Source organism: Mustela nivalis (assembly GCF_964662115.1).
Source record: "Mustela nivalis genome assembly, chromosome: 5".
NCBI lineage: Eukaryota > Metazoa > Chordata > Mammalia > Carnivora > Mustelidae > Mustela > Mustela nivalis.
The window spans coordinates 124,308,395-124,380,037 of record NC_139024.1 but is presented as its reverse complement, the minus strand read 5'-3'; the positions used below and the strand labels follow the sequence as shown (position 1 = coordinate 124,380,037).

At 43.7% G+C, this 71,643-nt stretch overlaps 1 protein-coding gene across 2 annotated transcripts; it reads left to right on the top strand.

Moving 5' to 3' along the window:
- Positions 1–18,876: 18,876 nt before the first annotated feature.
- On the top strand, positions 18,877–62,930 carry LOC309865935 (conserved oligomeric Golgi complex subunit 2-like). 2 transcript variants are annotated; one of them, XM_082732959.1, is made up of 7 exons: positions 18,877–19,109; positions 38,454–38,615; positions 39,789–39,851; positions 42,082–42,162; positions 47,093–47,272; positions 48,925–49,052; positions 62,753–62,930. In XM_082732959.1, the coding sequence occupies exons 1-7, from the start codon at positions 19,038–19,040 to the stop codon at positions 62,904–62,906; spliced, it is 840 nt and encodes a 279-aa protein (XP_082589085.1). In that variant the 5' UTR covers positions 18,877–19,037; the 3' UTR covers positions 62,907–62,930. The 2 variants fall into 2 exon arrangements, 1 of the variants encoding a protein (XP_082589085.1); XR_014312331.1 differs by lacking the exons at positions 39,789–39,851; positions 42,082–42,162; positions 47,093–47,272; positions 48,925–49,052; positions 62,753–62,930 and adding an exon at positions 37,412–37,559 and having other exon boundaries at positions 18,902–19,109; positions 38,454–38,530.
- Positions 62,931–71,643: the final 8,713 nt, after the last annotated feature.

The following is a 71,643-nucleotide window of genomic DNA, read 5'->3' as shown; positions in this document are numbered from 1 at the left end:
TTCAGGGACCAATTCAGGGTGAGTGTCAGGCTTAGGTTTAGGTTTAGGGTTCAGGTCAGGATCACAGACAGGGTCAGGGTCAGGGTTATTGGTTACTTTTGTGGTTAGACCCGCTCCTGTGTATGGACCCTACCCTTCAGGGTCTCAGGATAAACCCTGGGCAGAAGGATGTAGACCCTCCACCAAACCCACTTAACCAGCCTTAAACTAGGGTAAGATCATGACTTGCCCACCAGACATCTAACCCCTCATCAGCCTGATCATGCCTGGGGCATCTCCACCCACGATGGCATGGCCAGCTCTTCTTTACACACACCCTCACAAACACCCAGAGGCACACACGCACACACACACACACACACACACACACACACACACACACACACAGAGACGGGGAGGAGAACTAGGGCTACACCCGTGGATCAGAAGGTGTGGGACTCTCTGACTCTGAGCTCCCTGGTGTCACCTTTTGATTTTATTAGCTAAAGGGCCTGAGGCACTGGGGAAACCTGACATGACCTGCCAGGGAGGGGACGTGTCTGGCTGGTGAGCTCTCTTCTCCCTGCATCCTCTCAGTTTCAGTACAGGAGAAGAACATGTCGCTTCCTTTAGGATGTGCCTAGAAATGAGCTGGGCAGGGGGATTTTCTCTGTAAAGGGGTGCCTGGATACATGGGTTCCTATTCCGTTGGGCTCTGTCGTCAGGGAAGCCAAATCACCATGTCCGGGGCGCTCCTTACCGACCTTCCTGCTCCACCAGAGCTCCATGAGTCCCCGGGCCCTGAGCTGCTCAAGGCTCACACTCCACTCAATGCAGTGCCCATACAGTGACCCCCATACAGCCTCCCCCCAACCCTGGGAGGCCTGGGTGCAGCTGTTGTCCCCGCTGGAGGGAACAGAGCTGGGTTTAGATCAGGTTAGTGTTAGGATTAGGCTTAGAAAGCCTTAGTGTCAGGGTTAGGGTTAGATGTCATTGGGGTCAGGGTTAGCATAAGGCTTAGGGTAGGGGTCAGGGTTAAGGTTAGGTTCATGGTTAGGTTTAGGGTCAGGCTCACAGTAGGGTCAGGGTTAGCGTTACGGTCACAGTCAGGGTCAGGCTCAGTGTTAGGGTGACGGTTAGGTTTAGGGTCAGGTTCAGGGTCATGGTCAGATTTAGGGTCAGGTTCAAGTTTTTGTTTGGGGGCAAGATTCATGTAAGGGTCAGGGATAGATTTGGGACAGTTTTAGTGTCAGGGTTAGGGTCAGGGTCAGGGTTAGTTTCATGGTCAGCTTTATGTTTAGGTTCTGTTTTATGAGTAGGTTCTGGATCAGGCTTAGTTTTAGGTTTACAATTCTGTTCAGAATCACGGATTGGGTCAGAGTTAGGGTTATGATATGGGTCAGGGAGAGGGTCAGGATTATTGTTAAAGTGGGGTTAGGGTTAGGGTTAGAGGTAAGTTGAGGGTTAGGGTTAGACCGGGTTAGGATCAGTGTCAGGGACAAGGTTAGGTTGTTAGTTTTAGGGTTAGGTTCAGCGTTAGTTTTAGGTTCAGGGTCCATAATAGGGTCATGGTTAGAGTTACCTTTAGGTTGAGGGTTAGAGTCAGGCTCACAGTCACGGTCTAAGTTAGGGTTAGGGTCAGGGTTAGGTCAGCGTCAGGGTTAGGATTAGAGTCAGGGTCTGTGTCATGATTAGGTTTGAGTCATGGTTACGGTAAGGTCAGATTTAAGTTTAAGTTCAGGGTCCACATCAGGGTGAGTGTCAGGCTTAGGTTTAGGTTTAGTGTTCAGGTCAGGATCACAGTCAGGGTCAGATCAGGGCTTGGGTTAGGGTTTGGTGTAGGCTCACAGTCAGTGTCAGGGTCAGGGTTAGTGGTTACTGTTTGGGTTAGCCCCGCTCCTGGGTATGGACCCATATCTTCAAGGTCTCAGGATAAACCCTGGGCAGAAGGGTGTAGACCCTCCACCCGATCCCACTTAACCAGCCTTAAACTGGGGTGTGAACATGACTTGCCCACCAGACATCTAACCCCTCATCAGCCTGATCCTGCTTGGGGCATCTCCACCCATGATGGCATGGCCAGGTCCTCTATACAACACAAAGACACAGACACTCAGAGGCACGCACACACACACACACACACACACACACACACACACAGTGAGAGAAACTGTGAAGAGACCTAGGGCTACACCAGTGGATCAGAAGGTGTGGGACTCTCTGACTCTGAGCCCCCTGATGTCATCTTTTGATTTTATTAGCCAAAGGGCCTGAGGTGCTGGGGAAACCTGATATGACCTGCCAGGGAGGGGACGTGTCAGGCAGCGAGCTCTCTTCTCCCTGTATCCTCTCGGCTTCAGTACAGCAGAAGAACATGTCGCTTCCTTTAGGATGTGCCTAGAAATGAGCTGGGCAGGAGTGTTTTCTCTGTAAAGGGTTGCCTGGATACGTGGGTTCCAATTCCGTTGGGCTCTGTCGTCAGGGAATTGAGGTCTCCACTGCCTGGGGGCCTCTTACGAACTTCCTGCTGCACCAGAGCTCCCTGAGCCGCCGATACCCAAGCTGCTCAAGACTCACACTCCACTCAATGCAGTACCCATCCAGTGACCCCCATACAGCCTCCCCCAAGCCCTGGGAGGCCTGGCTGCAGCTGTTGTTCCAGCTGGAGGGAACAGAGCTGGGTTTAGACTAGGTTAGTGTTAGGGTTAGGGTTAAGAAAGACTTAGGGTCAGGGTTAGGGTTAGATGTCATTGGGGCCAGGGTTGGTGTAAGGCTTAGGGAAGGTTTCAGGGTTAGGTTTAGGTTCATGGTTAGGTTTAGGGTCAGGCTCACAGTAGGGTCAGGGTTAGCGTTATGGTCTGAGTCAGGGTCAGGGTCAGTGTTAGGGTGACGTTAAGGTTTAGGGTCAAGTTCAGGGTCATGGTCAGATTTAGATTCAGGTTCAAGTTTAGGTTTGGGGCAAGGTTCATGTCAGGGTCAGGGTTAGGTTTGGGACAGGTTTAGTGTCAGGATTAGGGTCCGGGTCTGTGTTAGGTTCATGGTTATGGTAAGGTCAGCTTTATGTTTAGGTTCTGTTTTAAGCGTAGGTTCAGGATCAGGGTTAGCTTTTGGTTTACGATTCTGTTCAGGATCATGGATTGGGTCAGAGTTAGGTTTACAGTCAGGGTTAGGGTCAGTTTTAAGGTCAAGGCCAGGGTCAGGTTTAAGGTTAAGGTCTGACATAGGCAAAGTTCAGAGTTAGGGTTTGATCAGGGTCAGGGAGAGGGTCAGGATTATTGTTAACGTGGGGTTAGGGTTAGGGTTAGAGGTAGGTGTATGGTTAGTGTTAGACCGGGTTAGGATCAGTGTCAGGGATAATGTTATGGGTTAGTTTTAGGGTTAGGTTCAGCGTTAGGTTTCCGGTCAGGGCCCGTGCTAGTGTCAGGGTCAGGTTTACGTTTAGGGTTAGAGTTAGGGTCAGGCTTACATTCAGTGTCAGGGTTAGTGTTAGGGTCAGGGTTAGGTTTCTGGTCTTGCCTGGGTCAGGGTCAGGGTGAAGATTAGGGCCAGTGTCAGGTTTATTGTCAGGATCAGGTATTGGTCTAAAGTCCACATTCGGTTCAGCGACAGGGTTATGTAGTGGTCATTGTTAGGGTCATGGTTAGATTTAGGGTCTGGGCCAGGGTCAGGTTTAGGGTCAGGGTCTGGTATAGGCAAAGTTCAGGGTTATGTTAGGGTTATGAGCATAATCAGCTATAGGTTCAGGGTTATTGTTAAAATTTAGGGTTAGTGTTAGGGTTAGAGTTAGGTTGAGGATTAGGGTTAGACCTGGTTAGGGTCAGGGTCCGTGGTAGGTTTAGGGTATAGTATTAGGGTTAGGTTCAGTGATAGGATTTGGTGGAGGGCCCGTGTTTTTGTCAGGGTCAGGGTTACATTTAGGGGTAGAGTTAGGGTCAGGCTCACATTCAGTATCAGGGTTAGTGTTAGGTTCTGGGTCAGGGTCACTGTTAGGGTCAAGGTTAGGTTTATGGTCATGGCCTGGGTCAGGGTCAGGGTGAAGATTAGGGCCAGTGTCAGGTTTATTGTCAGGATCAGGTATTGGTCTAAAGTCCACATTCGGGTCAGGGACATGGTTATGTAGTGGTCAGTGTTAGGGTCATGGTTAGGTTTAGGGTCAGGGCCAGGGTCAGGTTTAGGGTCAGGGTCTGGTATAGGCAAAGTTCAGGGTTATGTTTATGTTCATAGTCAGGTATAGGGTCATGGTTATTGTTAAAGTTTAGGGTTAGTGTTAGGGTTAGAGTTAGTTTGAGGGTTAGGGTTAGAACTGGTTAGGGTCAGGGTCTGAGGTAGGGTTAGGGGTTAGTGCTAGGGTTAGGTTCAGTGATAGGAATCGGGAGAGGGCCTGTGTTATAGTTAGGGTCAGGGTTACGTTTAGGGTTACAGTAAGAGTCAGGCTCACAGTCAGGTTCTGTTTTAGTGTTCAGGTTTGGGTCGGGGTCACTGTTAGGGTCAGGGTTAAGTTGATGGTCTTCGCCTGGGTCATGTCAGGGTGAAGGCTTGGGCCAGTGTCAGGTTTACGGTCAGGATCAGGTATTGGTTTAAAGTCCACATTTGGGTCAGCGACAGGGTTATTTAGTGGTCAGTGTTAGGGTCATGGTTAGGTTTGGGCTCAGGGCCAGGGTCAGGTATATATGCTCAGGTTCTGGTATAGGCAAAGTTCAGGGTTAGGGTTATGATCATAGTCAGGTATAGGGTAGGGTTATTGTTAAAATTTAGGTTTAATGTTAGGGTTAGCGTTTGGTTGATGGTTAGGGTTAGAACTTGTTAGGATCAGGGTCCGTGGTAGGGTTAGGGGTTAGTGTTAGGGTTAGGTTCAGTGATAGGATTCGGGGTAGGGTCCGTGTTAGTGTCAGGGTCAGGTCTACATTTAGGGTTAGAGTTAGGGTCAGGTTTAGTGTCAGGTCAGGGTCGGGGTCACTGTTAGGGTCAGGGTTAGGTTTATGGTCATGGTCTGGGACAGGGTCAGGGTGAAGTTTAGTGCCAGTGTCAGGTTTAGGGTCAGGTTCAGGTATTGGTTTAAAGTCCACATTTTGGTCTGGGACAGGATTATGTAGTGGTCAATATAGTGTCATGGTTAGGATTAGGGCAGGGTCAGGGTCAGGTGAAGGTCATGGACAGGGTCAGGTTCAGCGTCAGGCTTTGGTTTAGGGTCAATGTTCTGTTCAGTGTCACAGTTAGGTTTTGGCGGTAGGGTTGGGATTTGGGTTAGGGTTAGAGTTAGAAGTAGGGTTATTTTTAGGGTTAGGGTTAGACAGCGTAAGGTCAGGGTTAGGGTTTGGTTTATGGTAGGGGTTAGTGTTAGGGTCAGGGTCAGCATTAGGTTTATGTTCAGGGTTCGTATTAGGGTCATGGTTAGAGTTACCTTTAGGTTTAGGGTTAGGGTTAGGCTCACAGTTACGGTCAGGGTTAGGGTTAGGTCAGTGTTAGGTCAGCATCAGGTTTAGGATTAGGGTCAGGGTCAGGGTCATGGGTAGGTATGAGTCATGGTTACAGTAATGTCAGAGTTAGGTTTAGGTTCAGGGTCCACATCAGGGTCATGTCAGGCTTAGGTTTAGGTTTAGGTTTCATGTCAGGATCACAGTCAGGGTCAGGGTCGGGTCAGGGCTTGGGTTAGCTTTTGGGGCAGGCTCACAGTCAGTGTCAGGGTCAGGGTTAGTTCTTACTGTTTTGTTAGCCCCACTCTGGGTATGTACCCATCCGTTTCAGGTCTCAGGATAAACCCTGGGCAGAAGGGTGTAGACCCTCCACCCGATCCCACTTAACCAGCCTTAAACTGGGTTGTGAACATGACTTGCCCACCAGACATCTAACCCCCATCAGCCTGATCCTGCTTGTGGCATCTCCACCCACAATGGCATGGCCAGGTCCTCTTTACACAGAGAAACACAGACACACAGAGGTGCGCACACACACACACACACACACACACACACAGGAATACTATGCAGCCATCAAAAATGAAATCTTGCCTTTTGCAATGATTTGGATTTAACTAGAGGGTATTATGCTAAGTAAAGTAAGTCAATCAGAGAAAGGCAATTATCATATGATCTGTCTGATATGAGGAATTTGAAAGGTGGGGTAGGGGGTCATGGTAGGCAGGGAGGAAAAAAATGAAAAAAGATGGGATTGGGAGAGAGACAAACCATAACAGACTTAATCTCACAAAACAAACTGAGGTTTGCGGGGATGGAGGGGGTATGGAGAGGGTGGCTGGGTTATGAACATTGGGGAGGTTATGTGATACGGTGAGTTCTGTGAAATGTGTAACACAGATGAATCACAGACCTGCACCCTTGGGGCAAATAATACATTATATGTTAATTTAAGAAAATTTACCTGTGCTTTATGCTGTCTGGAGGAGGATGGGCACACATATAAACCCATATAGTGACTAGTCCACCTGACACCAATAGGACCAATCAGAGTCTCCCTGGGATTGATATGTAAATGACAGGAAGACGAGGTTCTCTCTTTAGGTGAGTGACTGGCCTTGCTGGATGGGATTCAGGAGCTGACCATGGCTATCTTCCTGGACACTTGAAGAGTCTGACCAGAGAAGAAAGCAGCCATATGGAGACGAGTAAACATGAGACATGGAGAAATAGAAAACTGTTTTGCTGGTTTCCAGTCCCTGTTCTTGATTCTGAAATTTTTGTTCTGCAGCTCTTCTTTTGATTTTTTAAAAAGATTTTTTTTAATTTATCTGACAGAGATCACAAGTAGGCAGAAGCAAGCAGAGAGAGAGGAGGAAGCAGGCTCCCTGCAGAGCAGAGAGCCCGATGTGGGACTCGATCCCAGGACCCTGGGATCATGACCTGAGCCAAAGGCAGAGGCTTAACCCACTGAGCCACCCAGGTGCCCCATCTTCTTTTGGATTTTTATGAACTTCTGTGGTATCCATCCATACAGGAACCTGGACATTCCTTTGTTTTTTGTTTGTTTGCGTGCTTTTCCCTTTTGGTTCCTCCAGTTTTCTTTGGATTGCTGCCACTTGCAAGCAAAGGGTCTTGTAAAAATACCACACCAAGGAAATTCACACGTCCTTAGGAGCTATTGAGTAAGTTCCTGTAGGGGAAGGACACAGTGAGATGCACATTTTAGAGTGATCATCTTAGAATAAGTTTAGAGGATGAATTGGTGTGAGGAGGGGAGGGAAAGGGGCATATTCCTGAAGATGAGATGACAGGTTGGAAGGCCGTTATGGTCATTCTGGCAAAGTATGGTGAGTGCCTGAAACAGAAGAGAAAAGGGGGCCGAGGAAAGATTAAACTTACACAAGGTGAGAAGACTAATGAGACTTTATGAAATCTGAGTTTGTGAAATCGGATATTGTTAGGCTTTTAGCACACTAACTTTGGGATCTAATCTTCAAAAATATTTAAATATCTCTGGTGGTGACAACACCATCGTCTTTCCAGTGATTAAGAACTCTGAAATCTTAATCTGGCCTGGGCTGTAGAATGTCAGCTGTGGCTTGAGCACAATGACAAGCCGTTGAAGGGTTTTACACTGGTGGGTGGAGGGTGGTCATGGGATTCCTTTTGCATTTTTAAAATGTCATTTTTGGCTGCTGTGTAAAGAATGGATAGAGAAAAGGCAAAAATAGTAACAAATCATTCTCCAATATTTACGGAACATCTACTATGTGTCAGGTACTGTTCTAAACCCTAAAGACAGAATAGTTAACAAGAGACAAAATAAATTTGATGTCCTCTTGGAGTTTTCATTTTAGTTGTTGAGTGAGAAATGAAGCAAATAAATATACATACATATCAGGGGTTGATGTGTGGTAGGAAGGAAACTAAGCTGAGTGAGTGGACATGGCGTGTGGGGTTTAGGGGAGCAGGTTGGTATTTTCTATGGGACTGTGTCAGGGAAGTCTCCCTCATTTGAGGAAAGACTTGGAGGAAATTAAGGAACAAGCAGTTGTGCTGTTTGGAGAAGAGCATCCCATACAAAGCAAACAGTAAGCCCAAGGTGGGAGCACATCTGGTGTGTTTAAAGAATGACACGGCGACCAATAATGCTGGGCAAAAAATGAGCAAGACGGCAAGTGGTAGTGAAAGACCCTGGAGCCGCACCCAAGAATCAAACAGCACGCCTCCACTGGATGCAAATTGCAAAAGGTTTATTGGTTACACAGGCGCCTGCGGATGCATCAGCCTTTGTGGGCTGAGCGTGCCGGGCTAAGTTGGGGAGCAGATTATATAGGGCAGGGTTGGGGTGGCGGGAAGCAAGCTTACAGAAGCAGATGCATGGTTACAGGGATCTGATTGGTTAATTAGTCAGGCGTTGGGTTTAAGGCAAGGACACAGCTGTTTGTTCTGGCGGGCCTTGCCTCAGCACTCTGGAAAGTCCCAGGTACACTCTATTCCTCATTTGTCTTTTCTTTTGACAGACCGGGTGATCACAGACAATAGACATCCTGGTATGTGTTGCCATCCGGCTATGGGGACAATCAAGCCTTCAGCAAGGGGAGAGGGGGTGCTGTGGGGACATCAGGTTACTTAAACAAGCCTTTAGCAAGGGGAGAGGGGCCTTTCAGTAGGAGGTAGGTAGTGGGGTCAGATCACATAAAGTATTCAAGGCCATTGTAAAGATTTGCCTTTAACTTTGTGCCAGATGAGAAGAGCTTGGATGGTTTTGAAGAGGCTTGACTTGATTTAGATTAGAAAAGGATTGGGGCGCCTGGGTGGCTCAGTGGGTTAAGCCTCTGCCTTCAGCTCAGGTCATGGTCTCGGGGTCCTGGCATCGAGCCCCGCATTGGGCTCTTTGCTCATCAGGGAGCCTTATTCTCCCTTTCCCACTGCCTGCCTCTCTGCCTACATGGATCTCTCACTCTGTCAAATCAATAAATAAAATCTTAAAGAGAAAAGAAAAGAATCACTCAGGCTGCTGTGTGCAGAACGGACTTGTGGGGTTGTGGGGTGGGGATGCTACTTGCATTAATGTAGACTGAGATTTCTATACTGCTGACATTTGGGGCCACAATTATTTTTGTTATGGGGAGCTGTCCTGTGCACTGACCACTAGATCGCAGGAGCGCCCTTTCCCACTCTCAAGTTGTGACAACGAAAAGTGTGTCCAGACCCTGTCAAAATCCCCTGGGGGGGAGCAGGTACACAAAACTCTCCTGGTTGAGGACCACTGATTTGGGTGAGAAGGGGTATTGGCCCAGACCAGAGCAGTAGATGCAGGGGTGGGGAGAATGGGGGAGATTCTGGGTGTATATTGAAGACAAAACATGCAGGATTTGTAAACATATTAAGTGTGGAGTGTGCGGAAAAGACAAGAGTTGGGATGATTTTACAATTTTGGGGGCCCGAGGCCCTGGAACAGTGACGTTACCACTTGCTAAGATGGGAAAGACGACGGGAGAAGCAAGTTTGATGGGCAACAGGTGTTTGGTTCTGGAGATGGTGGCTGAATCCACATGGGGATGCCCAACCAGCAGCTGAACACACGAGTCTGGCATTCATGGGTGAGGTCCAGGCTGGAGGCACAAATATGAGCACCGTTAGGACATAGGGTTCAAGCTCTGAGAAGAAGTGGGCTTACCTACGCAGTGAGTATGGACAGAGGTGTGTTTGGCAACATGATAAGGCAGCTTCATGATATCTGTCCCCTGGTATTTGTCCTGTGAGTATGGATGGGAGTGTGTATGGGACTTAGGACTTGCTTTTAACCAGTAGAATTTGGCAAGGTAAGAAGATGTCACTATTATGATCTCATTATATTAAATCAGACTGTTTTATGGATTGGAGTGAGAGGCTGTCCTGGACTTGAAGAAGCAAAGAGCCAAGTTCAGAATCACCTGTGGAGAGAGTTATATGGCAGGAAACCGCAAGCAGACTCTGGGGGCTGAGGATGGTTTCCAGTTAACAGCCTGGAGAATCTCCCTGGCCCGCCCCAGCATGGGCTGCCCCCCAAATCACACAGCTACAAGGAAATGAGTTCTTCCAACAACCCGAGTGAGTTTGGAAGCAGAGCCTTCCCTAGTGGAACCTGCAGGTGAGAACACAGCTTGGTGGGGGCCTTCTCTCCTCCTTTGTGTGAGACCCAGAGCCGAGGACCCTGGTTAAGCTGTGTCTGGCCTCCTGACAGCTAGAGATGGTAGGATAGTAAACTGAGCTTTTTAAAGTTACTAAACTTGTTATTATTTGTTATGAAGTAACTACTAAAAACAAAACAAGAGGCCCAAAATGGAGTTGCATATGCTAAGCCCCATGTCCCCGAAACCAGACTTAATTATGATTTCAGCTGTCCCAGAAATTGAATCTGAGCCCAGGCAAGCGGACACCACCTGATCCCCACTCCCTCGGACCCCTGCCATCCCCATAAGCCAAGTCAACTGGCCATAACCAACCTGCCTTGTTTGCCTGACGTGACTTCCTTGCTCCTCCTCTCTTCTGCCTATAAAAGTCTTTCATTTTGTACTGCTCCTCCGAGCTCCTTTCAGTCTGCAAGCAGGATGCTGCCCATTTCGTGAATCATTGAATAAAGCCAATAGGTTCTTTAAAATCTACTCAGCTGAATTTTTTTTTTTAACACAACAGAAAACTCAAGCAGAAGGTCCGAGTCCCAGAGCACAGGACTGATGTCTAAAGGTCAGGAAGCTCAACAAAACCCAGCCAGGAAAGGAGCCATCATCACTGACCAGTGTGGAAGAGGAAGGGAGAGCCAACATCACGATGAAAAAGATAGAATATTTCCAGAGAAGTGGAGGGAGTTCTATGTCTATAGGACTGACAGGTTGAGTCATTTGGATCTGAAAGTTAATCATTGGATTTGGCAACTTGGTGGTGATTAGCGATCTTGTAAAATATCTGTGTAGGTGTAGTCGTGGCTGTTAACAGTGTCTGAAGTGCAAAAAAAATTCAGGGTTTGGATTCAAATGGGAGCAGTGGATATAAAGAGCAGTGAGCAAGTCTGACTTCTGTTTTGGAGGTCAAATCAGTTGGTTTTGCTGATGGATTAGATACGAGAAAAGGGAAAGGGGGAATTTATCCCAGGGGCTGAGGCTTTAGCCAGTAGGAGGTGGGGATGCTGTTTACTAAGATGGGGAGACTGGGACAGGAGCAGGTTGAGGAGGGAGCAGGATAGAAATCATGGTGAAAATAAGACTCCTGTTACATATTCATGGAGAAATATGCTGCATGTGAATCTCAGCTCCAAGGGCGGGTTAGGATTAAAGACGTTAACTTCAGAGCCTTCAGCTTCTACAAAGAACTTAAATCAATGATGCTGAATGGAATCGGCCAAAGCAGTGGTTTTAAAACTGGGGCTGGAAGGCAAGGAGTTTTGCTCCCAGGGCCGATTGAACAATATCTGGCGACATTTTTGATGCTCACCACTTGGGGGGGGGGTGCTGCTGGCATCTAGTGGCTAGAGACCAGAGATGCTGCTAACTGTCCTGCATGGCACAGGACAGCCCCACAGCAGAGAATCACCCACCAGGTATCAATATTGCTAGGTTGCGAAAGCCTGATGGAGGGAGAGAGAGAGAGAGAGAGCGAACGCATAGCTACAGAAGACCCAGAATCAAGCTCTTCAAAGGGGCAGAGATGAAATAGAGAAGCAAATTGAGAATACAGGTCCAGGATGGTAGGAAGAGAAACCATGTGATTAAGAGGGCACTAAGGAAGCGGGAACCTAGAGACACCGAGTACATCCACGTTTGCTAGTGATAGGCGTGTTCGGTGCATGGACCACCTATGAGAATTCACACACCTTGCACATTTTTAAGTTGACATCTGAAACTTTTTAATCATAAACATTTTCATCACAATATATGTATATTTTATTAACTAGGTGTTGAAAATATTAAACATTTAAAAAATGAGATAGAGGGCACCTGGGTGGCTCAGTCACTAAGCAGCTGCCTTTGGCTCAGGTCATGATCCCAGGGGCCTGGGATGAAGGCCCACATTCCTGATCAGCAGGAAGCCTCTTCTCCCTCCCCCGCTCTCCCTACTTGTGTTCTCTGTGTGTGTGTGTGTGTGTGTGTGTGTGTGTGTCTACCAAATAAATAAATAAATCTTTAAAAAGAAAATGAGATAGGAAAGGATCGACTTCATTGGAATAACATTTGCCTGCTACAAGTTGTATTTTTTTTTTAAAGCAGAACAGTCTCATTTTCTGTTATTTTATTTCCCAAACCACACTGGAATGGAATGAAACCATTAAAATCCTTACTTGTGCTTTTTCCTATTATGTCCCTAAAAATATGTAGTTTAATTTAAATATGAAGGAATGAGTGTCACTAACCAAAACTGATTGTTATTCTGATGTCAGAGCACTTCCAACATCTGCCCTAATCCCCTTTCCGATGTTAACCTTTACCCTTAATAAGGAGAGGAAGCTCTAAAGGTGGAGCTTCAGGACTGCCCACAGAAGGGCATTATTTGAAACAAAACTGGTATTTCAACTTTGGTATCAGCCCAAGTCCTACACTCTAATAAGATCTGAGAGGAGTGTCTTGATCTTCCAGGAAGTAGAGGAGTATCCTGATATCAGACCCAAGAATGGGCATATCACCTATCCTACAGAGCACACATGGAGTTTGGATCTGGAAATGGACTCCCTTAAAATGATCTGCACATAAGGATTCTTTATAGAGATTTTTCAGCTACCCTTGGGGACACGGTACCTTACACCCACAGGTGTAGACAAATATTTTACAAGCTATGCTGGGAATGAGGTGGGGAGAGAAATATGGAGCTTGTTATAGGAAGGTAGAAGGTTAAAGGAAGTCTTTGTTTTGGGCTTTTTCCTTTTGTTTTTAAGAAAAAGGTCATTTGTCTTCTGACTGGAAGGATCCATTGGGACAAGAACTTGATATTGACCCTGGGAGTGGAGTCCTGGAGAGGGTTGGAGGGAACAAATCCCAGGCACAAGGAAGAACAAACCCCAGCTGGGGATGTCTGCTCTTCTCAATAAACCTGCTCTGTCTTCAACTCTTTCTGTGTTTCTTGTACATTTCTCCAATTACCATGTAAATTCCATGATGCCAGGGACTTTTCTGTGTTGTTCGCCACAGATTTACAAACACTCAGGGCAGTGTGTAGCACACAGTAGGTACCGACTAAATATTTGTTGAGTAAATGTCTAAAAACAAATTAAAAATGGATACAAATGTAGGTATAGATTTGATTGGGTGGTGGTAAGATAAGAGAATTCCTGCACAAGGGGCTTTTATTTTCTTGAAGTGTGACACTAGTGATGAAGTTTTGGAACACAGGTGAGGTTTGGTGGGGTGAGGTCCAGAGCCGATGACCAAGAAAGGATTCTTGAGACGTCTTCGGTGCAAATGGTGGTTTTATTAAAACACAGGGACAGGACCCAGGGTCAGAACGAGCTGCTCAGACAGAGGCATGGTTGACTGGGAGCTGAGGAAGGTGAGTACAAAGGGGATGTCCAGAAGGACTGTCATATGCTAAAGAAGAATTTCAGGATAAGGGAGACCTGGTTATTGTCAAGTCAAGGCTGTTTTTGCCTCTAATGAGGGAAAGCATGAAGACAGCTGGGAGTTTCCTGGAGATATGTTACATTCCTCTTATCACACATCCTTGTCAGTGGGCTTTGGGCTTAGAAGAAATTCAGTTTTATTACACTTCCCTCCCCCTTAGCCTCCCTCAATTTTATGGAGGGGAGGGTGATGTTAGGGCTTCCGGAAACTGAGGTATGGGTGTCTGGATGTCAGGCTATTGATGAGAAAGCTTCTTCCTTCCTTGTAAGTTGCTAGGACATTTGTAGATGGAGGGAAACTCCTGTCCTGCAAGACTGGGATCTCTATCAGTTAAGAATCGTTTTTCCTTTAGGGCAGCCGGGAGTGCATGAGGAATGTTACACATATGGCATGGGGAGAGGGTGTAGGGCGCCAGCTTCTGCTTTGTCCTCAGCTTGCCTTCTGCTCCCTCATCCTTAGGACAGGAGCTGGGAGTGAGGTGACATAGTTCAGAAGAGGTAGGGGTAGGGATTGTTGAGGCAAGTCTTGAAGGTGTGAAACGGTCATCCATTAGAGGGAAAGCAAACTCACCAAAGAGACAAGGGAGTTTGAAGCCAGAGTTGAGTATCCACTGGAGAATTGTGGTCAAGTGTTTTAAAGTACAGCAGGTTGGCTCAGCTATATGATTCCTTCCTGGTTTCTGGTGCATGCCGCTGGCATTGGTAGAATCATTTCTAAAGAAACAAAACAAAAGAGGATAAGCCGTTCTTTCAGAAATGACGATGAATCAAGTTTTGAACATGCTGGGTTTTGAGGCACAGGTGGGATATCAGTGAAATAGCATGAGTAGGTAGTCAGTTACACGGGCCTGGTGGGTAGGAAAGAAACAGATGGTCATGTATCAGTGGGAGAGATGTTGGCTAGGGAATGGGAGCTGAAACCAAGGGCACAGTTGATATCACTACAAGAGAGGGTAGCTTGGAAGAGAAAGGTTAACTGAACCCCCGGGGAAACCCTGATGGGAAAGTCACATGCATTTCTCAGGCATGCCAATGTTGACACATATTATTGTAACTTCTGGAGGCCAGAAGCCATGGCTTTGAGACTCATTCATTCTCTGCCTCTGGCATAGCATGGGCCACATTAAAGGTAATTCTAAAATTCATTCCGATTTGATTTCATTGCACTTCTCATTTACTAGAATCTTGTCATGGTTTGCTAGTGTATCATTTTCTCGAAAAGATTAAATAAGGACCATTTTACAAATATGAGATGAATGCCTGAAGGGATTTTGTTTAATTCATTCATTAGCTCGGGAACCACTAAGATGTTACCACCATTTCAAGCAAAAATCTCCAAGCAGACACATATACAATCAGTAATACTTAAACGAATTTGCTTTGATAGATGCAAATAGATATGCAAATAGAATGCAAATGGATGCAAAACTGCCTTCTACCAAAGGAAAAGGGGTCAACTGTACTTCCAGTGGACAAAATTCATTTACATATAGCTAGACAAGATCATCTGCAAACACATCAATTATGTACAATCTATAGAGTTGCAAAATAGCTCAAAGACAAGAAAGGCACAGAATATCCCATAGAATTGGTCATCCCAGAAGGTTACATGAGACAACACGTGTTTTCCCTTGGAAGACACTATAATCTTTTAGGTTCATTTCAATGTCTTTCATGATTTTGCCTATGCTTTAAAAAAAAAAAAGTTACCCTTATTCTTATTAGTTTGAAAAAAAACTAATAAAATACTAGTCTGTTATAAAATACACATGGAAGAATGTTCTGGCACTATCATACCCAATTTGGGGTACTAACTGTTTAGGAAGATGAGGCAGAATTTGGGAGCCCCTAGAATGAGTCTGTTTCCAGTTGGAATGGGAAATATTTAAGAATCAAATTAAATGATCTCAAATCCACTCTGGAATGAAACAGGTTATAAGGAAAATACAGAAGATGTTGAAATGGACCTGTTGGCTCATTGTGAGCTTTCCTGGTCGAATGGAGACCTCTACCATGATGCTTGTCCTCCATGTCCCACCCGTCCCATACCTGCTATCCTGGCACCAAAGGGCCATCAGACTTTAGGCTCAGTCTGCAGTTCCAAATGGAAACCCTCTGTTTCCACAGTAGTGGACAGGATGACTCTGGTTGCTGGTGGAAGCGTCAGCTGCTTTAGTCCAACAGTTCAAGAGAGGATCAGAAGAGCATAAGGACGATATTGGAAAAAAATGCTCGGACGAATTTCCAGAACACAATATTTCTCTTTGCAATTTTTGAGTGTTCTGTAGCCAACCTGCCAAAAAAATGTGAAAACTATAAATAGAGAGGAGTGGGAAGGAGAAATGAGGACCTGTCACAGTGCCAGCAAAAATAGGGAACTGAGAATCTTCCAGAGATTCAGAGTCAAAGGGGGTTAATATTTACTTAGAAAAGAAGTCGTGGGCACAAGTTCTAGGATGAAATGAAGGCAAGAGAGGGAAGTTAGGGAATCGAGAGAGAGAGAGACTTGAAGATAAAAAAAAGTCAACTTAAAGTCTCATTCCTCATTAAGGAAAGTACGTATCAGAGAAGAGGGGAGAGACTGGGATATAGTTGATTGCTGATTGTGTCTGGCTCTGATTAGAAGCTTTGTATCCACTTTTTAATTTAATCTTCCAGCCTGTTTCCTGGATTCCAGCTTCTATTTCCTATGAAATAGGTACCATCACCAAAGACGAGAGTCAAACATGTAACAGTAGTCAAATCTTTAACAGCGCGGACAACTAACCAACCAAAAGCTGGCCCGGGGACCCCTGCAGAGTCAAGTGTTACACGCCCAGTGCCTGGATCACGAGGCCATGGTAGGGATCTTGGGAAGGGTTTAGGGTAGGGAGACACACAGCAGGTTCTGGCCAGAGGCTAGTCACCAAACTTTGTGTGGCTGAAGGGGTGTGTACCAACTGAATGGCAGCTCCCAGACGAAACTGAGGGAAATGTACTTTGGGAAGGTTTCCGCTGACTCTCTGCCTTTCCTTCATCCTCCCCAGGGTGTTCCATTAGCATTTGGGGTCTGGGGTCTTGCCTGTTGCTCCTGGCTTTGGTGGGCCACGCCACTGCCACAGCCAGGGCTCCAAGTGGCAGTGCACTGTATGGGCTCTTGACTGTTCCCTCCTTACTCTCGGAAGGAGAACAGGCAGCAGGGATTTTCATTCTTTGTTGGCACCTACTCTCTTCAGCAACCCCAAGATCAGTACCCCAGGCTGCACAAGCTCAGGTTCATGTCTTTACCAAAGGCCGGCAATAATTTCAGAAAGGAATGACAATGAAGGTAAAAAACAGTTCAACTACTCACTCATCTGGACTTCTAGGGCAGGTGGGGTTCCCAGACAACTTTATTCCATCGGTCTGGCACCCTTGCCCCCCTTCTCGGTGCCTTGGTGATGAGTGTGGGCCTTGCTGTTTGCGCTGCCTGAATTTGCCCTTGTCACTTATTAGTACTGTGGCCCTGGGCTAAAAGTCATGCCTCTCAGAGCCAATCGGAATAGCTTATTACACCTATTGATTCTGGCATAGTGGGCCTGTGCGGAAATCTCTCTTCTTCATCCCTCCTCCTTCTCAGTCTTCCCCTCCTCCACCTCTTCCTCCTCCTTCTTTGATGTGTAAACCAAGGTATTTGGGGAGCAGGGAATGATGTGATGTTTGGGATTTACTTTAAAATATATTCAAGACCTCCCCCCTCCCCAAAAGCAAAAATACAGGCACTTCCGGGGCAGTAGAAGGAGGGCCTATGAAACAGTTTGGGAAGCAGAGTGATAAGTACTCGGAAGGGGCGGGATCCTTCTGCTCTACACATTTTGGTGTATGCTTGAGAATGTTCATAATAAGAGTAAACAAACAAAGACCAAATAATGAGGCTTTCATTCCCTATATCCAAATGACCACAACAGGGCATAGAATGCAATTTCATAGTTGTTCCCCTGGCAATTTATTCTGATTCTCCAAATAAGATTCCAGCTCTCATCCTACCTGTCATAGTCTCTGGATATTGACTGGGAACGTTTTCCTCAACAAGGCCTTGCCAGGCCCACTGCTAGGGAATGTATTGTTTCAGATTCTGTACTCAGGTTTTAAAGATTTTTTTTTATTTATTTATCAGAAGAGGGGGAGAGCGAGCACAGGCAGATAGAATGGCAGGCAGAGGCAGAGGGAGAAGCAGGCTCCCTGCCAAGCAAGGAGCCCTTGTGGGACTCCATCCGAGGACGCTGGGATCATGACCTGAGCTGAAGGCAGCTGCTTAACCAACTGAGCCACCCAGGCGTCCCTGTACTCACGTTTTAAAAAAAGTGACCAGTTTCCCGTTTGGAGTGACTCGAATGCAAGACTCACTGTAAGCCGTTGTCTTGCTGTGTCCCATCCCTTTCTAAGGACTGCTTGTGCTATCTCTGGGAGATCACAGCATTGGGAGGGGCAGCCCAGGCCTGGGCTATTACAGCAAAGCTGCAGCCTGAAGGGCACGCGTGAGATCTGTGGTTTGAGCTGTCAGAGTCTCACGGAGAAAAAAAAGAGAAATGAATCATCATTTGACCATGACATTCCCACTAAAGGGGAGGACAGTGGGAGAAAGAGCAAGGGAAGAGGAAAGAAAAATCTCAAAATAAATGTGGGGTGGACGGCAGGAGGAGGGGGGGCAGGTGTGGCGATTGAACCAACGCTAGCCAAACACACGATTCCGCCCATTCTAGAGCGGACTGGACATAAACATGCTCCCACATCTACTTGTCGGCTGCGTTTTGTCGGCCAGTAGCGAGGTGATTCTTTAAGAGCTCTGAGAACCCAAACTTGTGGCCTCCCAGCAGCTGAGCCGAAGTGGAGCTGGGAGCTGCCCAGAGGACCCGAGGCTGCCAGCTGACCACCTTCCTCCCTACTGATCGCTGGAGCCAAGCTCGGCGGAGGAGAAGCCACGCTCGCGGGTGGGTGCGGGGGCTAAGGGCGGAAGCCGGGTTCCCACAGAGGACTCCGCGCCCAGGAGGCTGCAGCGGCGGCGCAAGGGGACCGGAGGCCTGACACCGGGACGCGCCCTCCACTCTGGACAACCGGCCGCAGAAATAAAGGGCCAGCATCCCGCCACAGCTATGCTTCCCGCGGGACAATCTCGGGAGAAGGTCCTGGAAGAGGCTCGCAGGCCGATTTTCCGAGGGAAACGGCGAGGTGGGGAGGGATCGCCCCTGACCCTACCCGCCCTCCCCTCTCCCGCTCACGCTGCATCACCAGTGGCGGGGCTGCTCCGCAGAAACTTACTCGAGGTTGTAGTGTCGCCCGCCGCCGCATGGGGGCCGCATCACCTGCTGGCTCGGCGTTAGCGGTCCGCACCCCTCTCTTGGCGGAGGCAGGTGGAGGCGGGCCTGCGGAGTCCTCTTTCATTGGCCGGGGCGCAGACGCTGCCATGTTGGAGGAAGCAGTGCCTTCTGTTGGGTGGAAACGCCGTGGCTTCACCGGTAGCGTCCGGGAGCGCAGCCTCCTACCTTTCCTCCTCGCTCGAGTGTCGGTGCTGAGAGGCGGCGGCCGGCGGGATGGAGAGAAGTAGGATGAACCTGCCCAAGGGGCCGGACAGGCTCTGCTTCGACAAGGACGTGTTCATGAAGGTGCGCGCCTGGGCTCTGCTCCCCGGAGCTGGGACGTGGGTGGCCTGCCCTCCTTGGCCCTCCGGGGCCTCTCCTCGGGCTTCTCCTGCGGGCTTCCTGGGCCGTCCCCGCCCCGGACGGGTCCTCGGCAGGGACCTCACTGCACTTCGCAGTGAGTCTCTTGGCCTCGGGTGGGCTAGGTGCAACCTGGAGAAAGCACTCCTGTGAAATCGTGCACATTGAAGGAAAAGGCCTGAAAGTTCAGGGCAAGTGGTTTTGAGCTAAACATAAAAGCCCCGGACCCGTAGGACCCGCCTCTGGTACCGTGCGGCACAGTCAGACCGCCGCTCCCCCAGCCTGACAGAAGCCTCCCAGTGCCTTGTGCCTAGAAGCTCAGCGACTGTGCGTTGAACACATCTCTGAACACACGTACTTACCAGGAATCGGGTCAAAAAGGCACTTAAGCTAACGTTTATGCGTGACTTTCGTCTTAAGCTCAGAATGAGAAATCTGAAAGACTGTACTGTCTTTACTGGTTCTGGTCCAGTACTACAAAGCATACCAAGCTCCTTTTCTAATGTTTCCCTACTTCTCTTGGTGAAGTCAGCCTGAAGCTGGCAGCAGATAACTGTAGGACATAAACTTACAGAATAGAAATTTAAACTGAAAAGACTTTACTGACAGGAAAGGTTCATCAGACATAGCCTTGAAAATGTCCCAAGGTTTGAATCAGAGCCAGGAGGAGCTTTATCTGTTTTATGTATCCCTCTGGGTCTGTACTTAAACTATCAAAACGTATATGTTTAATTTCTAAGGATTGGGATTTAGTAGCTGGTTTCAGTGTTAAAAAGTTTTGGCTCTGTAGGTACCTAAAATTCTGAAGAGTTTGAATTTCTTACTTTTTTGTGGCTTCAAGTCATAATATGTTTTTTTCTTTTTTGGGTTAACCAGCTAGTTCCTTTTTGATACTTGCATTCAGATCACATCTCCCAAACTCTGGCTTTAAAAGTCCTTATGTCTGGATCCTCTGTGGTGTGGCCATATCATTTTTAATATGTAGGGATGTCTAGACGAAGGTATATTGTACTCTTGTTCTTGTATGGTGATGTTAAGCCACTGTAATAAAAGGTGTAAAGTGAATGGAGTGTCTGAAGGAGAGCACAGAGTGAATTCTCTGATCCAGAAACCTTTTGTTAATGAAGGACACGTGATGAGGAGAGAGGTCATTGGAAGAAGAAAAGGCACACACATAGACTTAAAGAATCTCAAAGCACGGAAGTCTCTTTAGCTTGTCTGTCTTTGGACTTCGTCAGGCTTTCTTTGGGCCTAACACTAGCATTTTCTAACACTTCCTAGCCCTGCCATCTTTCTCACTCTGAGCTGACAGAATGCCTTTGGTCAAAGCAGCTTCGGAAAATAGAAATCTCAAAATAGCAGTTCTAAAGTAGGACTTAGAGGTAGGAAGAGAGCAAACTGGGAAAGTGGCTAGAATGCCAGCAATTCCATATTCTTTCAAAGCTCTGAAATTTCTGAATATAATGTACAATTTGTAGTGTTAATGAACATGACCCCTTCATACATAGAAGGAAAATACATGGAACAGCTGTTCTGTGTAAAGTGGTATTGATCTTCTATGTGGGAGCTGGAGATAAAGGTTATTTGCAATTTCTGTTTCCATTAGAGAGATGTTTTGTTAAGTTACAGTTCCGAGGCAGAAATGAGCGGAGAGCTTGCTGTCGGGGTTGTATTTCTACATAGGTGTCTTGTTTGGCACATTTTGGAATGAGACTGGGATGGTAGAAAGGGAGATGGGGTGGGGCTGCGGGTTGCACCTTGGACACTGCATACATTGAGGGGTCCACGTTGATGCAGTCTTCATGGTAGAGCTGCAGTCAGGTTTACAGCAGGAAGTTGCATGGTCATATCTGTTGAGTTCGAGCTGACTGGTGGCAGGAGACTACTTAAAAAGTCATGTTTATGAGATCTAATAAGAAATAGAAGGGGAAAGGTATGCAAAAGAGGTAGGTGATCAAAGTTCAGGAATGGCAGATGGGGAAGGGTCACCTGGGGCAGAGGCACTGGCAACATCATACTTTGTCGGCTTAGAAATCCGAAAATCCTTTGGGTTGACAGCCAACTAATAGATGAGCAGGACATAAGGTATTGGTAGTAGAAAGTGGCATAACAGATAAATTAGACCATTTACATGGGTGTGCTATTTACATGGGTGTCCTCTTTCATCTCCAGTCGTACAGAAAAATTAGCAGCCATCCCACGGGACCTCTTCCATCCTGCTGACCATGATCCCATTCTTGTATTTGACCCCTTCTCCTCCTCTCCTGGTACGGGGAGGGGCTCTCCTTCCTCCTCGGGTTCAGTCTCCACTCCGGCTCGGATTCCATGCCCTCCCGCCCTTCCAGGAGCCTGCAAGGATCCTCTCCCCTGCACTCCTTCCCATCACGCGCTCCTGTTTGATCCTCTCCCACTTGACTGCCCCACCTCTAGGTATTGGCCTGTCACTGTCGCGCATCACAGCCAGTGCTCAGGGGTTGACTTGACTTTCCCACCTTCCACCCTTCAGGCCCTGTCGTTCCACTAAAGAGTTCTTACCAAAACTGTTTCTAAGTCAGCGCACCTGACCTTTCTCTGTCTCCTTACTCGACATCGCAGTAGACCAAATGCTCTGCATTGCTTCCTGTCTTTCTTCTACCTCTCTGATGTGTCTCCTGTGCAAAGTCATGCTCCTGGTAGCCACTGAATGCTGACTATGGGCTCAGCCCCGTGTTCCTTTCTTTCCCTAGATGACCTTTTGTGCAGCTTCATGACCACCTATCAGCAGGTAAGGCAGATTCCTGTCTCTGGTCCACACGCTTCCTGAGCACCAGTTCTGTGTATCGGACTTGCTGATCTTTCTTCTTGGATGTGTCTGTGGCCCCTCAGACTCATCAGGTTCAAGACGGAATTCATGAGCACCTCCTCCACGGAAAACCACCTTTCTTATTCTATTGCCTCTCTCGGTAAACACTTCATCCGTTTAGCCTGGAGTCGGGAAACCAGAAGTCAACTCCTACTCTGTCACCTTTCCAAAATCTAGTCTGTTACACCAAGTCCTGTGGATTTCGCTTACTAAACCTCTTGAGTCCATATACTTCTTTCCATCTCTTCTCGTACCTTTGCAGTGCGCCCTTGCCATCACACCGTAGAAGCTTCTCACCCAGTCTCCATGTGCCTTCCTTGTCTTTCTGGCCCCTGGTCTACACTGCAGGCGAGCCACTCTTGTCAGAATGCGGATGTGATCTTGTATGTACCAGGTGACTGGTCAGTCCACCAGCTCTTGAAAAACCATTTTCCCACGCACTCGAACGTATTTCAAAGAGAATCAGTCCCCCATGGGGTAGTTTTCCTTGGTAGACAGTTTGTTTCTGCAATGAGCCATCTGCCTCCTTTGAACTTCTCTGTGTCAGTTCCTCTCTGGAACCTGTGGCTTCGTTGGCACCCCGGGTAGGCACATGATGACCTTTTCCATGAGAAGTGAAGGCAGGAGCCCTCTGGACGGTGAATGTATGTACCCTCATGTTCCATAGGTAAAAGAACCGTGTGTGGGGGTCGGGGGGTAAGTCCTTGAGGCTCCTCCCTGTTCTAATTGGGTGAACTGGGAATTTTGAGGCAGGAAGCAGGTCCTGTGTGTCCTTGTTTGCAGGGAGCATGCATTCTGATGGACAAAACGGAAAAGGGGAAGAATGAGCAGCTGCTCAGATCTGTTTGTACTGTGCTGGCTGATTAGCTGTGACCTGCAGATGTGGGTCCCATCCTCGGCTCTGCTCTCTGCCTGCTTATGTCTGTCTTGGGGCAAATCACTCGCCTCCGGCCTTCTGTTTGCTTGTTAGTATAATGAGGTGGTGCTTATCTATGTGATCTTTGCTGGCTCCTCTGAAAAGACTCTAGTCCATCCTGGCTTGCAGATAAGGAAACTGAGGCCTGAGGGGTGATGACTTCCTTTAAAGCCACACAGCTAGTTGGGGCCAATCACAGGCCAGATCTCCTGACCCCCACGCATCAGTCCTTGGAAATCCTACTGTAATATGTTCCTTTCCAGAGGCCACAGGTGGGAACTGAGGGAAGTGGGACGATCAGAACATTAAGAATAGCGCAGAAGATGGCACAATGTCCGCATGCCTTGGCACCTGCATTTCACCAATAGGGCCACCTCTTACCTTAGAAGAAGTTCCCACAGGGCTGGTGATCTGGATGCCTGGCCTGGAGCTTAGCTATGGTAAATGGGACCAGAGGGAAGTGATGGCTGTTTGAGGTGGACTTTGTTGACAGCAGCTGGAGATAGCAGCTGACAGAGGAGGAAGAGGGAAGAGTGACAGATGGCAGATAGCCGCAGGCCCACAGGTCAGCCACTGTTGCCCAGGGTCGCCCATCCCCAGGAGCCGACTTCATATCACAGGATCTGAGTGCTTACCCTGTGGGTTCTTAGTTCAATGTCACGTCTTGATGACAAGATTCCATTCTCTTCCGCATCAGTGTGAGACAGACATCGTAATGAAATTCTAATTAGCCAAATATGGAATGTAAGCCTGGAACTCATTTTATAGAGAAATTTTCTTATGTGAACTACGTTCCCTGATGATAGAGGAGTTGTGACGATGTAACATCAGATAAAGTTTATCTGATTGGCACTTGTAAGAAGGGTTCCCGGCAAAAAAGAACTGTTTTTTTGTTGTTGTTGTCCTCCCTTTTGATCTTTCCTTTCCATTCCTTTTTTTTTTTTTTTTTTTTTTTTTGTCTTGTGAGCGGTCATCTGATTTATAAAAAGATGCAACAAAAAGTAAAATGGTACAAGATAATCAGTTTCAAAACATAAAAAAGTGAGTGTCTTTAGCCATAGCTCAGAACAGAGGAACTGGGTAAGGAGAATTGCTTGTATGAACTGGCAACAGGAAAAGTTGGTAAAGGAGAGCTGAGGAACTCTATTAAGACATAGGAGTGAGGGGCTCCATCATCATCTGGCATTTGCTCAGTGTCGTCTATATGGTTAGAGATGTCCATGATGGGAACTCCAGCAATCTTCTGGGTCTGGGTCAGCTGATGCCACAGTGTAACACTCTGAAGTACTTCCATACTGAGCAGTCATCTGCATAGTTTGTCTTGTGTGTACGTGGTAATCATTTGAATCTTGGCTCTTTCGCAATCCTTAGAGCCTCTTGATACTTTCACCCCGGTTTCTCAGTTTCAGCCATTACACAGTCAGTTGTACAACTGGTAAACTTGGCACACAGCCCATCCATCATTGACCGGTCAAGTTTGGCTTAAATAGAAAAGTTGATAAAGTCGGTACCAACCAGGATGTGGTAAGTCGGCCCAGCTGTGTGTTTATATTGGAAAAAGCAGGAGGGATGTTGGGGGACTTCTCTTTCCTTGAGTGCATGGGATCCTTCTTTTCTTTCTTGTTAGGTTTTAATCTGTCCTTCTCTCAGAGAAGGATCTCAGAGCTAAGCATTCGCTTCCTGGTCACATAGTTTCTTGCTTTCTCTTGCTTCCCCATGTTCACATCATGCCCATTTCTCCTTGCTTTTGATTTTCTAATTCACTCTTTGTAGTACCATAAAACTTATTTAAATAAAATGTTGGCCTACTAAGTTATTGATTATTAGTAAGTTCTTTGTTCAAAATTTGAGAGCAAGAAGTATTATGTAAATATATCTTTTTGTTATTTAACTAGTCTTACAACATTTAGCATCACATTTCTTGAAACATTTAAACAAATTAATCACAAACTGGGGCTTGGGCTCTTTCTTTCTTTCTTTCTTTTTTTTTTTTTTAAGTAATCTCTATACCCAACATGGGACTTGAACTCACAACCCTGAGATCAAGACCTGCACGCTCCAGTGACTGAACAAGCCAGGTGCCCTTTGGGCTTTTTGTTTTTAAGTTCCTCAGGTGAGGGGGTGCCTTAGTGGCTCAGAGGTTTAAGCTTCTGCCTTCAGCTCAGGTCATGGTCTCAGGGTCCTGGGGTCGAGCCCTGCATGGGACACTCTGCTCAGCATGGAGCATGATTCCCTCCCTCTCTGCCTACTTGTGACCTCTCTCTCTATGTCAAATAAATAAATAAAATCTTAAAAAAAAAAGTTCCTTAAGTGATTCTAATGTGTGACCAGTGTTGAGAACTCTAGCACTGGATAATCCTTTTAAATAGCTCAAGAAATTAATTTTGAAAAGCGAACTAAAAGCCTACATAGATTATGATTGGTGTTAAATTGAGGGGAAAAAAGAGATAAAGAGAAGAAATCAGCTGGAACAGAGTGTAATTAGGTACTCAAATATTTGTTAGATGGATAAATACATTTACGGAATGTAGGGTTTGTTGTTTTTTTTTTTTTTTGTCTCTTCATAAATATGTCAAATGGGTATATAAATTCAAGAAAGGAGTTTGATATAAAATTGATTAAAATGTTAGAACAGAAGTTTTTTAGAATTTTAGTGTTACTATTTCATGATGCTTTTAAGATGATCTCTCTGTAGATGGTGGGAAGATCTTGTTAGCATGTTTTTAATTTTCAAGCTTGAATAATTTAGTCACCGAACAAAGATTTAGAATGAGTTTTGGGAGACACAAGTCCTAGATTATGTCCCCACCTAGCTGGGTCAGAGATTTGAGAGCAGGGGCTGGAGGGAAGAGCTCCAAGGACATTTTTGTATACATGCTGATACCTTGGGCGGGAACACTCTTCCCACACTTCCGGTGGCTAGCTCTTTTGTGTCATTTGGATCTCAACTCATTGTTCTATATTTCCTGGTTCATCCAAGTTAAAATACATCCCATTTGTCACTCAACCTTTACTGTGTCCTGTTTTCTTTTTAGCTGTGATCACTATTCATTAATCACTATTTGATCACTGTTCATTAATATAATGTTTGTCTACATATTTATTTTCTCATTTCTGCATTAGAATATCTGCTCCTTAAAAGCAGAGACCTTGTCTTTTCTTTTCATGACTGTGTCCCCAGGTCTTAGAGCAGAGCTGGAGTTGCATGATAAATATTTGAGGAATATTTATGGGATATACAGGGACATTTATTCATCTCTGTTGTCCATTGTTTTCAAGAATGGTTGGAAACACACACATACGTGAGCTCACACAAACTTACTATGTCTTTCAACCCCTATGTAGTGTGCAGATTAGTGCTTAACTATTTTGGTTTTTTGTCTCGATGAAATGGGACATGTTTCATAAATTTCATATGCCCTCTTAGTACTTCTCATCATTACAGAGTGATGGTTCTGGGGGATTCTGCTTCTCGTGGAGATAGTATATAGTGATTTTATAAGTCCATGTATCTGGGAAGGAGTGTTTTACTTCTTGGCAGCTTAGAGAACTTCAATCTTTCCAAATTCCATGTAATTTTCATAGCATTAAAGCTACTAATTTCAGATTATTGGTAAGTTTTAAATGATTAATTCCCAGGTTACTTTGAATTAGTCTTTGTTTGCCATCCCTGATTGCAGCTAGTTAGTAAAGTAGCTAAACTTTTAAACTCTACTTGGTTTTAATTTTGAGTGAAGTCACTGCTTCTCTCATGGTTAATGGTTCTTAATTACCTGCAGCTTGTCTGGTTTGCTCATTTATTTTCCTGTGTTCCAACACCTCTTGTGATCTCCCAACTTCTGGCCTTTTGGGGGATTTGTACTTTAACTGGGTTCAGATAGGAAATGCCCCTGAGTACAAAGAGAAGATATTTTTCTTCTAACTTCACTATCTCCTATTATTAATGGATTACATTGTTGTGGTACATGTGTTACAACTGATGAACCAGCATTGATACAGTATTAATTAAAATCCATGGTTTACATTAGGGTTCACTCCTCTTTCTATAGTTCTGTGGGTCTTGACAAATGTATAATGTTATTTACCTACTGTTGGTATCTTACAGCCTAGTTTCATTGCCTTGAAAAACCCTGTACCTCATCTATTTGTTTCTTCTCCTCTCTCTGCACCCTCCTTGCTCACCCCTCAGCCCGGGATCTTTTTACTGTCTAGAGTTTTACCTTTTTAGAGGCACCTGGCTGGCTTAGTTGCTAGGGCATCTGACTCTTGATCTCAGGGTTGTGAGTTCTAGCCACCACATTGGGTATAGAGATGACCTAAACAATAAATAAAAATAAAAATGTTGGTTAATTTTTACCTTTTCCAGAATGCCATAGAGTTGGAATCATATAGTATTTAGCCTTTGAGACTGGTCCTTCACTTAGCAATATGCATTTAAGGTTCTTCGAAGTCTTGTGGCTTAATAATTCATCTTTTAATTGTCGAATAATCCGTTGTGTGGGTGTGGCACAGTGTACCTGTTCACCTACTGAAGGAGATTGGATTGCTTCCAAGTTTTGGCACTTCAGAGAATAAAGCTGCTGTAAATATCCGTGTGCAGGTTTTTGTGTGGACACTAGTTTTAAGCTCTTTTGGGTAAATACAAAGGAGCACAATTACTGATCTTACAGTGAGAATGTGTTTAGTTCTGTGAGAAACTGCCAAGCTGTCTCACACAGTGCCTCCCATTTTGCATTCTGACCAAACAGTGAATGAGAGTTTGGTTGTCCCACATCCTTGCTAGCATTTGGTATTACTAGTGCTTTGGATTTTATTTGCAATTTCTTAATGACATACAAAGTTGAGCATCTTTTCAGATCCTTTTTTTTTGTTTGTTTTTAAAGATTCTATTTATTTATTAACAGCACAAGCATACGGAGAGGTAGCAGCAGGCAGCAGGAGAGGTAAAAAAAGCAGGCTCCTCGCTGAGCCGGGGGCCCAGTGTGGATTTCAGTCCCAGGACCTGAGCTAAAGGCAGATGCTTAACTGACTGGGGTTCCCAGCCACCGCTCTTTTCACATTTTTAAATTAGGTTTGATTTCTTGTTGGTACTAAGACATCTTTATATTATATTTCTTATTTTAAGTCCTTTACCATGGCTGTGTTTTGCAGATATTTTCTCTACTCTGTGACTGGTCTTTTCATCTCTCTCTCTTTTTTTTTTTAAAGATTTTATTTATTTATTTGTCAGAGAAAGAGCGAGCGAGAGTGAGCACAGGCAGACAGAGTGGAAGGCAGAGTCAGAGGGTGAAGCAGGATCCCTGCGGAGCAAGGATCCCAATGTGGGTCTCGATCCCAGGACGCTGGGATCATGACCTGAGCCAAAGGCAGCTGCTTAACCAACTGAGCCACCCAGTTGTCCCGTCTTTTCATTCTCTTAACAGTGTCTTTTACAGAGAAGTTTAATTTTAACAAAGTCCCTCTCATCAATTTTTTTCTTTCGTAGATCATGCTTTTGGTTTTATATCTGAAAAGTCATTGCCAAATCCAAGGATCCCTACATTTTTTCTTATGTCATCTTTAAGAAGTTTTGCATTTTACGTTTAGGTTTTGTGAAAGGTGTGAAAAGTTTGTTTTTATTCTTTTCATTTGTTTGTTTTTTCTTATCAATGTCCCATTGTTCGGTTCCATTTGTTGAAGACTGTCCTTGCCATTGAGTTGCCTTTGCCTGTGTGTGTGGATGTTGTTCTGGGCTCTCCACTCTGTTCCAAGCACCTGTCTCTTTTGCCAGGCACCTTCTGTCTTAATCACTATAGCTTTAATAGTAAGTCTTGAGATTGGGTGGTGGCAATCCTCAATTTCCTTTTTTTCCCCGCTCTTTAATATTTTGTTGACTACTCTGGGACTCTTGGTTTTCCAGTTTTCCATCCAAATTTTAGAGTCAACATGTTGGTATCCACAGAATAACTTCCTGGCATTTTGATTGGGATTGCATTGAGTCTGTCGATCAGTTTGGGAAGAACTGACCTCTTAACAGTATTGAGTGTTCTTACCCAAGATTGTGGACTTTCTTTCCACTTCACATCTTACCTTGCTTGTTATCTTTCATCAGAATTTTATACTTTTTCTCATATAGATCTTGTGCATATTTTGTTAGATTTGCACCTAAGTATTAATTTTTTTGGTATGCTAATGTAAATGGTCTTGTGTTTTTAACTTCAAATTCCACTTGTACATTGCTGGTATATACGAAAGCAATTGACTTTTTAAATTTTTTAATTAAAATTCAATCTCGTTAACATACAGTGTACTTTTAGTTTCATGGTTAGAATTTCGTGATTCATTGGTTGCATACAACACCCAGAGCTCATCCCAACAAGTGCCCTCCTTAATACCCCTCACGCAGTTACCCCAACTTTTCCCTCTCCAGTAACCCTCAGTTTGTTTCCTGTAGTTAAGTCTCTTGTGATTTGCCTCCCTGTCTGTTTCTATTTTTCCTTCCCTTCTCCTATATTCATCTGTTGTTTCTTAAGTTCCACATGTGACTGAAACTATATGGTATTTGTCTTCCTCTAGTTCCATCCATGTCCTTGCAAATGGCAAGATTTTGTTCTTTTTGATGGCTGAGTAATGTGTGTGTGTGTGTGTGTGTGTGTGTGTATGTATACCACATCTTCTTTATCCATTCATCTGTTGATGGACATCTGGGCTCTTTCAATAGTTTGACTATAAACATCGGGGTGCTTTTGCCCCTTCAAATCACTTTGTGTACTTTGGATAAATATCTAATAGGGCAATTGCTAAGTCGTTGGGTTGTTACATTTTTAACTTTTTGATGAGCCTCCATACTGTTTTCCAGAGTTGCATTCCCACCAACAGTGTAGGAGGATTCCCCTTTCTCCACATCTTCACCAACATCTGTTGTTTCCTGACTTGTTAATTTTAGCCATTTTGACTGATGTAAGGTGGTGTCTTATTGTGGTTTTGATTTGTATTTCCCTGATGCTGAGTGATGTGGAGCCCTTTTTCATGTGTCTGTTGGCCATTTGGATGTCTTCTTTGGTCTGTTCATGTCTTCTGTCCATTTCTTGACTGGATTTTTTTGTTTTTTGGATGTTGAGTTTGATAAATTCTTTATAAATTTTGAATACTGGCCCTTTGTCTGATACATCATTGGAAAGCAATTGACTTCTGTATTTTAACTGTGTATTGTGCAGACTTGCTATAATCACTTGACTAGTTTCAGGAGGGTGTGGGGTGTGAAGTCTTTGTATTTTCTGTAGACAGTCATGTCATCTGTGAACAAAGTTTTATTCTTTCCCAGGTTGTATACCTTTTGTTTCCTTTTCTTACCTTATTTCATTAGTTTGGCCTTCCAGTATAGTATTGAATAGTAGTAGTAGGAGGGACATCCTTGCCTTGATTCCCTGTCTTCTATTTTCTCAGTATTAATATCATGTTAGCTGTGGATTTTTGGAAACATTCTTTATCAAGTTGAGGAAGTCCTCCTATTCTTAGTTTCCTGAGGGTTAATAATGAAGAGGTGTGGATTTTGTTAAATGTTTTTTTTCCTCCCTTCATTGATATGATCATGTGATTTTCTTTCTGTTGATATGATGGATCACATTGATTTTCTAATGTTGAACATTTTCTAATGTTGCATACCTGGAATAAATCCTACATGACCCTGGTGTATAATTTTTTAATATAGTGTTTGCTTTTATTTGCTAATTTTTGTTGAAGATTTTTGTGTCTGTGTTCATGAGAGATACTAGTTTATAGTTTCTTTTCTTGTAGTATTGGTTTTGGTGTCAGGGTAATAATGATCTCCTAGAATGATTTAGGAAGTACTCCTTCTAGTTTTACTTTCTGGAAGAGATTTTAGAGAATTGTGTAGTATTCCATAAATGTTTGGTTGAATTTACAGTGATTGGGATTGTTAGCAGTAGCCCTCCCTTCTTTCATCTGATATTAGTAATTTATGTCTTCTACCTTTTTTTCTTTGTTTGACTGGCTAAGGGTCTATCTGTTTTATTGATGTTTTCAAAGAAACAGACTTGGGGTTTATTGATTTAAAAAAAAAAATTCCTGGTTTTAATTACATTGATTTCTGCTCTAATTTTTATTTTTTTTCTACTTCCTTTAGGGTTTTTTTTAATGATTTTATTCGACACAGAGAGAGTCAGTGAGAGAGGGAATACAGGCAGGAGGAATGGGAGATGGAGAAGCAGCCTCCCTGAGCAGGAAGCTCTAATGCAGGGCTCTGTCCCAGGACCCTAGGACCATGTCCTGAGCCAAAGGCAGATGATTAACCAACTGAACCACCCAGGAGCCCCTCCTTACTTTAGATTTGATTTTGTTGTTTTTGCCTAAAATGGAAGCTTAGATTATTGACTTTAATCTTTTTTTTTCTAATATTTGCATTCAGTACTGTATTTTCCCTTTAAGCAGCATTCCACACATTTTGCTACATTGTATTTTGTTGAGACTGGTCTCCTGTCATTTAGAAGTGTGTCATTTAATCTCCATGTATTTTGGACTTCTTCAACTATCTTCTGTTACTGATTTTTAATTCCATTGCGGTCTGAGAACATACTTGGTATAATTTTTATTTTTAAAAATTTGTTGTGTTTTGTGGCCCAGAATTATTCTGTCTTGATGAGTGTTCCATATGAGCTTAAGAAGAATGTGTGTTGCACTATTACTGGGCGAAATAGTCTGTGTACATCTGTTGTACGGTAATTGATGGTGGTGTTAAGTGTGCCATGTCTGGACTGAATGTCCACATCTGTCAAATCCTTGTTGCCCTGCTGCTGGATCGGCCCATTAATGATGAAGAAGTGTTGAAGTCACCAGCTGTGATAATGGAATTGTTTATTTCTCCCTGCAGTTCTGTTAGGTTGTGTCTTACCTGTGTTGATCAGGCACACATACCTTAAGGATAATTGTGTCTTCTTGGTCAGTCGATTTCTTTATCATTATGTAATGCTGCTCTTTATGCCTGATAATTTTCCTTCTCTGAAATCTGCTTTGTCTGAAATTCATGTAGCTACGCCATTGTTCCTGTGATTAGTGTTACTTTGGATTTTTTTTAATGTATCCTAGCATTTAACTTGTTGATATTTAAGTTGTTTCATTTTTCATCAAAATATAATTCACAAAGCATAATAGTTGCCATTTTAAAGCGTACTCTTCTCTGGTTTTTAGTATATTTACTGTGTATATGGTACATACGTCACTTCTGTCTAATTCCAGAAGGCTTCCATCACCCGAAAAATAAACCTCTTACTTCCAATTCTCCCCTCCCCTTATTCCCTGGCAATCATGAATCTACTTTCTGTTTTTATGGATTTGCCTTTTCTGGAACATCTCATATCAGTGGAATTGTATAACACGTGACCTTTTGTGTCTGGCTTCCTTTAACCTGAGAGTAGAATGTTTTCAGACTTCACTCGTGTTGTAGCATGTAACAGTTTATTCCTTTTTATGGTTGTGTAAGAGGCTCTTCCACATTTTATGTATCCATTCATCAGTTGATGGAAGTTGGGTATATACTCTTTTGGCTGTTACGAGCAGCGCTGCTGTGCACATTCATGTACAGGTTGTGGCAGGAACATCTGTTGTCAGTTCTGTCGGTGTCATACCCCTAGACGTAGAACTGCTGGGTAATTGTACGTGTGTAACTTCTTGAGGAGCTACCGAGCTGTTTGCTGCCTTAGCCACACTGTTTTACATTCTCACCGACAATACAGGAGGGTTCCAGCTTCTCCGCCTTCTTGCCAGCACTTTTCTTCTTCTTTTTTTTTCTTTTTCTTTTTCTTATTTTACCATAGTTGTCCTAGTGGGTGTGACGTGGCATCTGCATGTGCTTTTGATTCGCATTTCCCCAATGACTAAGGATGTCGAACATCCCGACATGTGCTCTTGACCGTCTGTGTATCATCTTTGGAGAAATGTCTATTCAAAAGTCTTTGGCTTGTTTTTAAATTAGGTTATTTGTCTTTTTGTTGTTGAGTTCTAAGAGTATATTTGCATATTCTGGTTATTAGATCCTTGTTAGACAAATGATTTGCAGATACTCTCTCCCATTCTGTGGGTTGTCTTTTCACATTCTCCGTAGTGTCCTTTGACACACGAAAGTTTTTATTTTGATCAAGTTCAGCTTATCTAATATTTCTTATTGCTTTGTGTATCATGTCTAAGAAAGCTTTTCCCGATCCAAAGTCATACAGATTTTCACCTGTTTTCTCTGAGTGTTACAGTTTTGACTCTTACATTTAAATCTTTGATCCATTTTGAGTTATATTTTTGTGTATGTGTGACGTTGCTGTTCCAAGTTCATTCTTTTGCATGTAGATATTCACTTGTCCCAGTAGTAGGCACTCGAAAAGACTGTTTCCCCCCCCCCCCCATTAAATGGTCTTGGCATCCTAGTGAAAAATCAGTTGACAATAAATGTATGGGTTGTAAATACTTTCTTTTTGAATACTTGGGGAATCTACACTATAAAGTAAAACCATTCCTAAAGTAGTAAAACCATTCTTGGTTAAGTGAAATGGGTCTCTATTATGGCACTGTGAGTTTGGGTTTGCTTTTCACAACAAACGCTGCCTAACCCAGTATTCACAGATGTTCCGAGTTATTTAGTCATGTGTTATGCAACTTTTGTTTATCTGAGAACAAATGCATAAATGGTAAGTTGAGTACTAATATTACCTAATAGCATTTGTTCACTGAGGCTAAGTTATATGATTTATTTATTTATTTATTTATTTAAGATTTTATTTGAGAGTGAGAGAGTGCAGGAGCAGGAGGAAGGGACAGAGGGAGAAGCAGGCTCCTTGCTCAGCAGAGCGCCTGATGTGGAACTCAAACCCAAGAGACTGGGATCATGACCTGAGCCAAAGGCAGATGCTTAACCACATAGGCACCCCAGTTATACAATTTAGAATGCCATCATGAAGTTCAAGAACTTCAACAATGTGTAACTGAGGCAGGGAAAGTGATCGACCTAAAGGTATACAGTTGATGAGTAGGATGGCCAGGATTATGAACCAAGACCCCCTCCCGTGATGTACTACATAACTATGATGTAAGGTCTGAAATTGTCTCAGGAGAGAAAGGTCCAGGCTAATTTGGTCACCAGTGTAAGGAGCAGGTGGCTTTCTGTAGATGACTGTGAAATTACGGTTTGGTATGAAGTCCTTCTCTCCGACACTAGCAGGGTCAGTCTTTGGTTGATTAACTAAAAAAGTCAGTTTAAACAAGTATTCTTAGGGAATGGTACATACAGTTTTTAGTATTTTATTTGGAAAAAATATATGTACATTTATTCTCCATTGAAACAGTGCCAGGTCTTTTCTCTGGAAACTGGCCTGCAGATTAGATTTCTGAGTTATCACAGCACTTGGGTTGCTCAATAGGTTAGGCATCTACCTTCGGTTCAGGTCATGACCTCGGGGTCCTGGGATGGAGTCCCACATTGGGCCCCCTGTTCAGCAGGGAATCTCCTCCCATTGCCCCTTTCCCTGCCCATACTGTCTGTCTGTGTCTCAAATAAATAAAAAGAATCTTTAAAAAAAGTTTTCTATGTTGTCTTTTTTTGCATTCAGTTTCAGTTTCTTTAACTGAATTGAGTGAGAATCCTGTGATCACTCCCTCCCTGCCTGGTACTTGGTCATCTCACCCATACCTAACTTAGCAAAAATTTTCTTATTGATTTCGTTGTATCAAATCTTTCCAAAGTAGCTGTGTTAGTTTTCAAAAGAACAGTGATTTTTTTTGCAGTCATATTTTGTTGGTTTACATAGTGTTTAATGAAAAGTAAGTGTAGGTGTCCTTAACTAGTTTGGGAATCATCACATTTGATACTTTTTTTTTTTAAGATTTATTTATTTGACAGAGAGAAATCACAAGTAGACAGAGAGGCAGCCAGAGAGAGAGAGAGAGAGGGAAGCAAGCTCCCTGCCGAGCAGAGAGCTCGATGCGGGACCCGATCCCAGGACCCTGAGATCATGACCTGAGCCAAAGGCAGCGGCTTAATCCACTGAGCCACCCAGGCGCCCCATCACATTTGATTCTTGCTGACTAAACAGGTCATGGAGTAGCAGAGTCACAGGGGAATTAGATAGTAATTTATTGCCTCTAAGCATATAAGCCTACCAGGGTATCACAGTATTGTAGAGGGGAAACACAGGATAGCTAATCCTGTGAGACCAATACTTGGAAATAGGTTATGAAAGATTTGGAACATCTGTTCAATGGGACACTCAGCATGCACATAAAATATTAATAGAAATGTATGTGTTTTATGTAAAGACATTCAAGTTATATTTTTAGTGGGGAAATTTTTTTTAATAGAATGGGTTTTTATTTTTTATTTTTTTATTCTTTTTTTAAGATTTTATTTATTTATTTGACAGAGAGAGAGAGAGGTCACAAGGAGGCAGAGAGACAGGCAGAGAGAGGGGGGAAAGTAAGCTCCGGCTGAGCAGAGAGCCTGATGTGAGGCTTGATCTCAGGACCCTGAGATATGACCTGAGCCGAAGGCAGAGGCTTAACCCACTGAGCCACCCAGGTGCCCCTAGATGGGAAATAGTTTAGAAGAGCATGAATATTTGTGTGTGTGTGTGTGTGTGTATACACACATATGTGTGTGTACACACATACATAGATAAGGTCTGGGGTTTCCATTCAAGATGGTGGCATGGGAGGATCTTGATCTCATCACTTCTATGAAATACACACTGAATCTATAGCTCCATATGGAAAAATTTCCTGTGGAAAAAACCCTACAACGAGCTGAGTGACTCCTACACATTAGGTGAGTAAGGAAAAAAACCTATGTTGAAGTAAGAATCAGTCTTGCCATAAACCCCACCCCTGGTACAGCGACCTGGGATTGGGAGGGTACTCAAAACCCCAGGCTTCTCCCTGAGGAGCAAAGGGTTTGAGCCCCACTTCTGGCACCCCAACTTCCAAGACGTACATCTAAGAGACAAGACCCCAAAACATCCAGCTTTGGAAGCCATCAGAGCTTGCACCCATGAGACCCACAAGGCTATAGCAAACTGAGAAACAGTTCTTAAAGCAGTCCCGTGAGTAGACTGACCCACCCTGGAACTCAGCACAGAAGCAGCAGACTGAAATGGGATCAGATTTCTGTGAAAGAGGCTCATTTGCTTATCTTAAAGCCCTGAGGGGCAGGCATCTAATTTAACATGGATCTGGGAGCCTAGTAAGGTATTCTCCAAAGATGGAGCTGATGGGTACCATCTTTGCGCTGTCCCTCTGCCTCGCTTCTGCTTTCTGGTATCTCCTGGAAAGGAGCTTGAATGCTCGTATGATGCCCCGAGGTTTGCAGTTGCTACCCAGGTATACCTCTAGATCACCTGGCTCAAGCAGCCAGCAAGACTCACACTCACGGTAGTGAGTATCACAGTATTTACAACAACCAAGACTTGGAAATAACTAAAGTGTCCACCAATGGGGTGAATGGATAAAGACAATGTGTGTGTATACGATGGAATATTAACCATAAAAAGAAGGAAGTCTTGCCATTTGCAACAACATGGATGGACCTTGAGGATATTGTGCTGAGTGAAATAAGTCAGACAGAGAAAGAGAAATACTGTATGATCTCCCTCACATGTGGAATCTAAAAAACAAAACAAAATGAAGTCATAGAGAACAGATTGGTGGTTGCCAGAGGCGAGGTTGTGGAGGAAATAGATGAAGGGGTCCAGTGGCATAAACTTCCAGTTAATAAGATAAGCCTTGGGGATGTAATGTACATCATAGTGACTGTAGTAAATAATACTGTGTATTATTGTATATTAATTTTATTATTTTTTATTAGAAATATGTATTATTAGCCCCAGGGTTACAGGTCTGTGAATTGTCAGGCTTACACACTTCCCAGCACTCACCGTAGTACATACCTTCCCCAATGTCCACAACCCCACGACCCTCTCCATACACCCCTCCCCCCAGCAACCCTCAGTTTGTTTTGTGAGATTAAGAGTCTCTTATGGTTTGTCTCCCTCCCAATCCAATATTTTTTTTAAGATTTAATTTATTTATTGGACAGACAGAAATCACAAGTAGGCAGAGAGGCAGGCAGAGAGAGAGGAGGAAGCAGGATCCCCGTTGAGCAGAGAGCCCGATGTGGCCTCGATTCCAGGACCCTGTGATCATGACCTGAGCCGAAGGCAGAGGCTTTAACCCACTGAGCCACCCAGGTGCCCCCCTCCGAATCCAATCTTGTTTAATTTTTTTTCCCTACCCCCACACCCCCCACTTTGCCTCTCAAATTCCTCATATCAGGGAGATTGTATGATAATTGTCTTTCTCTGATTATTTCACTCAGCATACCTTCTAGTTCCATCCACGTCATTGCACATGGCAAGATTTCATTTCTTTTGATGGCTGCATAGTATAATATATATATATATATATATATATATATATATATATATATATATTTTAAGATTTTATTTATTTATTTGACAGAGATCACAAGTAGGAAGAGAGGCAGGCAGAGAGAGAGGAGGAAACAGGCTCCCTGCTGAGAAGAGAACCTGATGTGGGGCTCGATCCAAGGTCCCTGGAATCATGACCTGAGCCGAAGGCAGAGGCCTTAACTCACTGAGCTACCCAGGTGCCGTATATTATTATATATTTAAAGTTGCTAAAGCTTAATAGTTCTTAGCACAAGAAAAAAATGTGTATGTTTGGTGATGGATGTTAACTAGTCTTAGGGTGATCATTTCACAACAGATAAAAATATGGAATTTTTATGTTGTACGCCTGAAACTAACATGTGTCCATTATATGTCAGTTTCTTTAAAAAGTAATTGATATTTTATTTTTTTAAAAATTATTTATTTATTAGACAGAGATCACAAGTAGGCAGAGAGGCAGGCAGAGAGAGAGACAGGGAAGCAGGCTCCCTGCTGAGCAGAAAGCCCAATGTGGGCTTGAACCCATAACCACTGAACCAGCCAGGCACCCCAAAAGTAATTTATATTTTAAAGAGAAAGACTATGGCACCTGGGTGGCTCAGTCAGTTAAGCGTCTGCCTTCGGTTGAGATCTTGATTTCAGGGTCTTGGAATGAACCCTGGCATCAGGCTCCCAGCTCAGCAGAGAGCCGGGTTCTCCCTCTGCCCCTCCTCCCACTTGTTCTCTCTGTCTCTCTCTCTCAAATAAATAAAATCTTAAAAAAAAAAAAAAGTAAAGAGACCAAAACAAAGTCTGGAAGGATGTGAATCGCTGTGTTAATATTAAGAAGAAAAAGCTGTTTCTATTTTGAGAAGAGCCTCTTTGAAATGTATAATTAAAAGAAATAAAATGCCTGTAGCGTTAGGCAACAGGAGAGAATGGTCTTGGTGAGGGGCCCCCTTTCCCATAATCTTAGGAAGTGAGCAGACCCCCTGATGTCCTGTGTGTGTTCCCCTGCAGTAATACGGCCTCTTATTCTTTCTCTGATCTTATTTTTCTATGTAAAATGTGGTATCAGTGCAATCATTTTTTCTTTCTGGTTTGATTTTCAGGAAGATTTCAACGTCGATCACTTTGTGTCTGACTGTAGGAAGCGTGTCCAGCTGGAGGAACTAAGAGGAGATCTGGAACTCTACAATAAACTTCTTAAAATAGCCATGGTCGAGCTCATCAACAAGGATTATGCAGATTTTGTCAACCTTTCCACAAACTTGGTAAACCTGAAATTCACAAGTCCTACACACACACACACACACACACACACACACACACACACACACACACTTTCTCTCTCCTTCATATTTATTAAAAGGGCAGAGTTTTTAGAAACCTTTCAGTTGATTACCCCACCAACCCCACCAGAAACTTGAAGAAATTGCCAATTTCATTAATAAAAGAACTAAACTTTTTGGAATACATTTTTTTGTTTTAGTTTTTATTCATTTAAGGTTGCTCTAGTTTGATTATGTTTCAAATTCATTAGTCAACAGTGAAAAGTAAAGGATAATAATACCCAAGGGGTTGTTTTATTAGTTGCTAAGTGATTACCCTGAAGTCTTCCTTGATTTAACTAATTTGTAGGAGCAAATGTCCACCACTCTTACAATGTTTAATTTACTCCCAGGTAAATGTTTAATTTACTCTGTTAGCCAGAGCTAGGTTGAGGGAACATTGGCCAATATTGATATTTAAAAAGTTTGGTTTTATAAAAATATAAGAATGATTTGCAGTGAGCTTATCAATTGTTTGTAAAAGCCGTTTAGAAATGTTGAATTTTGTTACTTGGCAGAAAAGTCTCCTTGTTGATGCTTCATTTTGTTTTAAATCTGTTTGTCCAGAGAAGCACAGAAAGTTGCAGCTCCGTGGGAATTTCAAGAAGCATTAAAATTAATGATGCACATTTGCTTTTGGGAAATATACCACTAAGATAAATATCCCAATAGGATTAAAAACCTAGAAAATTTTACTTCTGTTTAATTTCTATTTTTCTCAAGGCTTATAATAATGTTTAAGAGAGACGTAGCCCGTCAGACTTTCACATCAGCTGGCTGAGCATCATCAATTACAGACAGAGAACTGTTCACCTTCTGTGAAAATTTTTCACATTCATTTAAAATGTCATCTAAAGGCAAATTGTTCTTAAGGAAACTTTCGTTTCTCCTGACTTCCCTTATTTTTATAGTTTCATGTATTTCAACAGATTTTTTTCATATTCTATGAACAACATTAATGGCCAAATAACACTTCTGTTGTTTAGCTAGTTATGTAGCAAAATACGGTTGTGCCAAAAAAACAAGTTAAATCTGGTACTGCTTTGATCGTTAAATAGATACGTCACTATTACTCCTTATCGTGATGTGTTTGTGCCAACCTGGTTTTGCCTTTAGGTTGGCATGGACAAAGCCCTCAATCAACTTTCTGTGCCTTTGGGACAGTTACGAGAAGTTCTGGTAAGTTCCCATTTAATGAAAACAGTCTGCTGTGACGCCTGTTGTCCTCGTCGGCTTTTCTCTAAGAATTCTTTTCATCTGTTAGTTTGGTGGTACTGGTGGTTGTATTTTAACGGTTCATGATTATAATATTCACCTTCAGAAGAGTTGTAAATGATTTTGTTTTTGCATATGCTAAAAACCTAAAAAAACATGTTCGATTTGAAGAAGACATATTCTCAGAGTAGACAACCTTAAAATGTCAGGGGAGAGGAAGCATATTTCCAAATTCAACTTATTAATGCCACTTTGGTCATATGTAAGTGGTTTCTAACTTACGAATGACTTGTATTTTAACAGTTTGTAATCTTGTAAATATCCCCCCCCACCCCACGTAATCTACGTGTGGTTAGGTTCCTGGGCTGATCTACAAAAACTGTGTAATCCCTAATGGAACTGAAGGATAATATAAATAAAATGTAATACTTAATAAATGTTACATTTGCATGTTCTCTCAGAAAAATCTCTGTTGTGGGAATGGGACTCCCCACCTCTAAGCCATTGGGAATAGGAACTCCACCTGGGTGAACAGTGGAGGGGCAGTTGTGGCATCACTTCTTACAGAAAACTGTGCTGCCCTGTCTCCCCTCCCGCCCCCCCCCCCCCGTCTGTGTCTGGTGCCCTGACTTACGGCCTCTGTCCATTCTGATGCCCTGTCGTAAACTTGTCATAAACGACACCATCCTTCCTTGTGTGTCTCCTCTAGCTTGAGTGGCCTCTTGCGTCCCTCCCCTAAGACAGTGCCTGCATCCTAGAGAGAATATAAGGAGAACATAATTTAAGTGAAGACACAGTACATGGTTAGAACCAAGAAAAATGCGGAGTAATGGAAATATCAGTGCTGAGAAGCCTAGGGGAGGGGCAGGCAGGAAAGAGTTCGTGAAACAGGTAAAAATCTTGAGTTGTGCCTTGAGTTGTAGCCAATACTTTCCATGGTTTATGTCTCATTTGAATTTTACAAAATCTTGTTAAAGATACTTTTCCTTGGAATGGAAGGGATTTTCATGGTCCGCTGTTTGATTCCACACCAGCCGCTGTGGGGCTCTCCCACTGCCTCCTTGGTGTGCCTCTTCCTCCCGGGGCCTCATAGTGGTGTTGTTTCCCAAGCCTAGCCTTCCTTTGGCCTCCCACTCTTCTCTCGAACCCCCTTCCTGGAGGCAGATTTGCTCTCCTCACACAGGCTCCCGTCCCGCCTCACCCCCTGCCATCACCGTATCCCCTCCCTTTTCCATGGCCTGTTTTTATGGCCACTTTGGTCCTGCTCAGCCACAGGCCTGACCTGCCTTTCTGGTCCCAACTCTGAAGCTGTTCTGTGAGATTCTCAGACCACTGAGGGATACGACTATATCTGTCTTCATTGCATCCCTGTAGGCTGCCACAATACTGACGTCCAGGAGGAGTTTCATAATGTTGATGGAGTGAATTAATTCACCTTCCTGTGGAATTTTTGTGATATGCCTACTTCATTCTAGTTGTTTCTGTTAACCTTTGTTTTGGCCCTAATTCCTAATTATCTCTTTATTCATTAGCTTCTGGACATGTTTCTCTACCTCTGTGCTCTGCCTTTTTCTGGTCTTCTGTTCTTCATTCTTGATTCCTGGTATTTCCATACCCACATTTCATCATCATGCATCAGTGCTTTGACATTCTTTCGTTCTCCAAAATATGCAGAATCTAAAGACTTCATCTCAGTGAAGTTGGCCCTCCATTCCTATTTCTGCTTCTCTCCAGAAGGAAGCCTGCAGTGCACATGGCTGTGTGCCTGTCTGACCCTGCCCCTGAGTGTGTGTGCACTTACATCTGCTCCCCATCCCCTCCCCCCCTCGGCAGCTGTGTACACATGGCTTTCAGAGTCCGATTCGAGCCCCGTCGCATTTCCAGACTCTCCTGTACTTTGCTTCATATTATCTGTTCTCCATTCTAAGCCCCCTCATCCCCATAACTTTCACTGTATATGTCATTCTTCTTCTGGCCATGCGACCCTGCCTTCGTGTCATTATGCCCCCAGGTCATGAGTCCCCTCAACAATAACTGTGTCTGGTATATCATGTTTGTTTTTTTTTTTTCTTGTCAATATCTGCATAGTACTGGTGCACAGGTATTAATTTCTGTGGAATTGAATGAGATGTAGGAAATTGATAATGTGACAAAACAATGTCTGTAATACATTTTCTTTATTATTCTTTTAAAGAGTCTCAGGTCATCAGTCAGTGAAGGAATTCGGGCAGCAGATGAACGAATGTGTAAACAAGAGGACATAAGGAAGAAAAAGGTACCCTCCAGTAGATTTCTTATGCTGCATGCCAGTTGAAGCCCTCTCCTCTTGTCTCCGCGAACTTGTCAGCACTATTCAGCTTTTTTCTTTTTTTTTTTTAATTTAGCTTTTTTTCAAAGCTCTCACGCATGTGCATTTTATGCATTATGTCACGTTATCTACCTGAAATAAGAAGACAGAATTTCAGAGGTACCCACACGATCTCAAGATCACCCACTTTTTCCAGAACAAGAAACAGTGATAACTGTTGTCGGTGCAGCGCTTCACAGTTAACGACTGTATAAATTGTCAGCGGCCCTGTAACGAAAATAGGCCTATATTAGAGACTAGGGGAGAAGTGGGCTTTCCAAAGCAAACTCAGGATTCTGTCGTAGGTTTGCTGTTATTTTCTGATCCTGTGTTCTTTATGTTCTGGTGTTCACTTTAATTTTTTCAATTCCCAGTAGTTAGCATGCGGTGTTGGCTTAGTTTCAGGTGTGTGAGACAGGCAATGGCTCTGTACATCTGAGGGCTCACCCCGGGAGTGTGCCCCTTAGTGCTATCTCCAGTTCCAAGTGTCCCCGATATCATTCATGATCATAACGATGTAGGGGCACAGCGGGCATTGGGAGTCTGGGCTTCTGACTCTCGCCTGCTGCTCTGTACAATGTTTTCTATGTGTATTATTAGCATATTTGTTAAAATCTCAGTGGGGAGAAGCCTGTTTGAGGGACCTTCTGTTTAATTCGCCTCTGAATTTCCTCACAGCTTTTGTCCAAAGAATGCTTGTCGTGCGCTTCCAGACAAAACAGTAAGCTTTGTGAGAGCAGGGTGTATTTCTTGCTTTATTTTCTCGTGCCCCTCCCCCACCCCCCGTCGGAATGAATATCGAGCTCCCAGGGGTGTTCCTTATTATTATTATTTATTGAATGGATGACTTTGTATATTTTTGTTCTTTAAGGATGAGAGTTTTCATAATGTCCCTCAACCTCTTTGATAATATTTGTAGTGTAAAAGGTCTTTAATGATTTGGTGCTTGGGCATATAGGTATATGCACATGTAAACTGAGAGGGCCAGTACAATCGGAAGCCAAAGTTAAAACATGAATAAAGGGCCATAAGAAAACAAATGGAGGGGCGCCTGGTGGCTCAGTTGGTTAAACGTCCGACTCTTGATTTTGGCTCAGGTCATGATCTCAGGATCATGAGATTGAGCCCCGCATTGAGCTCTGTGCTCAGCAGGATGTCTGCTCGAGATTCTCTCTCTCCCTCTGCCCCTCCCCTGCACGCGCACATGCAGTCTCTCTCTCTCTCAAATAAACAAATATTTTTTAAAAAAATAGGAAAGAAATGCCCATAGAAAGATTCAGGATGGGGAATAAAAGAAATAAGAGTATAGAATATGAGAAAGCAAAGTCTAGGGTTTTTTTTTTCCTCTATAAACTTGTAATAGAATATGGAACTATGCTTATTCTAGAACTAAGATTTGCATTCTTGAGAATTCTGTGTTTCATAGAAATATTCAAAATATAGCATGCCCTATATATTTGAAGTTAACTTTTGGTCTTATATTTTCCTGCATTTAGCATGGGAAATAAAGATGATTAAGAGTAAAGATGGTGACGTTTTTTGTTTGCTTAATTTTTATTTTTATAGATGTGTGTGTTGAGGCTTATACAAGTTATTTGATCAGTTGAAAAGATTGAAAAAATCTTAAATTCACAAAGTTCGAAAGAAACCTCTGCACTAGAAGCAAGCAGGTAAGCATTTTTTTTTTAACTAAGTAGCACATAAATTAATACTTCACATCCAATCTAATTAGGCGGGGACGGCTTAGTTAGAATTCATTTCTGAACAAGAAGGAAATCCAGGTTTGTGGCTAGAATGTAGCTCCAGGAGAGTGGAGAGCATGAAATGGTGAAATCTATAACACGTTCCTATAAACCCTTTGGTTATAGACCACAGTTCCAACACGTCATTATGCTTGCAGTGTAAAAGTATATTTGGAATCACCTTCCCTGAGGACTAGCAAAGTCCTGTTGATCTTTAAGGCATACCTACCATTCATCTTGGTTTTTCTCCATCTCATTTTTTTTCCTAGACATGCCCAGAGTATTACCATTGATGTATTTTGCACCAGCATTATATTATTATGAAACAGTATAGGACATATCCAGTTGAAATTTAAAAACAGGAAAGAAAAAACTTGTGAAATAGGAAAAAGATGATGGCTCTCTTTGTTATACTGTGATTGTCTTGTTCCCTTCCTGGTGTGAATTTTCAATCAGCCAGGGTAGATGAGTGACTCAGAAAATGAGTAGTTAGGTCCTGTCAGCACTGTGAGACGCACAGTGGTGCAGTGGGAGTAGCCGGGGCTGGTCCTACACATACCAGCTGGGCTGCCTGCGTCAAGGTCGCCTGGTGCCCTGAGTGCTCTGTTGTGTGACGCTAACAGTCCCTCCCCTTGCAGGCGGAGTTAGGTTTCTAAATTTTAGGAATTAAGGTTTTAGATTTGGAAGGAACTTGAGAGACCATATGCTCCACATGTCTCATGATGGAGATTAAGAACGGACACATCCCAAAGGTAGCGATTCTCTGGTCCTAGGTCTCTGTCCCCTTTCACATCAAGGCATTCAACTAAGTGGTCAGCCTCCACTGTGCTTGTGTCTCTAGCCCGTTGCACTCGTGCTTCTGCCCCGTTCGTCCACACTTAGCAGACAGTCTGCACGTGGCCCTTCTGCAGCCCGTGTGTCTCCAGCGGCTCTGCTTCACTGTGGCCCTTGGCAGCGCCTGCAGCCCCTCCAGCCCCTCCAGCCATGTCCACGTTCGGCCCCTGGAGAGCTGGCCCTCCAGTGTTCTTCCCGTCTTTGCTGTTGCTGCTGTGCTCCTCGGATAGAAACACCTCAGTGATCTCTGTGTCTACAATCCTGTCCCTTTGCAACACTGTCCTTGATAAACAGACATTGTGCGCTTTCTTGCTCAGAATTACCTTGGAGGACTTTTTTCTCCAGAAGAGCAGCTCTGAGCTCTAGAGTCAGGAAAGCCAGAGCAGCGTCAGCGCACAGTAAATCCATCATGCTCTGCCAGGCCCAGAAATGCCGAGAAAAGGATAAATAGGAAATGCGCATGGGATCAGTCAGTAGAGGTTGGGATTAGGCTTTGGCACTGTTCGTGCCAAGCGCTTGCCTTCCCTCCACACCGGTTCTGATGCTCTGGGACGGGGCACACCATGGCAGGTCTCCAGAGATTTTGGGTTTTCTTACAGTGTGTTTCCTCACTACCTGACTGCCCATCCTCAGATGTGGGATGCCTCATAGAGCCCAGCAGGGGCTTTGGGGCCTTTGTTGTGGTTTTTTTTTTTTTCTTTCACTGTTCGACTTCCTTCTGAATGGGGTTGATGCTTTCTAATGTGGGGGGCAAGAGGAAGTGTATCCAGTCCACTTGATGGCAGATGCACTGTGAGTGATTTCTCACCAGCTCCCGGAGCACCGAGCTTGCTCTTTCTGCCGTTGGGTAAATTTAAACTTGGAGTCCACTGCTCTGAGCGATTTCCCAGGTTGCTGCTAGGCGGTCAGTTTTAGCTGATTGAGGAGACAGCAGTAGTTGGTACTGGGGAGGTACTTGGGAGGGAGAATGAGGCAGGCAGAGAAGATGAGGGGACTTCAGGTATGAACGGTAGGACAGGGAAAGAGAGAGGAGGGGGTTAGAGAATGGGAGAAGAAGGGAGAAGAAGGGCACGAATGGGAGAGCCCGAGGAACGTGGAGGAATCATGCAGTTGTACCCACACTGACCTAAAATAGCTCCATCCCCTTGCCTGGGCCCTGTGGCCCGGGCCAGGCTGCGTCGGTGGCTTCTACGACCTCCCCGCTCCTCACCCCTTGCACTGGGGCCTGCTGCACAGACAGTTTGTCATGAAAATTGATGGCGTTCAGGTGCAGGTGCCTGAGCGCTCTAAGGCATGGGGGGCGGTGGGGGTGGCAGGTTTTAACTTTGGGAATTACATTTCTCTAATTGTCTCTACTAGCCCTCTCTGGACTAGACAGATTTTGGAGAGAATTGCCACAGAATTTAACCAGTTACACTTTCATGCTGTTCAGAGCAAAGGCATGCCTCTTCTGGACAAAGTAAGACCAGCAAGTGTTGGTTTTGATTTTCAATTTGCTGTTTGCGAATTTCCTGGATGATTTTGGTTTGACCTAGCATTGCCCCTGATAATTGCTACTCTACAGGATTTTGAAGCTAGCTTTGAATTTTTTTTTTTTTTCAGTGTCTCCTGCTTGGGACCCTGCTTCCATTATGTCACACTAGATAGATTTTGTGTAAAGACACAAGCGTAGTCTCCAAACTATGCAAGTAAAATTAATTCTGAATTTCATGTAACTTGACACATCATATGATGTAGTCAGAGTTCATTTATCCAAAGCCCTTGACTGGGTTTAAATGCACGTTTGTCAGATTTACTCCGTAGCTTAAGAGGCAAATAACTTTTTGTCATTCCGCAATTGTCTAAACTTCACTTTGATGAAGCCGACTTACTTTCAAAGAAATCATAGGGAGGAGACGCCTCAGTGGCTCAGTCATTTAAGCCACTGCCTCTGGCTTAGGTCATGATCCCAGGGTCCTGGGATCGAGTCCCACCTTGGGCTCCTTGCTTGGCAGGAAGCCTGCTTCTCTTTCTGCCTGTGTCTCCTTGTGTGCTTGTGCTCTCTCTTGACAAATAAATAAATAAAAACCTTTAAAAAAAAAAGAAAGAAAGCAATCATGGGGAGAAGAGATTCATTGTTATTCTCTAGGAAATGTTGGGATTTTAATCTTACATATATTCTGGTAGAATTAGAGGCTCGCTTTATATATATAACACATATGTATATAAATTATACACATATATTTGAGCTTTTAGAAACTGTGGTGCCTGGACCTTCTTTCCTGGTCTCTCTGTTCTTGCAGCGTATAGCCCACATTACGGCCATGCTGCAGCAGTCCCTGGGAGGCCTGCTGCTAGAAGAGCTTCAGACTTCCAATGTGGACATCATACGGCACTGCCTCCAGACTTACGCTACAATTGACAAGACACGGGATGCAGAGGCGTTAGTCGGTCAAGTACTGGTGAAACCGTACATGGATGAGGTTTGTGCCCCCATGCACCTCATTCCACAAATACAGAGCATCTAATCTGGCTTCGTTTCTTGACTGGGTGCAAGAGAGCTCAGGGCTCTTCCTTGAAGATGCTCTTAGTTCCTGCTCTTCTGGTTGTAAGAAAAGGTTGGTCCCGCTTGGTGCCCATCAGCATGGCAGGAATCAGGCATGCACTCTGGTCTCTTACAGTGATGCCATAACTCAGGGATCATCTTAATTTAGTAGGGGTGAGGGACTTGCCTAGGAAGAAGGTACAGATCAGAACATTTTCAGGTCAATTTCCATTTCCATAAGTTATACGTTAATGAAGTTGCCGAAAAGCATGACCCCACCAAGGTGCCCATGCCCACTGGAGGAGCTGGAAGACAGCTCTGTGCGCAGGGAAAGTCTGTGAGGGGAAGCGTCTGCGCAGAATTGATGTGGCCTAAGTCTTGAAGACCATGGGGGAGTTTGCCAAGCTAGGAAGTTGGGAGGGAGGGAATATTCAAAGATAAAGGGCTTTGAAGGGCGAGTTAGCGGGGTAGTACCTTAAGTCCAGAACTTGGTTACCCAGTGTTCTTGACCTTTAAGGATACAGTTAAATACAGGGAGTCAGTGTATCCTGCCTCTGAGCGGCCGGAGTATGGGCTGCACCATGTGAGGCCGCCAGCAATCAGCAGCTTCCAACTTAGAGAGCGTCGGTTTCATCTAGTTCAAGCTGACAGAAGTCATGAAGCCAGTCTCAGCGTTTGAGGGCTTTCTTCCAGTCACCTGCCAGTGCAAGTGTTCTTTCTGTCTGGTAAGTATAAAGCTACCAACCATGACTTCAGGATGAAAGGCTTCCAGTTTTAAAACGAGACAGTATCCCAGTGATAGAAGTGAAATTGAAGGATTAATTTCAGTAATCTTCTCAGCTTCATTAAGACTACTAAAAGTAAATGATCTGTCAGTTCTTTGTATGTATCCTATTATAGTTCATAGCTCTCTCTGTGGGGGTGAAAAAGATCACATTATTCTTTGTCACTAAATGAAAATATTTTAGTTATTTAATTTATGCCCTTTTCATTGAACTGAATCTAATATGCTAAATTAGGGAAGTACTTTACGTTTCCGTGTCATTAAATGAACTGTGGCCACGTTTGTATTTTAAGTTTGTATGCTTGTCATTCACCTCCTGCAACTCAGCCTCACCAAAAAAAATTAAATACTAAAGCAAAATAAGATGTGTTTTCTTCCATCACTTTCCATCTCAGCCCTTTCCCTGTTCTGGAGACGGTAGAGGATAAGGCCAGGGTGAAGATGGTACAGAGCTGTTGTCTGCAGATACAGTATTTCGCTTTTAAGCTCAGAAGGGAAGCAGATGAGTGTGTGTGATGTTTTAGCTTCAGGCCAGTCTCTGTCCCTCAGCCTCTGTGTCCCCCAGGGTTGGAGCAGTATTCCCAAATCCCGGGACCTAGATTTTCATGCCATTGTTACTTACCTCCTGTTTAGAAAGCATACTGAGTGGGGAGGAGGAAGGACAAAGTGCATTTTTAAGGTTTACACAATTCTTTTCTCTGTAGTGTATAGTTCATACTTCTCTTTTAGGTGCTTTAAAAACAAACAAAAACACAAACAAACAAAAAAATAAATAACTAAAAATAAAACGCTCTTCCTTCTGCTAGGTGATTGTAGAGCAGATCGTTGAGTCTCATCCAGACGGCCTGAAGATCATGTATGCTAATAAGCTCCTGGAGTTCGTTCCTCACCACTGCCACCTTCTTCGAGAGGTCACAAGAGGAGCCATCTCAAGGTGACATAAAATGCTGTGTATGCACCTGAGCTCAGTTTAGTGACCACCTGTCACCTCCTCATGTGCCGCTGATCCCTGGCTGTCCTGTCTGACCCGGGAACGTGGGAACGTGTGCTTTTCCCTATTTGTTACCAGTGCTGTGAGGCAGGTGTCACTTGCCTGGGTTTACAGGGAAGGGAATGAAGAGTGGGGACAAATCTCAACGGTGACATTTGTGTGACTCCAGAGCCTCTGCTTTTCTCTTGTCTATACTGTCTCCTTAACCAGGCTCAAAATCAAAATTGGTTTCCTTCCATTATTGTGATGTCATCATCGGTCTAGAAATACCAATTCATTTTAATTCAACACGTTTTATACTGATGGCAATTAAAGTCATGAACGGTTTTCCCTCCCTCTCTTATTTCATTTCCATGGCTTTCCAGTTCTGTTTCATGAATATCCCATTACCTTCCACCATCTCCGTCATCCCAGTCCAGACCTTTGTTGCCTTTTGTTCGAGGGTAGCGGGCTCTCCCCACCTGGTCTCCCAGCTCCACCTGTCCCTCTTCATTGCAGCCCTCAGCTGTCCCACCTGCCCAGAGCTCTTCAGCCTTCCTGAGTCGCTCGTGGCTTCTCATCGCCCACAGAAGAGCATCCAGTCTTCCTGGCGTAACCTGTGACCGTTGGTGCTTGAGTCCTAGTGGTTCTCCGCTGTAGAACTTTCTACTGTGGAACTTTCCCCCATACCACTATGGTTCCTGGCCAGACAGGAGCACTTGACCTTCCCTAACACACCTGGTACAGAAGATCCCTGACTTCACCTTGGTTCAGTTTATGGTTTTTTGACTTTTTATAATAGTGCAGAAGTGATATGCATTTAGTTTGGATCTTTTCCCAGGCTGGCAATCTACAGTAGGGTCCTCTTTTGTAATGCTGGGCAGGGGCAGCGAGCACAGCCCCCAGGCAAACCACGTGATCACAAGGGTCAGCAACCAACACACTTGAACCGTCCTGTTCTGGCTTTCAGTGCAGTGTTCAGTAAGTTACATGAGATACCAGACACTTTATTGTGAAATAGGCTTTGTGTAGAGGATTTTGCCCAACTGTGCAATACTGTAAGTCTTCTCAAGACATTTTAAGTTTGGCGGGGCTAAGCTCTGATGTTCAGTCACTTAGGTGTTTTCCATGCATTTTCAACTAAAGAGATTTCCAGCTGAACAATGGGTTTATTAGAAGCCGAGGCCGTCATAAGCCGAGGAACATCTGTCTATACTGTGCACCTCTGTGTTTTCCTTCATTGCTTCCTGTCTCTTATTCCTTTGTCTTTCTGTTGATCTGTCACTCCACATGAAGCTCCAGTCAAATACAACTTCTTTTTTTTTTAGGTTATTTATTTATTTACTTATTAGAGAAAGCATAAGCAGAGGGGGAGGCAAAGAGTGAAGCAGGCTCCCCACTGAGCAGGGAGCCCGATGTGGGACTCAATCCCAGGACCCTGAGATCATGACCTGAGCCACCCAGGCGCCCCCAGGCTATGGTTATTTCAAGAAAAAGTCCTATTTGTGAATTCTTCATCTAGTGAAGATGAATTAAAATCAGAAAGTCAACTCTGCCACCTTTAAAAACCCAGGAACAGAAAAAAATTCCACGAGCAGGTATAACCCTATCCACAATAAATCACTTTCAATCCAGTCCTGAAAACTAATACAGAGTAGGAAGAAAGCATTACAGAAAAATTTTGTTTTCATTAATCAAGCTGTAAAATAACGGGCCTTACATGAATGCCCTTTAGGAAGACAGTTCTTATAGTTTTATGTTGATGGAAACTCACATTACATTCAAAATGCATGTTAAAACCATGACTGTAGATTAACTACCACTTTCAGTCGTCAGAAGATGAAAAATGGTCAAGAGTCACCCAAACTGAATCCTGGTTCCTCCTGGAAAATGTGTTCCTAAATATTTTCCCCCTGAACTACTGTGCTCTTTCTGTATCTTACACAGCAGACACTGCGTTGCACAAACACATCCAGAAGGCCTTTGAGGGCTGACAGCCTGCTGGAACAATGAGGAATTCACCTGGGTTTCTGCCTTTCTGCCGGGCCCAGAAAGTTCTGGGTAACCCAGGTGACGTGTCATGAGAATACATGTGTAGCTCACACCATATGTATTATCTCCTCAGGGTAGACACCAAAATCCATGTTCGTTTATGAAAATCCGAGATGCGTACAGAAATCAAGAGTGATTCTGTCATCTTGAAAGAAAAACACACTGTTGCACTGCCACATGCCTCGTTTCTTCTTGAGTGACTGCAGGAAGTAGCGATTGCAGTCAGAAATCTCAGAAAGAAAAATTAGAGTAAGGGCAACACCTGCAGTTTATTCCTGAAAATACTTGGAGAACGACTGTGACCAATAAACCAGGGCTTAGTTCATGAGACTATGTCAATGAGCTTATACCATCCCATGTCCTGGTCAAACCCTCATGTCTGGGAGATGGAGGGACGTCTTCATCTTCCAGAGCTACTCTTAGGGAAAAAGGTGGAGACCATACTGACTGAGTCCCTACTTCAGCAGGAGAGCCAAAAACACCTTGCCCCTCCATAATCCCAAATGAAAATAAACATCTCGGGGCGCCTGGGTGGTTTAAGCTTCTGCCTTTGGCTGGGATCGAGCCCCACGTCGGGCTCTTTGCTCAGCAGGGAGCCCACTTCCCTCCTTCTCTCTCTGCCTGCCTCTCTGCCTACTTGTGATCTCTGTCTGTCAAATAAATAAAATAAATAAAATCTTTAAAAAAGAAAAGAAAAGAAACATCTTATTTTACTAGTGTGCAGCAGTGACTATGCAGGAGAAATTATTATTATTTTATTATTAGATGATATATTATTATTATTATTGTTGTACTATATTGTTAACCTTTTGAATTCGGACACCTAAAATTTTTAATAAAATATGAAGGCCTTTTTTTTTTTTAAGATTTTATTTTTATTTGACAGAGAGATCACAAGTAGGCAGAGAGGCAGGCAGAGAGAGAGAGAGGAGGAAGCAGGCTCCCCACTGAGCAGAGAGCCCGACATGGGACTTGATCCCAGGACCCTGAGATCATGACCTGAGCCGAAGGCAGCGGCTTAACCCACTGAGCCACCCAGGCGCCCCATGAAGGCTTTTTTTAAAGAACAAAAACTTCAGACTATATCTTTATCCTATCAGTTCCCATTACAACTGGCTTCTGTCTTGGCCAACATTTAGCCATTCAGATAAAGTCCGTATTTAGTGCTTCATGTGTATGCATGTGTAAAATAAGCAGACAGTCATAAATCTTTAAGATTGTGTATAATAACTGTGAAATAAGGATTCTTGATACACAAGGTCTCGTCTGGGGAAAACAGCTGGAGAACAGTATGCAGTTTTAAAATGACGAAGGGGAAATACGCATTCGGTTATGAAAAAGGGAAGGAGAACAAGACCAAATATTAATAAAAGGGAAAAAAGCTTTTTCTGCCATCTTTCCGTGCCGCAGTAACAGTGTGAACAAATGTCCCACAGATGCCCTCAAGATCATTAACACTGCTGAAAGGGGGGGCGAAGGCCAGGTTCTTAGGAGGCCCTGCACCAAAGTCATCATCCCGTTTCCTCACTGTGATGACGAAGCATGAGTACATTGGCAAATTTGAAATTATTGATGACCACAGAGCTGGGAAAACTGCTGTGTACCTCACGGGCAAGTTAAACAAGTGTGGCATGACCAGCCCTAGACTTGTATAACTGAAAGATCTAGAAATGTGGCAGAATATTTCCATCCCCTCAGTTTGGTTTCACTGCATGGAAAAATTCTTCTGGCATCATGCACCATGAAGAAGGAAGAATCCAGGCAGGAGGGAAAATCCTGGGATTCCTTTTTCCTAGAAATATAATATACATGGCACGTGAAATGCCTCAATGGGAAAAAAAAAAGGAAAATAAATTACAGTCAACTAATGTTTGACAAGGGTGCCAAACAATTCAATGGGGGTAAGAACAGTATTTTACTCCCAAGCAGCCACATGCAAATAATGAAACAGGAGTCCTGCCTCACACCATACAGAGAAAATAACCCAAAATGCATCAAAGACATAAATGTAAGCATTAAAATGATAAAGTTCGGGATGCCTGGGTAGCTCAGTTGGTTGGACGGCTGCCTTCTGCTCAGGTCATGATCCCGGAGACCCCGGATTGAGTCCTGCATCAGGCTCCAAGCTCCACAGGGAGTCTGCTTCTCCCTCTGACCTTCTCCTCGCTCATGCTCTCTCTCATTGTCTCTTTCTCAAATAAATAAAATCTTTTAAAAAATAAAAATAAAGTAAAATGATAAAGTTTTCAGAAGAAAACACAAAGGTAAATGTTAGTGGTCTTGAATCTAACAACGGCTCCTCGGCCAAACACCAAAGTACAAGCAACTTAAAAAAAATAATAAACAAATAAATGGGACTCAACCAAAATATCCCAGTTTTGTGCTTCCAAGGACCCCATTGACAAAGTCAAAAGACAAGCCACTAAATGGGAGAAAATATTTGCAGGTCATATATAAGGAACATGCATTCAGACTGTGTGAAGAATTCTTACAACTCAAATAAAAAGACAACCAAGTTAAGAAATGAGTAAAGAGGGGCGCCTGGGTGGCTCAGCAGGTTAAGCTGCTGCCTTCCGCTCAGGTCTTGAACTCGGAGTCCTGGGATCGAGCCCCGTTCTTTCTGCTCAGCAGGGAGCCTGCTTCTTCCTCTCTCTCTGCCTGCCTCTCTGCCTGCTTGTGATCTCTTTCAATAAATCTCTCTCAAATAAATAAATAAAATCTCTTAAAAAGTGAGCAAAGAACTTGAATATACATTTCTCTAATATTCAAATGTATACATTAATATATAAATGTATATATATTTTACATGATCATATATTTATATAAACATATTTATGTAAATATATTTACATTCTTAAATATGTATTTAAATATAAATAAAATATGAAATATATAATATATATTTAAAGATACATATAAGGTATATATAAAATATATGGGACAATAAGCACGTGAAAATATGCTCAACATCACTAATCATTCGGGAAATGCAAATCAAAACCATGGTGAGATACCACCTCCCACCCACGTGGATGGCTACTATCAAAAACCCCAAAAGCAGGTGTTGGAAGGATGTGAAGAGCTGGAACCTGGAAATTGCTGGTGGGCTTGGAAAATGGCGCAGCCACATTAGAAACGGTTTAGTAGCTCCTCAAAATGCAGAACACAGAGTTGCCATATGACACACCAATATCACTCCTGTGTATAGAGCCAAGAAAAAAACTATGCCCACACAAAAACTTGTGCATGAAGGTTTAGGGTTTATTCGTAATAGCAAAAAGGTGAGAACAACCCTGATGTTCATCAACTGATGAAGAGATAAATAAAATGTGATCCATCCAGCCTGTGGAATATTATTCAGCCTTGAAAAGGAATAGAATTTTGATATGTGCCACGACACAGAGGAGCCTTGAAAACATTCTGCTGATTGAGAGAATTCAGTCACAGAATACCACGTATTGCATAATTTGATTTATATGGAATTTCCAGAATAGCTAAATCTACAGAGACCGAAAGTAGATTAGCGGTTGCCTAAGACTGGTGGTGATGGCTAAAGTTGTCTTTTGAGGATGATGAAAATGTGTAGGTAGTTCAGTATAGTATAGTTAAATATAGTGAAAGCCATTAAATTGTCCACATTAGATGGTGAGTGGTATGGCCTGTGAATTATATCTCAATTAAGCTGTCATCGAAAAATGCAAAGAACTTCTATATTTATCAAGTACAAAAAGAATGAACTTGATTAAAAACATCAAAAATGGGGAAAATAAAAACAAAATAAGATGGGAGGAATAAAATTATGACTGTTTATCATTAATTTAAATGTGTACAGACTGACTTTTTCTATTAAAGCGCCTATCAGGAGGTTACAGATCCACGCTGTTCAAGAAACATACTTAAAATGCAAAAGGGATTGAGAATGTATCAGGTGAGGAGATACCATGCAAAAGAGAAAGCCGGAATGGCAAAATTCATCGCAGACAAGTTGGGTCTAAAGTTATAGGTTCTAAGATGAAGAGGGACATTTTTAAAGGCAGAGTTTGGAAAGAAGATGTAAAAGGTATAAGCAGGTATACATCTAACAACATAATACCTGAAGACTCTAAAAATGCAATAACAAGGTAAAATTTTAGCTTTTCAAATGGGAGTATCTACTAGAAGGAAAAACAAGGACACACAGAAAATAGACATCCTGGGGCGCCTGGGTGGCTCAGTGGGTTAAAGCCTCTGCCTTCGGCTCAGGTCATGATCCCAGGGTCCTAGGATCGAGCCCCACATCGGTCTCTCTGCTCCGCGGGGAGCCTGCTTCCTCCTCTCTCTCACTCTCTGCCTGCCTCTCTGCCTACTTGTGATCTCTGTCTGTCAAATAAATAAATAAAATCTTAAAAAAAAAAGAAAATAGACATCCTTATTTCCCTCGGAAAACATTTCTTTCTTACACCTAAGGAAAGCCATATTTGTAAAGATTAATTGCATACTAGGCAACAAAGGAAACCTTTACAAGCCTTCCAAATTAAAGATTTAAAGAACAGTTCTTTGATCACAATCCAGTAGAATCAGAATTAGATAACCTGGTAACAAAAAATTGAAACTACATACAAGTTAAGAAATACAGTCTTCAGTCAAAGAAGAAATCATAAGACGACTGAAGAAAATCTTGAAAGCAATGGAAAGGAGACTATTTCATACCAAAACTTACAGAAGACACCAGAAGTTATACTCTAAGGAGACGTTAGTGTCAAATGTCTTCAATTTCAAACATTTTTTTAAATAAAAGAAAGTACTCATTTAAACCCATCAGAAAAGGGCAGCTCAATCCAAAGAAAGGAAGTAGTTATAATAAAGATAAATTTTTAAACTAATAAAAAATATTAGGGGCAAATAAACTCAAAGTTGTTTCTATGAAAGACTAATGAAATAATAATAATAATAAAACTTCACATTCCCTATTAAGGATAAGAGAGGGTAAGATGGGGTGTGGGAGGAGGTGGGGAGAGGGAAGGGGAATTGGGATAGGGGGGTTTCTGGGAGGAGGGGACAGAGAGAGGGAGAGAGTTGCAAAACAGATAAGGATTGGGAACAGAGATATAAAATCAAATGCATAATATAAAAGAATCACTAAACTGCAAGGCACTTTATACTAATCAATTTGATAAACTAGAAGAAATGATGATTTCCTAGGAAAACAAAATCATCCAAATGATTCAAGAATGGAAAATTCAGAAGATGAGTTCCAAGATCAGACAGGTTTGCAGCTGGATAACTGTCATTCTACTGTTAAATGGCAACAGGCAATTAAACAATAATAAGTCAATTCACTTGATGAAGCTGAGCACAATTTTAATACCCAAACCTGAGAGGGAGGAACGGGGAAGCTATTAACAAATCTGGCTTAGGACAGATTAGTTAACAGAAACTGAACTAATGTTAGCAAATAACAGAAGTCAGGCATCTATCAAAGGACTATATCCTGAGACCAACTTGGATTCATTCCAGGAAAATAAAGGGAGCTCAAGACCAGAAAATCAATAAGATTTACCTCATCACTAAATTAACTGAAAAACTCTTAAGACCATAGCAATAAATGCATTTGATAAAAAAATAAAGGCACCTGATAAAAGGTGAGCAGCCATTCTTTATAAAAATGAAGATAAAAACAGAAGGACGTTATGCAGGAGGGATTATTAACTGGGAAGCACTAGATCAAGAGGTAGATAAAATGAGCCCATATTTGTTAAACAGTGACAGAGCCCCATGCGTGCATGGATAGAGGCGAATGAGCTCATGGATGAGCACCAGGCTGTCAACAGGTATTATAGGGACAAAGGCAGCGGTGAGGAGAGGAGAGTCTTAACAACAGGGAAGAAGGTAAAGGGAGGATTGCAGTTAAAAATTGTGCATGATACAAACACATGCAAATAAGACCGGATATTGTCCGGTATATAGTTTTTTAAAACCCTGCACACATTACTGGAACTACCAACTCTTGCTTTCAGCTCCGCAGCCCTCGCGTGCTTTCCCAATACCAGGATGCAGGGGTAGATCCTCCATTGGTGACATCCTATGTCATTGTACTCCTAAAGGGACAGGTGAAACAGTGCAGGGGCTTGAGGTCAGAACTTAGGCATCGCTGCGCCCACCCCAGCTCCCTGCTCGCCCAGCCCCCACTCTGAAGCGGCGGGCACTTGGAGCTGTTAAGAAGCAGGGATCTGAGCAGTTCTCTGGTTTCCCCTGGAGCCATCTGCATCCATCATATTTCCCACAGCTCTCCCCGAGTGTTGGTGCTGGCTCCCCCCGAGTGTTCCTTTAACTCCAGGCATACCCTTCTTATGACAGCACCTAGTACTCCCCGTCACAGTGCTCTGTCTGTCACATGCATCCATTGATCAACTTTGTGCTAGTTGAGGGCTGGAGCCCCCTCCTGTTAACTTCTCAAGTCTGTTTCTAATGCAGCAGCACCTGGCACTTAAGCACCCTGTCAGTACCTGCCAAATGAATGAAATGTACTCAAAACATAGTATGAAGTCTGCGTTCTGAAACTCCTTTTTGGAGCTGTTTGCTATCATTTTCCCAGGCAATTAAAAAAATTTCCAGCCTTGCTGCCAATAACCTGAAGGGGTAAAGGAATGCCGGCGTGCCCCATGGGACATGTCACTCTGGATGGTCCTTCGGCAGCAGGGACTTTGATAGCGCTCTTCCAAACCCAGCAGGATGGTGGAATGGGTACGTGGCTGAGTGCCTCCCGGGTCTGACCCTGTGTGACGCCACCCGGTGCCTGCAGCTGCCCTCTGGAAGGTGTTGCTTTTGCGGCAGAGCCGGAGGGCACCAAGCATGTGTCTGTCTCCAAAGTCCTGGGCACCACATCACAATGCCTTCCTGAGAAGCAGAATCAAGGACAGTTGCTGATCTTCATTCCTTCCCACCAAAGGTATCTCATACACCATCTTTGGAAGTTGGAGCCAGGGGGTGCCTGGGTGGCTCAGTCAGTTAAGTGTCTGCCTTCAGCTCAGGTCATGATCCCAGGGTCCTGGGATCGAGTCCCACACATTTGCCTCCCTGCTCAGCGGGGAGCCTGCTTCTCCTTCTCCCTCTGCCATTCCCCCCACTTGTGCTTTCTGGCTCTCTGTGTGTCAAATAAGTGAATAAAATTTTTTTAAAAAGTTTGGGCCATACTCTTTAGCCATTCTACTTTCCCTGGGGTAATTTGCCACCTCCCTGAATTTACCTGAATCTTTCCCAGAATCTACTTATCTTCCAGCCTTCTTGACCATAATGAGTCTATAAATTTTCAATAGACAGTGTGAACTTACACTTGCTAATATTTGCATAACATGCACCTCTTTCGATCTCAAAGAAAAGCTTTGCACTGCAATGGTCTCTAATCTCCAAATAGGTTCTGTTCCGGGATCCCACTGGAATTCTATGCGCCTGTCCCCTAAGATCCCATAAATTGTGGTCCAGTTTCGCAGCCAGCCAAGGAAAGCACATGGGAAATCTTGCTGAAGTATGAGTAAGAGCCAACGAAAGGGAACATTTTTATCTGCCTCGAATGCTGGGACCTGAGGAAAGCAAGTTTCATTACAGACAAATCAGGAAGGAGGTGCAGATTGCTTTTTATGTCACTCTGGAGTGGAGGTCTGCCATTGATCATTAAGGCCATTTCCTGCAATGCACTCACCAAAGTGATAGTCACTTCGGAGTGGACAAAACTTAGGAAATGGCCAAGGGGAGCTCTGCTTACACTTTACACTCTCAGAATTTATTTGTATTATTTTCTTTATAGGGCAGTATAGAGACTTGAGACCACATTGAAAAAGCAAAGCTTGTCATCCTGTGGCCTTGGGTCAAGAATAGAGATAGTGCTGCTCATGTCAGTTTCAACCTCCAGTGGCCAAGGGTTTGATCTGATGCTCTTTCAAGTTTTCACCATAGCCTTTCTCAAGCTCAATGGCCAATAATCCCACAGGAGGAGATTTTAGGGCCCTCTCAAACTTCTGTTTTGCTATCTCTCCCCAGCCTGCTTCCTCTGCAAAAGTCACCACTTTGCCTGTGCATCTACCACCTCTTAGAGCCTTTGGAATCAGCCACGAATTGCAGTGCTGATTCCTTCCATGACCACATATTGTTTACAGGAAAACTCTTCTTCGTTATGCCTTGCCAGTCAGAGTGACGGTTTCATCCGCAACCTGGACCAGGTTCGGGAATGTTCTACACATAAATGTGAGCAAATGTCTTCTGTATTGAGAGACATGTACAATCTGTAAATGGAATCTATTGAAAAACCAATACATAGGGTACACTTATGTCCTGACCCAGCTGGAAGGAGGCAATTCATTTCTATCTTTCAGAAAATTGGTGTAACACATTGATTTTCATAACAAAGAAAGCAGTTTTGTGTCCTCTACCAAAAGACTGTCATAGTAAACAATAAATTGCCTCTTTGGGGTGAACAAATTAATAAGATATTTTCTAAATTTCAAAATAACAAAGACAGAACGATGTCTGTAATGCTAAGTGCATCCCCTTAGTTGCAGGGCACTGTGTCATGGACCATCTGAGCAATGGCACATGGCGGCCGGTAGTCTGATTTGTACATCAATTCACCTGGCAACCTGTTAAAAGAAAGTCTTGCACATGAAAAGCTTTCAATAAGACACTGACAAGATGGCCAGGAAGCCCCCTTAGCTGGCTTTTTCAGGTGTCCAGACATCTAGTCAACCTACCTCACCAACTCATCACCATGCTTACTGGAGTAAACCCAATCTCTTCCTTCCCCCCTGGAGATGGGAGAAGAGCCACTCACACGTTTGTATGGAATTCTCATTCCCCCTTGCTCTGTCCCCACATGGCGCTGTCCGTGTAATAAATAAACAAATCTTTATGTCACCCGGAAGTTCCTGGGTCAAATTACACAACTCGGACAATTTTGGGTCACTACAGCCTTTTGTTTTTCTCTCCACCTTAAGCCTTCTGGGTGACCAACAACTATCTAAAACTCATGTTGCTGCCATATGCTGTTGTTCTGCTTCATCTTCCCAGTAAAGTTCAGTATTTTCCCCTAAAGTTTGGTTTATCAGTATCTCCAGCGTCTATCTCCAGCTAGGGTCATGATCCCAGGTCCTGGGATCAAGTCCCACTCTGGACTTCCTGCTCTGCGGGAAGCCTGCTTCTGCCTCTGCCTCCCATCTCTTATGAATAAATAAAGAAAATCTTTAAAAAAATTAAAAAAAAACATTTCTATCTTCCCACTTTTAAAGATTAATTCTAGGAATTATTGCTATAAATCCAGTGTCCTATCTCTTTCTTAAAAAGTCTTCTCCACTGCATCTGGGTGTCTCAGTTGATTAAATGTCTGACTCAAAATTTTGGCTCAAGTCATGATCTCAGGGTCAAGGGATTGAGCCCTTAGTGAGGCCTCTGTGCTCAATGGGGAGTCTGCTTCTCTCCTTTTCCCTTTGCCCCACCCCCCTACTCACATGTGCACACACGTGTTGTCTCTCTCTCAATAAATAAATAAACAAATCTTTAAAAAGTCTTCTCCAAAGGGAGTTTGACAAATAGTCCAGTAAGGGGCTGGAAGAAAATATTATAAGTTTTATTCATATTTCATGTCATCCATTTAACTGTTTAGCTTTTGCATGTCATTTATAATGTGCATAATAATTTAGTAGAGTAGTAGAGTTTATAATTTAACAAAAATTTGCTTAAATTTGTGCTATGTCCGCAAATATTTTTTGTATGTATGTATGTATGTATGTATGTATGTATGTATGTATGTATTTATTTTTGTGAAAGAGAGGTGCACAGTAATAAAAGGAGATCACTGCTCCAGGGACCCAGATATTTCCCCAAGTCCTGTTTCCTTCCATTCCCTCTGGGCTTCATTAGACCCCCTTAACACCAATCTTGTCCCTAAAACACGCCCTCTGCAGCACCAAGTTGAAATGCTTAACTCGGGCCATCACTGCAGGCTGTACCGGGATGACCTTAGGGAAAAGGGTGGTGGGTCTCACGGGTTAGCTGTGTCACCTCCATGAACAGTCCTTTGTTCTGAACAGCTAGTGCAGCCCACGTTTGCAATCACAGGCTCTGGCACCAGAGTGGGCATAGATCCCAGCTGGCCCCTCAGTAGCAATATGGCTTTGGGAAAGTTGTGTCATTTCTGGCCCAGACTTAAGGCTCATCCATAACATGGAGGAGAAGACAGTGTGACCCTCAGTGGGCTGTTGAAAGGATCACGAGATGGTTCGACTCAGGTGCTCCGAGGTACCCAGCACACAGTAGGCCCACAGTAGAACAAAAAGTTTTTCTATTGATCTTATAGTTACTATTACTCATACTAACAAAACTAACTGATCATTTGAGATGATTTTCAAGTGAAGTGTCTTCGCCTGGATTTCTAAGATTAACCTACTTCAAAATGAATTCTGCTCTACTGTGAAAAACGAGCTAACCAGCAGGTTTCTTCTGCATCTTTTCTGAACTTTTTAGGATCCTCTCTAGAGAAAGGTTCTAAAGGAAGGCAAAGTGCAGAAATACTCTTGCTTCAAAGGATGTGTAGGAAATGATTAATTTTGCCAAAAAACAGTGCCTTGAACATAAAAGATGTTTGACGAAGCTCACTGTAGACAGTGTATCCCTCCAGGATTCATAAGTTGAAAACTCAATGTCCAAAGGGACATAACTAGGAGATGGGGTCCTTGGGAGATGTTTAGGTCATGAGGGTGGAGTCCTCATGGGCGAGATTAGTGTCTCCATAAGAGAGACCCCACAGAGATCCCTCGCCTCCTCCACCTTGGAGGTTATAGGGAGAAGATGGTCATCTGTGACCCAGGAAGTGGGCACTTGAACAGACACGGAATCTTCCAGGGTCTTGATCGTAGACTTCCCAGCTTCCAGAACTGAGAGAAATAAGTATGTCTTTAAAGCACCTAGTTTATGGTGCTCTTGTTATATCAGCCCAAACTAAGATAAAGCTTGTCTCTTATACTGAAAAATAACACAAATGTTAACAACAATTTAAAAAAGGAACATTGTGGCCAATGACATGTAATGAACATCATCTCTCCTCTACAGAGACAAGAGCTTAATTAGTTTCGGGCAACTCAGTAGAGTATGATTAAACCAAAGAGCAGCACAATGTCTAAATGCTCAAGTCCTCTGCCTCCTACTTTTCTGCCAAAACAAAAGAAAAGCCCTAGGCTGGTTTTGGTTACCACCAAGCACAAAACAGCCAAATTCCAAATTAAAAAGCTCTGGGGTTTAATTGTGGATGTATGGAATTACATAGAAGCTCTCTTTGATCATTCCAAAGGATGTTTCCCTCAAAGGTTACAAATACATCTCAGCCTACCAACCATCTCAGGCCTACCACAAAAATTATATATATACACTTTTAGCATTTTAAAATGTGTCTAAATTTCAGTTTCGGATCCAGTTTTGACTATTGTTATGGGCTTAGTTGGATGCCCCCAGATTCCTACGTTGACGTCCTAACACCCAGCATCTCAGAATGTGGCAGTATTCAGAGACAGGATTTTTAAAGAGGTGATAAAGGGAAAACGAGCTCACTGGGGGTGGGCACCAAGCCAACAGGACTGGTGTGCTTACAGGAAGAAGAGATTAGGACACAGACAGTACAGACTGAAGGACAATCGTTTGAAGACAGAGTGGAGAACACAGCTATCTGCAAGCCAAGGAGAGACGTTTGAAGAATCGAACCCTACTGCCACCTTGATCTTGGACTTCCAGCGCCCAGAACCATGAGAAAATAAATTGTATGTTGCCTAAGCCACCCGGCTGTTATTTTGTTTATGACAGCCCATGACTCAGAAATTTGAGGACCTCCCCCCCAGACTTTATCCTGAAGTTCTGTTTCAGCTTCAGGGGCTTGTGTAATACTACTGTATCAAGGAGGGAGGCTCCTGCCATTCCCTGAACTGGGTCATTGAGACACTGCACAGCTGTCCCCAGGGCTGGCTACATAATTTACAAGCCCCATGCAAAATGAAGATATAGGACCCTTTGGGCAAAAACAGGGAGGAAGTGTTTGTTAAAGGTACTAAAATAGAAAGCTCATTTCCTCCATCATCTGTCTTCTGAAGGGGCATGGCTGCTGTTTTCTATTTGCATTTAATGTCATTCCAAGCAAATAAAAATTTTATAATGTGATTATGGGCATGATTTATGCCATTCATCTTCGCAGGGTGCAATGTCAGTGTTAAATAATTCACGCAGGGATTCCACAGCTGGGGCACACCCACGTGCCCTCTTCTTATCAGAACCGTAGAAATCCTGCACAAGACCAGCTCTGCCATCTTTACCTCACCTGGGGACTCACACCTGTTCCACCAACCCTGCTGCCCTCGGCTTCCTGATGAGTATGGAACTTGACAGGATCAGGAGCCAGGGGCTGCCTTTCTTTCCCTTCCCTCCTAAGTCACCACTTCCAAGGCTTGGCTAACACAGGGAGGTGACATGAGTGAGAAAGGACAAGACAGGGTTCTGGGCTGCTCACAAGAGGCCACCGCCTCCTGCCGGTGCTCAGAGCAAGCTCTGGTCTGTAGGGAAGGCGAGCTCCGGTTGACTCGGTCATAGACATCACGTGGTCAGCGAGTCTCGTTGACCACCACTCACGAGGTGTCCATTTACATGCTGTGCTCACCGGGCAGGGCGAGCAGTACATGCAAATGAGCAGTACAGGCAAGGAATGGTGGATACCCACAGTGGGCTGTCCCCTCCACTATGTACGTGCTCCACTATCCCACCTGTTATGCCCCAATAATGGGTCCATGATTAAAAGAGCGAGACTGATACAAAGCGAAGGTCAAACAAAGCTTTATTTTGCACCAAGCATCAAGAATCAAACTGACCAGCCAGGGCCGCTTTTCTTACAGAGAAGTCAACCCCTCTCTCCTTTACAGACTAGCTTTTAAGGACATAGGCCATGCGGTTGGGCCTGGTCATGCACAGGTGGCCAATGAAATTGTAACACACAGAGAAAGCTGCACAGTGATGCTAGGTGACCAATTGAATTACAACTTACCTTTTAGTAGATATTTGACCTAGCCTATCACCTTGGTTAGGATTTTCGCCCAAAAGACTCACAAAGGGCGGGACCCATACTCCTTGGTAGCTAGGGAGACAGTATGCAGCCCTCCACTGATCAGATGTCTTACCTGGCCTGACCCACCCTTGGATTTGGGCTTTGTTAACTGAGGTTTATTTCCAGGACTTGTTTTTAAGTAAGTCCCCTGGGAAAAGGGGAGCAGGGACAGCTTAAGGGTTAAACAACAAGGTTATTGTGTAACCTCAATGGAAGCCTCTGGCTAAAATATAAAAATATAAAGTAGGTCCTTACACCACCCACTTCGCTCAAAAAACACAAAGTCAAAAATAAAACTGAGTAATTCCTAGACACTGAGAGAGAAGCACACTGACTTCACCTTAGAACCCTTCTGAGGGCGGTGCTTGGCATGGTAGGGGGGTGTGAGGGGGTTGGGGGTGGATAATGGGACCTCTGAGGGTGTGGCCAAAGGTCAGGGCCATTTGGGAAGGGGCTTTCTGGGGGAGGGGCCCTTCTGGGAGCAAAGCCCTGGGTGGGGGCATTCCCTCTGGGGGCAGGGCTGGGAGCAACCCCAGAAACCTGGCCCACAGAGAAGCTGGTCCTTTCTCTCCCTCTGCCCCCTTTCCCCAGGGACCCCTAGGCTTTGGAGACTAAAGTCAAAATTAAAGCCATATGTCTAAATGGTCCATACTGTGGTTGGGTAGTGTTTTTAACATATTAATTGACTGGTTTTTCTCAGTATTTGTCAAACCTTTCCCAACTCAAGGCTTTCTCTTAAGCAGCAGCGCAAGGCAGGCCGTTCAGTTTGGTCAAGCTGTTTGGTGATTCTTTGTAAAAGCCCACCCTCTTGCGCTGCTCAGGAGGGCAGTGTTGCGTCCTAGGATAAACATAAATATATATCAAATGTGTTTACAAGTTATATTTATATGTATACATTCAATTCTCTGTTTACATATATATGTATAAAATAAAAATAAAAATATTGTTTAAAAGGCTGTTTTCCGGGGTGCCTGGTGGCTCAGTGGGTTAAAGCCTCTGCCTTCAGCTCAGGTCATGATCCCAGGGCCCTGGGATGGAGCCCCTCATCGGGCTCTCTGCTCAGCGGGGAGCCTGCTTCTCCCTCTCTCTCTGCCTGCTTCTCTGCCTACTTGTGATCTCTGTCGGTCAAATTAATAAATAAAATCTTTAAAAAAAATGCTGTTTTGCAGGGAACCTGGGTGGCTCAGTCCTTAAAGCGTCGTTCTTCCACTCAGATCATGATCTAAGGGTCTTGGGATGGAGGCCCACATTGGGCTCCCTGCTCAGCAGGAAGACTTCTTCTCCCTCTCCCACTCCCCTGCTTGTATTCCTGCTCTGTCTCTCTGTCAAATAAACAATTTTTTAAAAAGAAATACTTTATTAAAAAATATATGTAAAATGCTATTTTGCCCTCTATTCTGGTAAGATTGAACACATTCCTAACAAGAGATCTTCCTTGACTCCGTGATAAAAATATAACATTGTCTTAATGAATCCTCACAACATCCGCCTCCCCAACCCTTCTCAGATGTTACAATTAAGGTTCAGTGAAGTCCAAACACTGGGCCTGAGGTAATATATCCAGTATGTGGCCTCTTGGCATAGTCTAGCAGCCCAAATTGGGGGCGTGGGTGTTTGAGTGTCGTTGGCCAGGATGAAAAAGCTGAAAGATGAAAAGAAGGGTAGTCTTGCTTTTTGGCCCCAAAAAAGAAGATTTAGAAAGAAAGAGACCTGTCACCCAAAGGAGGAGGCTCCCCACTGATCCCGGCTGGGCAGGAGTCAGAGCAGAAAGAAAACTCCCATCACCAAGGATAATGGGCTTCTCCTTCATAAAAAAGCATAGGATCCCTATCACCTGATATATTTCTGTCCCATAGTCATCCCCCTGTGCCTGCCCCATAATAGCATTCACAGGAAATGGCTGAGAGATACATTCAACTTGCAGAATTATAGCAAATAAAGTAATCTTTGACCCATCCTGGGAGCTTCTGATTACTGGGAGGGGCCAAGCCATCCTAGAGCAAGTGCACTCATTTCAAGAACCAGTAAAATGACTCCAAGAGTATCATAAGGGCTAGTGATCATGACTGGTCCAGAAATATTTCTGGGAGTCCCTTTTAACATCCCTCCCATCATTTCTTCTCATCTCCAAGGGAATGGTACTTAGGTATTCTGAAAGAAATATGCATGACTAGTAAACTGTGTGTGACCCCTGCCGCCTAATTCATCCCTCACCAGCAATTAACACTGATGATTTGAAGGATGGCTACTCCCCTGGCAGGGCAAGAGCTGAAGCAGAACGTATGGGGCGAGGCGGCTCTTCCCCCTGGATATAAATAATTAAACCCAGTAGCCACCCTTCCTGCCTGGCCACTGTCATTTAGGTATGGCTGATTATCCCTAAATGGGAATCAGATGGGGGCGGAGGTGGGGGAGGGAAGCAGGTGACGGTCAAAAAAACTACAGTAGCTGCCACTGAGGGTCCAACCTGGCATTAGACTGAGCTCAAGTCCTGGTTCCATCATATACGAGCTGTATGAACTTGGAAAACTGAGTTCTAACTCTCGGAGCATCTGCTTTGCCCCCCCTTGGAGTGAGAATAGTCAGTAGTATTGACTTCACAGGGCTTGTTAGGAGGATTAAATTAGACACTGTTCATTTAGCACAGTTCCTGGCCTATAGAAGGCACACCTAAAAGTTGATTATCGTTTTTATGGACCTCCAACTTTAAGCCTTCTATAAAGAACCAAATGATATCTCTGAAAAATACCAACTGCCTACAAGGTTGTAGGGAAAGTGGTATCTATGTTGACCTGATTAGAAAAAAGTGGAAAATCTCTCTTGTTTAAGCCTTGTTGAAAATTTTCTAAACTCTGTCCACTCTTCTGCTTTAGTAATTAGAACAAACGTTGGAGACTCGTGATTTTCTGATAATTGAGTTGCTCGTTGTAACGCAGGGCAATTCGACATTAGTGTTTATTTAAAAAATTACCGCAAATGAAGATAAATGGTGAGACGTGCACTAAATTTGATGAAAATCCTGACGTGAGTGTTTCTTCTTGGGATTCTCTCTCTCTCTTTTTTCTCCTATGATCTGAGAGCGGATTACATTCTACTTGGGTGATGGCTCAGGTCAAATGTGTGGTTTTGCAGGTGCCTAGCCTTTCACAGACAATCTTGGAAGAACCATCATTGTCTCTGTAAGAAAACGGAGGGAAAGATGTGATTTTAACACTCAGCCTACAACAGTTCAACAATCTACCAGTGTGAATTTAGAAACGCTGAGCAAGTCCCCCTTCTAGTAACGAATATCTCTCCCGTTTTCTTATAATACCTGAGTTTCTACAACTGAGCAATCTACTCTTTTGTGTAAAACAGCTTCCCAGGATTGTTTCTCCTTTAAACGCAAGTGAACTTTGGGGATGGCACTCAGATCCCTTTCTTTTACTGGACAACTGTGGAGCAGGGGTTGGGTGTGTTTCAAGAGGGAAAATATCCACAAGGGGACAGAAAAAGGACATAAATGTACAAAATCCCATTTTCCAAGAATGTAAAAAGCTAACTTCCAGGGGAGCCTGGGTAGCTCAATTGTTAAGCATCTGCTCTTTGGCTCAGGTCATGATCCCAGGGGCCTGAGAATCCAGCCCCGCATCGGGCTCCCTTCTCAGCGGAAAAACCTGCTTCTCCCTCTCCCACTGCTTGTATTCCCTATCTCATTGTGTCTCTGTCAAATAAATAAATAAAATCTTTAAAAAAATGCGAACTTCCAATATTTATTGTTTTTCCTTTGCTCTAAATATCTCAATGTTCACTTGTTGAAAGCAATAGATTGAAGCCCTGGGAAGAAGTGGTAGATTGAAGCACTCATCAGAGTTGTTTGGGCTGCTTTGCAGGGGTCTGGCTGCACTAAATTATTTCAAGAAGTATTAATTATCTAAGTCACTCAGAAGAATCCATTTACCTATTTCATTTTCTTTTTATGAAGAGAATCTTTTTTTTTTTAAAGATTTTATTTATTTGTCAGAGAGAGAGAGGGAGCAAGAGCGAGCACAGGCAGACAGAGTGGCAGGCAGAGACTGAGGAAGAAGCAGGCTCCCTGCCGAGCAAGGAGCCTGATGTGGGACTTGATCCCAGGACGCTGGGATCATGGCCTGAGCCGAAGGCAGCTGCTTAACCAACTGAGCCACCCAGGCATCCCCCTATTTCATTTTCTGTGGTTCTTGATCCTTACCCCAAATTCTCACAGGCCTCCGCAGCTGGCACAGAGTCCGCTCCCATAACTATAATCCCTGTCCCATACTCTCACCTCCATCATACATCATACATACCTGATAAAACCCCACCCTGGTAAAAACCCAACCTTCTGTCCACCCTATGTCTGCCCCTGGCAGCTGAAGGTGGTTGGTGAGAAAAGCAACAATGCTGGAAGCTTTCACATTAAATTCTTTTTTTTTTTAAGATTTTATTTATTTATTTGACAGAGAGAGATCACAGTAGGAGAGAGGAAGGGAAGAGATCACAGAAAGAGGAAGGGAAGCAGGCCCCCTGCTGAGCAGAGAGCCCAATGTGGGACTCGATCCCAGGACCCTGAGATCATGACCTGAGCCGAAGGCAGCGGCTTAACCCACTGAGCCTACCAGGCGCCCCTTTCACATTAAATTCTCAGCCACAAATCCAAGTATGTTTCTCTGACCGACAGAATCTCCATTCTTCTCATGAAATATTTTGACTATTTCACATCTTCTTTCCTCCAACCTTAAGCCAGGGCTTCTCAACACTGGCCACACTTTTGAATCACCTGGAAGACTTTAAAACACAGGAGTGCCCACCTCCAAAGGACCTGATATAATTGGTGTAGAACCAATTAGATTAATATCCAATTAGGGTCTGGATATAAGTGTGCTTTTAAAATTCTCCCAGTGATTCTAATGTACAGCCATTTTGTTCAGAGTGAGAATTGAACACCTTCCATCAGATACAGCTGATGACCGACCATTCTGATGACTTCACTGAGAAAAGTAAATTGAGGGCACCTGGGTGGCTTCAGCTCAGATCATGGTCTCAGGGTCCCAGGCTCTCGCATCAGGCTCTCTGCTCAACAGGAAACCTGCTTCTCCCTCTCCCTCTGCCTGCCTCTCTGCCTATTTGTGATCTCTCTCTCTCTCTTTCTCTCTGTGTCAAATAAATAAATGAATAAAATATTTTAAAAAAAGAATGAAAAACAAACTGGGTGGGTGTCTAGGTGGCTAAGTGGTTAAGCGTGTGAATCTTGGCTCAGGTCATGAGCTCAGGGTTATGGAGTCGAGCCCCACGTCAGGCTCCATGCTCAGTGGGGAATCTGATTGAGATTCTCTCCCTCTCCTTCTGTCTCTTCCCCCTGCATGTGTGTGCTCCTGCTCTCTCTCTCTCAAATAAATCTTGATAAGAAAAATCGGTAAGGAAAGAAGACCCACAGAATCCCACTAAGTTTACCTGGGTGGAACCCTTACTCCAATCCCTTCTGAGTGAGGACAAGCCCCTCCACTTGGGGTTTCTTCTCATTTCCCTGATCTCTGAGTATGAATGTGCTCCAGGACCCAACCTCAGACTTCTCCTCTGTCTACACTGAGTCCTTGGTGACTGTCCCTCTTCTACCATCTATCTCCTGATGACTCCACATCTCCACCTCCATTCCAGACCTGGATTTTGAGCTTTCTTCCACTGCCTGCTTTCCAGATCTACCTAGATGAGTTAAACCCAACATGTTCAAAACCAAGCTCTTATTCTTCTCGAGCTCTGCTGGTCTTGCAATAGCTCAAACAGGAAACTGTAGAGTCATTCTTGATTCATCTCTTTCTTTCACTGCCCACGTTTAATTCTTTGGTAGAAACTGTGGATTCTATCTTCAAAATATATTCTAAATCTGACCAGTTCTCCACATTTCAGTTACTCCCACTGTGGTCCAAAACACCGTCTTCTATGAGTTATTGTAATAGTCTCCTATCTGGTCTTCTGGATTCCATCTTTGCTCTGTTCTAGTTTATTTTCCACTCAGCAGTTAAAGCAATCCGTTTAAGACAAAAGTCAGACCTTGTTATTTCTCTGCTCTAAAATCTCCAATGGCTCCCCACTTCACTCAATACAAAATTCAGTCTTACAAAATTTAACACTCAACTTCCTTCTCAATTTATCTCCTACCTCTTCACTCAGCTGTCTCTGCCTCCGCTCACCAGCCTCCTTAGTGTTTAACAGAGTACAGCAAGTGCGTGCCTTTCTTGGGGCGTTGCACTTGTTTCCTCTTCTTAAATGTACCCATCTTGTTCTCTGAATCCACTCAAGGATCTGCCAATGTCTTCTTATTAGAGTAATCTCCCCTAACTGCACACACAGACAGCACCAGCACCATCACAATCAACATAGTTTCTGTCCCTCTGTACTTTTGACTTCTTATCAACAGCTGACATATTATATATTTATTTATTTACTGTCTGTTCTCTCTCTTCTATTTGAATGCATGTGCTATAAAAATGGTATTTGTGGGTTTTTTTCCTTATTTATTCTGTGTTCAGAAGAGGATTTGATACATAATACTCAGTACATAATTGTTGAACGAATGAATGAATGAATGAATGAATCAATGGAAATATCAGGTTATCTCAATCATAAGAGATTTCTCTCAAGCATTTTCTATAGTATTGCCCTATTTCATTCTCTGCATCTCTGGGTTGATTAGTAGATAAAATCATCATGTAAAATCAGTTTGAGCAAGGTTGGATCCTTAAGCTTCTATGTCACCTAGGACTCCAAATGTCACGGTGTACCATGCACATTTGCCTCCAGCCTTCTCCCCCATATTTTGGTCATGGTTCAGCAGCTGTGGCATCGTTCAGCTTTCTTTTCCCCTCCCCTGTCTCAGTTCCAGGAGGTCCTCCTTGGCTTTGGGCCCCCTCCCTGTGGGTGATGAAGGCAATGTAGGGAGAAGCAGCAGCTTCCCTGACTCACCCCTGCTTTCTCCATTCATACTGATCCAGTAACACATAGCCTGTGCAGTACAGGGCTGGCCAGGTCAGTCTCTGCCACCTTAGGACCTCATTTTTGTTCCCTGCGGCAGCTTGGCCATTTGCAAAATCATAAATTGTATAAGTACAAACAGGAGACAATATGCCATATTTTATGGATTTTAAGATGCCCCTCCCCTCCCATTTTCTTTCACATCTCCAATGTCAGGAATTGTCTTATAGGTGGGGCTGAGCAGGTGGAAGTCCCTATAAAGTTACCACAGCTTGACCCTGTGCCATGTGGTTACTGCTCCTAGGGCACAACTGATCATCTACATCCCTTGGCATGCCAAGCCACAGGCCTTTTGAGGACCATTTAAAGAAAGAAAATAAACTGGTTATTATATGAAAATCTCAGATAAGGAAAAAAAAAAAAGAAAAA

Coding starts and splice junctions, on each gene's coding strand:
- LOC309865935 (XM_082732959.1), top strand. CDS start 19,038: ATGGAGAGAAGTAGGATGAACCTGCCCAAGGGGCCGGACAGGCTCTGC. Junction 39,852..42,081: donor GACAGTTACGAGAAGTTCTG/GTAAGTTCCCAT, acceptor ATTCTTTTAAAG/AGTCTCAGGTCATCAGTCAG. Junction 49,053..62,752: donor ACAAGAGGAGCCATCTCAAG/GTGACATAAAAT, acceptor GTGTGCTTACAG/GAAGAAGAGATTAGGACACA.